This window comes from Capsicum annuum, chromosome 2 (assembly GCF_002878395.1).
Source record: "Capsicum annuum cultivar UCD-10X-F1 chromosome 2, UCD10Xv1.1, whole genome shotgun sequence".
NCBI lineage: Eukaryota > Viridiplantae > Streptophyta > Magnoliopsida > Solanales > Solanaceae > Capsicum > Capsicum annuum.
The window spans coordinates 148,863,646-148,933,784 of NC_061112.1; the positions used below are offsets into that span (position 1 = coordinate 148,863,646).

The 70,139-nt window shown below is 34.3% G+C and overlaps 10 protein-coding genes across 28 annotated transcripts; 1 reads left to right on the top strand and 9 right to left on the bottom strand.

The window, feature by feature from the left end:
• Positions 1-14,499: 14,499 nt before the first annotated feature.
• Positions 14,500-18,986, top strand: LOC107860431 (solute carrier family 25 member 44). Of its 2 annotated transcripts, none has more exons than XM_016705796.2 (6): positions 14,500-14,845; positions 15,749-16,130; positions 16,506-16,702; positions 16,878-17,025; positions 17,650-17,803; positions 18,595-18,986. In XM_016705796.2, the coding sequence occupies exons 1-6, from the start codon at positions 14,787-14,789 to the stop codon at positions 18,618-18,620; spliced, it is 966 nt and encodes a 321-aa protein (XP_016561282.1). In that variant the 5' UTR covers positions 14,500-14,786; the 3' UTR covers positions 18,621-18,986. The 2 variants fall into 2 exon arrangements, with proteins under 2 accessions (XP_016561282.1, XP_016561283.1); XM_016705797.2 differs by having other exon boundaries at positions 15,778-16,130.
• A 1,306-nt stretch (positions 18,987-20,292) lies between these two features.
• On the bottom strand, positions 20,293-25,533 carry LOC107860433 (putative pentatricopeptide repeat-containing protein At1g26500). Of its 17 annotated transcripts, none has more exons than XR_007052572.1 (5): positions 23,797-25,533; positions 23,188-23,251; positions 23,025-23,056; positions 22,898-22,926; positions 20,293-21,288 (listed from the first exon to the last, which is right to left on the bottom strand). XR_007052572.1 is itself a non-coding variant. In XM_016705798.2 (2 exons), exon 1 carries the CDS (start codon positions 25,394-25,396, stop codon positions 23,843-23,845), a length of 1,554 nt encoding a protein of 517 aa, XP_016561284.1. In that variant the 5' UTR covers positions 25,397-25,533; the 3' UTR covers positions 20,293-23,251; positions 23,797-23,842. The 17 variants fall into 17 exon arrangements, 1 of the variants encoding a protein (XP_016561284.1); XR_007052571.1 differs by having other exon boundaries at positions 20,293-22,071; XR_007052567.1 differs by having other exon boundaries at positions 22,833-22,926.
• A 1,265-nt stretch (positions 25,534-26,798) lies between these two features.
• LOC107860434 (uncharacterized protein C9orf85 homolog) lies at positions 26,799-30,828 on the bottom strand. The gene is made up of 7 exons (XM_016705801.2): positions 30,536-30,828; positions 30,290-30,411; positions 29,877-29,929; positions 29,596-29,659; positions 29,430-29,472; positions 29,283-29,330; positions 26,799-27,510 (listed from the first exon to the last, which is right to left on the bottom strand). The coding sequence occupies exons 1-7, from the start codon at positions 30,617-30,619 to the stop codon at positions 27,367-27,369; spliced, it is 558 nt and encodes a 185-aa protein (XP_016561287.1). The 5' UTR covers positions 30,620-30,828; the 3' UTR covers positions 26,799-27,366.
• Positions 30,829-31,749: 921 nt separating this feature from the next.
• On the bottom strand, positions 31,750-35,179 carry LOC107861429 (receptor-like protein kinase FERONIA). The gene is made up of 2 exons (XM_016706767.2): positions 32,860-35,179; positions 31,750-32,624 (listed from the first exon to the last, which is right to left on the bottom strand). Exons 1-2 carry the CDS (start codon positions 34,721-34,723, stop codon positions 31,984-31,986), a joined length of 2,505 nt encoding a protein of 834 aa, XP_016562253.1. The 5' UTR covers positions 34,724-35,179; the 3' UTR covers positions 31,750-31,983.
• A 156-nt stretch (positions 35,180-35,335) lies between these two features.
• Positions 35,336-38,574, bottom strand: LOC107860435 (receptor-like protein kinase FERONIA). Its single transcript, XM_016705802.2, is given in 3 exon segments — positions 35,336-36,282; positions 36,560-38,006; positions 38,008-38,574. Coding segments are annotated over 3 exon segments (2,559 nt in total). The 5' UTR covers positions 38,386-38,574; the 3' UTR covers positions 35,336-35,548.
• Positions 38,575-40,484: 1,910 nt separating this feature from the next.
• LOC107860436 (receptor-like protein kinase FERONIA) lies at positions 40,485-45,674 on the bottom strand. Its single transcript, XM_016705803.2, has 2 exons — positions 41,822-45,674; positions 40,485-41,528 (listed from the first exon to the last, which is right to left on the bottom strand). The coding sequence occupies exons 1-2, from the start codon at positions 43,803-43,805 to the stop codon at positions 40,801-40,803; spliced, it is 2,712 nt and encodes a 903-aa protein (XP_016561289.1). The 5' UTR covers positions 43,806-45,674; the 3' UTR covers positions 40,485-40,800.
• A 2,323-nt stretch (positions 45,675-47,997) lies between these two features.
• On the bottom strand, positions 47,998-51,309 carry LOC107860437 (receptor-like protein kinase FERONIA). The gene is made up of 2 exons (XM_016705805.2): positions 49,151-51,309; positions 47,998-48,869 (listed from the first exon to the last, which is right to left on the bottom strand). The coding sequence occupies exons 1-2, from the start codon at positions 51,051-51,053 to the stop codon at positions 48,139-48,141; spliced, it is 2,634 nt and encodes an 877-aa protein (XP_016561291.1). The 5' UTR covers positions 51,054-51,309; the 3' UTR covers positions 47,998-48,138.
• A 4,899-nt stretch (positions 51,310-56,208) lies between these two features.
• Positions 56,209-57,756, bottom strand: LOC107860439 (rapid alkalinization factor). The gene is made up of 2 exons (XM_047407503.1): positions 57,423-57,756; positions 56,209-56,846 (listed from the first exon to the last, which is right to left on the bottom strand). Exons 1-2 carry the CDS (start codon positions 57,754-57,756, stop codon positions 56,812-56,814), a joined length of 369 nt encoding a protein of 122 aa, XP_047263459.1. The 3' UTR covers positions 56,209-56,811.
• Positions 56,428-56,763, bottom strand: LOC107858362. Its single transcript, XM_016703022.1, has one exon. It carries the CDS (start codon positions 56,761-56,763, stop codon positions 56,428-56,430), a length of 336 nt encoding a protein of 111 aa, XP_016558508.1.
• LOC107860440 (eukaryotic translation initiation factor 3 subunit M) lies at positions 57,163-64,302 on the bottom strand. Of its 2 annotated transcripts, XM_016705808.2 has the most exons (10): positions 64,069-64,302; positions 61,933-62,062; positions 61,560-61,698; positions 61,266-61,478; positions 61,048-61,186; positions 60,283-60,433; positions 60,101-60,210; positions 59,883-59,980; positions 59,699-59,768; positions 57,163-59,443 (listed from the first exon to the last, which is right to left on the bottom strand). In XM_016705808.2, the coding sequence occupies exons 1-10, from the start codon at positions 64,159-64,161 to the stop codon at positions 59,354-59,356; spliced, it is 1,233 nt and encodes a 410-aa protein (XP_016561294.1). In that variant the 5' UTR covers positions 64,162-64,302; the 3' UTR covers positions 57,163-59,353. The 2 variants fall into 2 exon arrangements, with proteins under 2 accessions (XP_016561294.1, XP_016561293.1); XM_016705807.2 differs by having other exon boundaries at positions 60,101-60,433; positions 64,069-64,262.
• Between the last annotated feature and the right edge of the window lie 5,837 nt (positions 64,303-70,139).

A 70,139-nucleotide genomic window follows, 5' to 3' on the forward strand; every position in this document is an offset into this window, starting at 1 on the left:
TTTGCTTATGTAATCAACCACCAGCTTCAGTTTTTAAATTCCATCATCAAATTGAATTAGTTGTTATGAACTTTTTATATTTTTTATTTTGGGAAGCGGAGACTACTTAGTAGGGACAAATAATGTTTTATTTTATAAGTGAAATGAAAGAGACTACTTAGTAAATTTGAACTATTTCTCTAACGATGTCAAAGTTGTTCAAATTTAAAACTTTTTCTTTTCTTATTTGCGTTCACAAAAAACTGAACTAAATTGGGTAATATAATGCATATGGTTTGCTTGAGATATAGGCTACCTTTGGAACATAGTGGTAGGTGAATTAGTGGACTAAAATTAATGTTGGTCCACATTCCAAATAAGGAAAAACATTCTATTCTACTCTCTCTATTCATACTTGTTAGTTTAGGGAAATACATATTGCACTCTCCCAATTCATGCTTATTTAATCCCCGTTTCGCCATGAAAATTAAAATTTTTAAAGTTATAATTAAAGTTGGAGTTAGAGTTATGTTTGTTCATGAATATAATTAGAGTTATTTTGAATTTTTGTGAAAGAAGGAAGATGAAAAAGAAGTGCCAAACAACTTTTCTTTTTTTGTTTTTCACTTTCCAAATATAACTCCAAGTTGTGTTTAGAATTCTCATGGTCAAACATCAACTTGAAGGTAAATTTGACATAAAGTAAAAATAAAAAAATAAAAAAATGAGAAAAATTTCATAACCAAACACGCCCTTAGTTTTAATTTGCAGACAATTTAGAAAATACATTTATAACAGAACGGAATAATTATTTGCTATTTTTGTTAAGAGAAAACAAAGATGGGCAGTATAATATGGCAAATTACACAAATCGAGTCCCTCCTCCCCCGTAAGCAAGAATAAGTACGTCCATGATAACCAGAAAGAGAGAGTATTCTTGGTTACATAAATTAATACCCTGGCCTACATTCATTTAATGTAACCAGATTGGAATGTGTATTTTTAACTAATTTTATAATTTTAACCGTATTTTCTCCGCTTGTTTTTATTTGTCATACTTTAATTTGGTATGTTTATTAAGAAAAATAATTATTGACATGATTATTTTATTATAATATCTCTATTAAATAATGTCTACTATTGTGTCTTAAAATTAATTTGGAGAAAAAATAATTAATACTAAGGATAAAATAGAAAAACAGAAGTTGTTTTTTCTTAATATGTTAAGAATGACAAGTAAAAATAGAAGTACAATTAGGAAATAAGTGACAAGTAAAAGCGAAAAAAAAAATACATAGTAAATTACATTAGTTTGATATACCGATTGTGGGTAGGTTTTTATCCTCCTTATGTCCCAAATTATTTGTTCATCCCTTTTTTTACATTTATAATTGTGCACACATATCAACTAAATGTATATTTGTCAATTGTGGTATTCAAATCAATTTACGTACGTCTTAATTATTTTATGAGCTAAACTATAATAATTGGGAGAAAATTACCTAGTATATTTTTATTTCAAATTGTGATTTGAACTTGAACTCTCAGTGATTTTCAACTATCCATTCACCACATGCCATACCTTGAAGTGTGATTTGTCGTATTACTTTTTTATGCTCTACTTAAGAAAATATTAATTGTGAGGAATTTTTTGAACTATTTTACTCATATTTAGGTCTTAGATTATTAATGTCTCTTCATTGAAAATTCATCCATTACTATTACCTAGAATATGAAAAAAATAATTGTTTTCTAACTTTTAAAATGAAAAATAATTTAAGATAGGAAAGGAGTAATAATACTTGTTCTTTGTTCGTGTTAATTTATTCTTTGACTAACCAAATCCCAAACTACTCCTTTCCTAGTGGGCTGATTCTTACCACTAGTTTTTTGTCTATATCTTTACATCTTTGATTCTTACTTCTATTCTTAGTGGGGTGATTGATTTCATACATGAAATTATTATTATTATTATTTATTTTTTTTTTTATTTTTTTTTTTATCATTTGGATTCCGGTATCCACATTGAAATACGACTAATTTAAATTTATATCGGGTAGGGCCCCATTTGGAAGGTAACGCTTCCTATCAAGAATTTTTCCATATTCAGGGCTCGAACTCGTGACCTCTGGTTAAGGAAGTATCTCTTTTAGTTTCAATTATATGTAAACAACATAAATCTCTTACCTATTGAAACTAATTGCATAAAATTCCTTCTACTTTTTTCTCTCCCGAATTTTGCAAATATACCCATACATTTGGCTGTCCATCATACATAGCTCGAATGTATGATAAAACATTTAATCCTATATTTAAGGTAAGATGATAAAACATAATCTCCTACATTCATGGAAAGAGTAATCAGATAAAATCTTTCATTCCCTTAGATAAAGTCATTAATTACCTATAATTATGTTTTGTATGATTAAATAAAATAACTAAAATTTAAATTCAAAAAATCTCTTAAACATCACTGTTAGTTTTCCTCATTTTTAATGATGTTTTTTGAAAAGAAAAAAAAGTCGTCTTCGTCTTTCTTCAATTCTCGAAAAAAAAATATGAACATCCCCATATTGTTGCGTCATTTCGGAATTTGCGAGTTGAAAATCATTTATCAATTCTATAAAAGTGATGCAATTATTATTTTGGAAAGTATTAACTTTTTGAAATGGATTGCTACGATCACAATGGAATTGATTATTGACGAAGTTCGTAAAAAAATCGAAGTAAAATACACAACAATTTCACATGTATGAGGGCAACTTATACATTTTAAAAATAAACTGCAGTAATGTATAAAGTTATACTACACATCTAAATTTTTCACCTTAAATATGTATGACTTATATATCTTGACAGAAGGTATAATGAAAATTTATACAAAAATAAGACTTTCTAACAGTATAATACCACATAAAGCATAAAATGCATCTTATAACAACTTTTAATGTATAACATATTAAAATATATATCTTCAGGCTTATATTATACATTAGAATAAGTATGAGGGCAACTTATACATTTTAAAAATAAACTGCAGCAATGTATAATGTCATATTACACATCTAAATTTTTCACTTTAAACATGTATGACCTGTAAGTTTGACAGAAGGTATAATGAAAAATTATACCAAAAAAAAATACTTTTTAACTGTAGAATACAACATAAAACACAACTAATGTATAAAAACTTCTAATGTATAACATATTGAAAATATATATTATTAGACTTATATTATACATTATTCTTCCAAAATAACTAATGTATAATGCCTGATATATTATATCTTATACTTTCAAATAAAAACTTCAAGAATGTATAATGTTACACCATACATATAAAATATTAACAATATACGTTATTTATCTATAAACTTGTCAAAATGTATAATGTAACCTTATAAAAAATTTATATATTATAATTGCATAATTCAACTAAATACAAAACAGTCTCTTCTATATATACAAAAACATACATTATACATAAGTGTGTTAAATAAAGTAATGTATAATGTATAAAATCTACATTTTTTAACGCGGTGACAAGTAATTTTTTTCCATCGTAGCAAATCACTTATTCTTTTGAGTAGCCTCGGTGTACAAATTGCAGTTATCTTTGCAACCACAAAGCTAACTTGTTTCAACAAAAAACAAACATAAAGTTAGACAAAATACTGAAACATATAAAATAGAATCTTTGAAACATAAAGTTAGATCCAAGAATATTGGAAGAATTTGATATTACAAAATAGAATCTTTGAAAGAGTATTACAAAAATAAAAAACGGAGCAAGATCATTCCTTTTCAGAAATAGAATAATATAAACAAACATTAAATAATCAAATAATTAGGATTTAGATTCTTATAGAAGATTGAGTAAGTGATTTCGTTGATTCAATCGTTTGAATAAACGTCATTGTGCTCTGTTCACAAGATTCATTTTCCATGGCATGTTCCACCCCGTTGTGCTCTGCTGATGATGATGATGACCCAATTGAGATTTTTCGAAGCTTTTGATAATTCGTCGCTATTTTTTTGCTTTTATTTTCTCAAATAAGTCCATGACTTTCTGATTTGGTGAAGTTCGAAAAAAAATGAATGAAATCAATAAGTTCAATTAATGTTTGAAAACTTACAATGGTAAACTCTAAGTATGATTGCTTGATTTTAGGCGTGAAAAAGGGGATTGAATAATGGAGGATAAACTGATTTGTAATGGGAGAGAAAAAGAGGAAGGAAAAGGCGGTCTTTTTTGGATGTATAATATTAAGGAGAGAGAAATTATCAAATAAAGGAATTTTTGTAATTATTTTGGAATTTGTATAAATACTTTACCAATTTGGGATTTAATGTCATTATGTAACTTTAACTTGTGTATATAGGTAATTTTTAGTTCAATTATTATGCTTCGGTGTTAGATTTTTGTCACAATGGACCACCAAAATGGGCATGTATTAGCCCATAGCAAAAGATTTCGTTAGTTGTATGGACCATCACGTAGGAGCAGCCCATCAACATGACAAACCATAGACCACATCATCAGTTTAAGGTGTCGTAGATATCTTTCTAACAACATATTTAACAAAATCTCATAAACAAAACTTGATAGCGTGTGCACAATTTTACCTCTATTTTAAGAAAGAAAGCAAGAGATTGGTTCTAATAAAATCTCGAATCAAGTAAAGTGTAGACCTAAAATTTGTGGGACTCTTCAAGAAGAATCCAAATTTTGTTATAGTTCTAGGAGGCTACTTTACCCTAAATCCCGCCTATTTAAAGGGTAACATATTCCCTGAAAGAGGCATCTTGAATATCCCATAAGCTGATGGGTATTCGTAAAAAGATTGGGATCTCCAATATCCCACAAAATCATGGGATATTCATAAAGAGATCAACCTATGTTCGAGAAATATGCCACTAACGGCCCTCGAATTACGGAGAAAACCATATCAAATCCTACGTTCGAGAAATACGCTACTAATAGCCCTCGAATTATGGAGAAAATCAAGAGAGAGGAATCAAGGGAGGAACAGATTTATAACCACATAGTTTATCAATAATAAATCTTGTTTCTTTATTTTTTTATTTGCGATTGCAATTTATTTCTGTCACTATAAAAATTTGTTGGAAACAAATTGGCACACCCAGTGGGACCAAATCTGCCCTTCATCTCTTCTCTCATAAATTAAATCTGCAAATCTGTAGCCGCCACATAAAGATGGAAGCTCTATTGGTACTTCAAGACTCGTCATCAAATCTACACTTCGACAAGCCTTGAAGTAGGGGACATTTGTAGAAACCTAAAATTTGTGGACTCTTCAATAAGAATCCAAATTCTGTTAGAGTTCTAGAAGGCTACTTTACCCTAAATCTCGTCTATTTAAAGGGTAACATGTTCCCTGAAATAGACATCTTGAATATCCCATAAGCTGATGGGTATTCGTAAAAAGATCGGGATCTTCAATATCCCATAAAAAATCATGGAATATTCATAAAAAGATCATCCAAATATTCAATAATAAGCCACTAACGGCCCTTGAATTACGGAGAAAATCAAGAGAGAAGAATCAAGGGAGGAACAAATTTGTAACCACAATTGTTTATCAATAAAAAATTCTTGTTTCTTCATATTTTTGTTTGTGGTTAAAATTTATTTTCCATGAATTTAAATTATGTTGCAAACAAACTGGCCTTTTAATAAAAATTTTCATGCCTTAAGGTGGACAAGATTTGTCCCTTTGCACCTTAAGTTAGCCTCTCGCGGGTTTATCCTTAAAAAGGATCTCAAAAGTTCCATGCCTTCAGATGGACAAAATTTGTCCCTTTGCACCTTAAGCTGGCCTCTCGAGGGTTTATCCTTAAAAGGATCTCAAAATTTTCATGCCTTAAGGTGAACAAAATATGTCCCTTTGCACCTTAAGCTGGCCTCTTACGTTTTTATCCTTAAAAGGATATAAAAAATTTCATGCCTTAAGGTGGACAAAATATGTCCCTTTGCACCTTAAGCTAGCCTCTTACTTTTTTATCCTTAAAAGGATATAAAAATTTTCATGCCTTAAGGTGGACAAGATTTGTCCCTTTGCAACTTAAGCTGACCTCTCGTGGGTTTATCCTTAAAAGGATCTCAAAATTTTCATGCCTTAAGGTGGAAAAAATTTGTCCCTTTGCACCTTAAGCTGGCATCTTACGTTATTTGTCCCTTTGCACCCTTAAGCTGGCATTCTGATGGATTTTTATGTAAAAGGACCGTCTTGAAGTTAAATTGGTCGGTCTTAGAGTGTACGGAGGTGAAGTTAAACTCTCGCACCCTAAGTCGATTGTTGTAAAGTCAACATCTTGAAGTCAAATTGGTCGGTCTTAGAGTGTACGGAGGCGAAGTTAAACTCTCGCACCCTAAGCCGATTGTTGCAAAGTCAGCATCTTGAAGTCAAATTGGTCGGTCTTAGAGTGTACGGAAGCGAAGTTAAACTCTCGCACCCTAAGCCGATTGTTGCAAAGGCAGCATCTTAAAGTCAAATTGATCAGTCTTAGAGTGTACGGAGGTGAATTTAAAATCTCGCACCCTAATCCAATTCTTGTAAAGTCAGCATCTTGAAGTCAAATTGATCGGTCTTAGAGTGTACGGAGGCAAAGTTAAACTCTCGCACCCTAAGTCGATTGTTGCATAGTCACCATCTTGAAGCCAAATTGGTCGGTCTTAATGTGTACGGAGGCGAAGTTAAACTCTCGCACCTTAAGCCGATTGTTGAATATTTTTTTCAACCCTACAGAAAAAAAAAAGAGGAAACAAGAAAGAAAGTAAAAACACAAATAGAAAGGATGTTACCTGTCAGACAGTTCCGATTTTGAAAATTGTATATCACCAACTTGGATTGAGACAAGATGCCTTGATAAGAATAAAGCCCTCAAAATCTAGTTTGAGGCAATCAAAACGCCCTTTGGTAGTGATGGTCTCACATCAAGAAATAAATTATTTGGTGAGGTGATGCAAATCTGAAATCCTCTATCGGACAACATATAAGATCGACTTCAAAAAATCATCTAGAAAAATACAAAAAAATTTAAAATCCAAATTTTAGATATGTTATACGTGCATGTTTCAGGCATCTATAGGATCAAGCGGATCATAATTTCGATACTCTCACATTGAGATATAAGTTTTTTGGTGATGTCGCATAAATCTGAAATTGTTGATGCATCAAAACTCAATGTTAATTTTGGGATAACACCTGAAAATATCTCAATTGTATTAAATTATAAATTTTGGATATATTATAGATATTTGTGTCTAGTTTCACAAGAATCAAGCGGCTTGTGATTTCATCCTTCCTACTTCAAGATATGAAAGTTTTAATAAAGACGCGCAGATCTCAAATTTTCAGCATGATAAAATTCATGGCTAACTTCAAAAAATTATCGAAAATTATATTGAAGGAATTTGAAGCTGAATTTTGGATATGTTATAGATATCAAAGTCTAGTTTCTAGAATGTCAAATGGTTTATGATTCTGATATTTCTATAATTAGATATGAATTTTCTACCACTAACATGCTGTACTAAAAAACAGTGACGAAAATAAGGGAAAAGTAGGAGGGAAAGAAATTACCTCAATATTGTTGATGGCTTGAAAACCCCAAAATTGATATTGAAAAAGTGAAAAAACTATCTCCTTTTATAGAGTTGTAAGATGGATATTTCCTTCTCCAACATAAATTCAGATTGGAATAATTTTCATCTCCAAATTCAAATTGGAGATTGTTTCCTTCTCCAATATAAATTCAGATTGGAATAGCTTCAATCTCCAAATTCAAATTGGAGATTATTTTCTTCTCCCATACAAATTCAAATTGGAGGTTCTTTGCTTCTCCAATCTAAGTTCAAATCGGAAGAGTTTTATTCCTGACTAAGTAAGGTGATGAAAAAATCTTCCAAAATCTGTTTGAAATTGGATATCATGCCTCACCAATGGGTCTTAAGTGTAGAGATTCATGGAAAAAAAATGAGAGAGTTTTGAGAGACAATGCCAATATGGTTCGACTTTACAGTTTTTGAATGAGGTGTTCTTATGTATGGAAAATCGTTAAAGCACGAAGGAAACATGTTTAAATAATCATACTTCAAGGCTAGTCTCTAAAATATTAAATGTCTCGACAACTCTTGAAGTAGGGGACATTTGTGGGCGATGCAATTTTATTAAATTTAAATCCGTACAAAATTCGGATTATATTAAATTCAAAATATATTAGTCCCAAATAAATATTGAGGATTAATATAATTGAATTAATTATTTAAGTCCAAATAGGTATGGATTTAAATAAGGCCCAATATTTATTGGGTTAGTCCATTAACTTGGGTTACAAATAATGAGCTCACTTTACTAAGCCCAAGATATTTTCATATTCTAGAAAGCCCAAATAAGTGTCACGTGTCAAATGATGTGGCATGCCAAGTCAATGAAGGAGCCAATAGGACCGTGCCACATGTCAAACTGATGCTGCAGGCCCATGAAATAAAAGTCCATAAAAGACACCACATCACTTAAATCTGATTGGTCAAAGAAAGTCCATATTCATCATGACTATTCCTTTTCTACAACTATAAATAGGGGCCTCATAATTCAGAAAAAGGGCCCACCCCCAGAACTCTAACAAGTAGCAAGAGAAAGCTCGTGGATCAAACGCTGCAATTTCTCTAAAAATCTCAAGCATTCAAATTAAGTTCATCAAGATTCAAGAGCAGGGCCGCAATATTCAAGAACAAGCTTCAAAGCCCTTGAATTCAAGCACAAGACAAGATCAAGTCTCTAAAGTCCATCAAATAAAGTTCAAATTCAAGATCAAGTTATAAGTCCTTGAATTTATATTTGAAAAGGCGAATCAGAGGATTCATAGAGATTGTAACACTCGCATTGAAATCAATAAATTGATTGTTGCAATATATTTTCTTGCCTCGATTATTTATTTTTATTTGTGATTGCATTTTATTTCTGTCACTGTAAAAATTTATTGGAAATAAATTGGCACGCCCAGTGGGACCGAATTTGCCCTTCATCTCTTTTCTCATAAATCAAATCTGCAAATCTGTAGCCGCCGCATAAAGATGGAAGTTCTATTGGTACTTCAAGACTCATCATCAAATCAACACTTCGACAAGCCTTGAAGTAGGAGACATTTGTAGACACCTAAAATTTGTGGACTCTTCAAGAAGAATCCAAATTCTATTAGAGTTCTAGGAGGCTACTTTACCCTAAATCCCACCTATTTAAAGAGTAACATATTCCCTGAAAAAGGCATCTTGAATGTCCCACAAACTGATGGGTATTCGTTAAAAGACTGGGATCTCCAATATCACACAAAATCATGGGATATTCATAAAGAGATCAACCTATGTTCGAGAAATATGCCACTAACAACCCTCGAATTATGGAGAAAACCATATCAAATCCTACGTTCGAGAAATATGCTACTAACAACCCTCGAATTACGGAGAAAATCAAGAGAGAGGAATCAAAGGAGGAACAGATTTATAACCACATCGTTTATCAATAATAAATCTTGTTTCTTTATATTTTTATTTGTGATTGCAATTTATTTCTGTCAATATAAAAAATTGTTGGAAACATAAAGCATATTCAAAAATCAAGTATCTAAAGTGAATACCTAGAATTATTGACCTCATATACTTGAAACTCCTTTCTTAGAAATGACTTGTGTATCAATTTTCACATCCATATCTTCCACTTGAGTAACATTAGTGAACTTGTGCTTTAAATATTTTGTAGTAATCCTCGTCAACATATGAACCCTTTAGACTTCAAACTTTGTCTTAAAACTAGGGGTGGGCATTCGGTATTCGATTTGGTATTTTCAAAGTTTGGATTCGATAATTAGATAATCGGTATTTGAACATAGATACCACATACCATACTTATAAACATCGGTTCGGTAGTTCGGTAATCGGTAAATTAAACTTTGGTTTGGTATGGTATTTGGTAATACCATATTAAAATTGGACATGTGCACATGTACGTTTAAACTTCAAAGAGTATATTTAGTAGAAACCCTATTTAGTATTCTTTTTGTTGCTTTTTACGAATATATTACCAAGGTCCAAGAGATTCTTTGGGATGACTAGTACTACTGTCTATTGGGTTGAATTATATATATATATATATAACAATATTAATATCTTGTACCAAACCCAATCCCGAATACCAAAATATTAAAATTTTACTCCCAAATACCATACCAAATACCAAATTACCGAATACCAATTACCAAAATTTTCGGTTCGATTCGGTAATTCGGTTTTGGGTATTTTATGCCCAGGCCTACTTTAAACCTCTGATCTATCATTAACTGTGTTGCGTGTCTAGTCAATTAAAACTATATCATCTACGAATAACATATACTATAACACCTCTCCTCTGACTAACAATACAAATTTTTCTTATAAATAGCTATATATATAATTTAAATTTTAAATATATAATACCTAAATATACCTTTTGACTTGGTCTCAGCTCACATTTTTGTCATTCAATTTTAGATTTATGCACAAACAGACACTACAAGTAGTTAAATTTCTTTAAAGTTGATTAAAGGCAAAATAGCTCAGTGGACCCCTGTACTAGGTCGGTTTTGTAAGTTGGACACTTCTACTTACATGTTTATCATCTGGACCCCTAAACCCGCTAAAAAACAGCATTTTAAACACATTTTTAGAGAGTGTAACACACTCTCCCACGTCAGCTGCCATGTGTGCCACATCATCTGCCACGTCATTTTCAAATATTTCATGAAATTTCAAGTCATTTTTAAAATTCTACATGACAAATTAAATATTAAAATTAATTTAATTAAATAAAAATTTATAAATTATAGAAAAATTTAAATAATTATTTTTAAAATTAAATATCCAAATAATTAAATTATAAAATATTATTTAATTTATTTTTGCTCACAAATTAAGTATTAAATTCATTTCAAATAATTAAAATTATTCTTCAACTAATTTTAAAATAAATAAATAAATAAAAAGAACCCCCCACTCCTTTTCTTCCTCTCTCTTCCCCCATTTCCTTCTTTTTGTTGTTCTTCATTCTCCATTTCTTCTTCTTCTTTTTCATTCTTCTCCCTTATCTTCACCCTTTTTGATAGAAATTATGTGTTGGCTTTGCAAGAAATGACTATGGCGGCGTGAACAATGCTTCAACCAAATTGTCAAAAAGAAATTTTCAAATTCGAGTAACTGTGGAGCGAATTATTTATGTTTTTCTGTTCTTCTTTTTAATCTTTTCTTAATTATTGAATCATGGAGGATTTGTTTGTGTTTTCTTTCTTGTAGAAATTGGGTTTGTTGGTTTAAGATAAAGACCAAAAAAGTATTTTTTGATTGATTTTGAAAATTTTAAGGATTTGGGGAAGTGGTGAAAAATGAGTAGTGTGAGTATGGAGGAGGAGGATTCATCTTCAAAAATTAATCTTCCAGCAAATATATATTGGGAGATGCTTGACAAATCAAAGTTTTTTTGTCTTAGGAGCTGCACTTGTAGTGTTGAAATCTAAGGTTTTTTTTCTGCTATTGCTCCACACCAATTGATGTTGTAAGCCAGAGATTGATGGTTCAATGAAGTGGAAATTCTAGTTGTGGTATTGTTGGATTGAAGTATTATAACGGTGATGGTCGACGTTAATGTAAGGAGGAGGGCACTGCAGTGGTGTTGGTGGGTTTGTGAGTGTTCATGGTGGTGGTGGCAGGTGAACGGAGAAATTGGTGGAGAAATTATTGTTTTTGCTGATGTAGGTGGACGGCGTAGGGGGATGGGTTGACGGTGATGGACAACGTGGGGATAGGGAAGGTGGTGGAAGGGGTGGGAGACGATGGTGATGGCGGGGCGTTAATTTTAATGGTAGCCTTGGCTAGACGGAGGTGTGAGGGGCATTAATTTTAATGGTAGCCATGGATGGCTGGACAGGGGAGGGGGGCTAGACGGAGGTGAGGCGTGGGGTGGGGATGGATGGACGGGGGAGGGGGCTGAGGGGTGGGGTGGGGGTTGGTTGGACAGGGTGGGGTGTGGGGAAGGGGGAGTTTTTTTTTTTTTTTTAATTTATTATTTTTAAATTTTTTAAAAAAAGTTTAATGTAAAAAAGATGGAGGAAAAAAAGTCCTTTTTAATTTTTTTAAATTTTAATATTTTTAAAAATTATTTTAATATAAAATTGGTCAAAAATTGATCCGCACTCGCACCTCAGGCGAGTTGACTACACTCTCTTTGTCCTAGTTAGCCATTTCAATGCCACATAGGTAAAGTCAACGGTCAAAGGATGCAAAATGTTGCTTTTAGTGGATTCAAGGGTCCAGACGACAAACATGTAAGTAGAAATATCTAACTTACAAAACCAACATAGTACAGGGGTCCACTAAACCATTTTGACTTGGGTCAAAATCATTTTCCCTCCCCAACTTTATTTTAAAAATCAAACTCCCCTCAACTCTGAACAATAATCATACTCCCCATTTTATCCCAATTGGCTTTTTAAAATTCCTATTTTACCCTTTATCATCAATTTTTTTATTCTTTTTTTTAACGTTTTTAAAATCATCATATTTTCATTTAAAAAAAAAATTCATACAACAAATTTTTCATAAAAACATAAACATTATCTTTTAGAAAAAAAAGTAAGAAATACTAATTAAGTATATAAGCTAGTGATGATCTTTATGAAGTAAATTAGCATGATAAGAAAATTAGTTTTATTAATAATAACCAAAACTATAATATTTATTTTACAAGTGAAAATAATAAGTAATACTAATTTTATAAACATATTGAATGCAGAAAATACAAACAATAAATGAAAGTGATAAGCCTCTAGTACCACCCCGAACTATGGTCAAAGTTGTTACGACACACTCTAACTTCACAGAGGTCCTACTATCCCCTGAACTCAAATTTAGCGTTTTTTTTTTGTGCTAATGTGACTCCTTTATTACATAAAATGGAGCCCACATCAAAGGTGTCACGCCATCTAAAATGATTGACAAAAGGTATTACGTTAGCTAAAAAGATTGATAAAAATACGCTAAAATTTAGTTTAAGGGGTAATAGGACCCCCGTGAAGTTGACGTGTGGCGTAACAAATTTGATTATAGTTCGAGGGTACTAGATGTTTTTCTCGAATAAAAATAAAGTCAAATTTTAAAGATTATATTTATTTATATAAATTATAAAATATGTAATACTCTATTAATGCCAATCACAACTTATTTACTGATATAAACAATAGATAATATTGTTTCTTATCACTTGATTCTAATACTAAAAATAAATGTTTTAGTTTATCTGCTCGATTTGTGAAATCAAGAGAATTGTATTATGTTTTTTTCTATCATTTAGTGTTAAATAATTATATAAAGTAGCAATATAGATAAGTTTAAAGTTTCAAATTATCATTAATAAAGTTAATTTAGCAAAATATACCTCTAAGTAAAATTTTCTTAAGGATTGTATTATATCAACAAAAAGTTAAGTAATATGAAACGAATTTAGTAAGAGAGTGATAAAACACGAAAATATACGCACATGCATGTACATACATATGTATATATACACACTTAGGGGTGGGTTGTTTGGAAACAAGTTATTTCGGGATTAGTTATCACAAAATAAGTTGTACTAATATGTATGTGTAATAACTTATTTCATCACTGTGGTATAAATGGTGCGACAAATAATTTTGAGATTACCTAATACATCTAATTAAACGCAGGATAAATAATCATGAACTTTATCTCTGAATTATTATAATTATACCTCACACCAAACGACTCTTTAATACATATAATACTAAAATAACAATCTTAAAAAATAACATTAAATTTTGTGATAAATTTATAAAAAGTATTAATTTGCTTATAAAATTAATAAACTTAAATAAAATGCTATAAATATTCATGTTAAAAAAATGTTCATTACATATAATATAAAAAGATATTACATTAATATATGATTAAAATTATAAGAACAAAATTAACATTACATAAAATAAAGAAAGAGTATGATTATTATTTAATGTTGAGGGAGAAGTTTGATTTTTTAATCAAAGTTAGAAGGTGAAAATGATTTTCACCCTTTTGACTTGATTAAATAGTGTAGCATGCATACTTGTGCACAAAAAGAATTACAGAACATAATTACTTGTTGAAATCAAATAAAGAGCACGTTTATGTGCATCGAATTATTAAAATGACTTATCTATATTATTCGTTGTAAGTTTGATTAATCTACGATACTGTCGTTATAAAAAAAGTTTATTTATACCATTATTTTAGAATAATAATTTTGTAAAATTATTTTTACCACATGATCATTTATTAGAGTTTATATTATCAAATTTAAATCAATCAATATTATTTATAACCATTAAAATATCAATGATATAAATAAATCATTTCTAATAATTAGATAATATGGTTGACCCTTTTTCTTATATTATGCAATTTCTAAAATAAACAAATCAGACGCCGCCAAACGACCTAACAACAACTCTTGTTTCCAATTCCAAATCTCATTTTACAGCAAAAACGAATAAACCGAATAAAAAGTACCGGTATTTAGGAGGAGAAGAAGCATTTTATTGACCATTTTTTGGTCGGTGCTTTTCCTCCAAGAAACTTACAATATTCAAACAAATACTTATTCAGAGCTCCCCATTTTCCAATTTGTTTTGCACAATTTTGGCGCAAGTTTTACTTGTCATCATAGTTAGGGTTTTGAGCAGTTTGTATTTTTTGGGAGCCTTAAATGGAGATTGCTGGATCTAGAAGAAAGTCTTTTAACCAAACTGAGATTAATTGGGACAAGTAAAGCTTCCTACCTTTTTTTTTTTTCGGGTCATTTTGATGGTTTTTTTTTTTTTTTTTCCGTATTGTAATGATTGAATGATTATGTGTTTAATTACTATGTAAAATCATGATGAGTATTGCAGGCATACGTGTTTGAATATGGAAATCGATATGCGTTTCAGTAATTTAAGGTTAAGAATATTAGTAGTAATTTTAGAGTAGTTTTTTTTTCCTATTGTTGTGCTTGAATTGGTTTGAAATTTAGCAGAGTTCTATTTGCAACTCGTTAGGGAATTAAACATGAAAAGCATAGGTTGCTAGTTGGGACACTTAATATTCTCCAAGATGAAATATATCTGAGAAAATTTTATTGTTTATGGCATCCGAAAAGAGATCTAAGTTTGAAATTGGGTGCTAATTGTGATTTCACCTAGCAAAATGTTATTCCGGCTAAACCAGAGAGAGGCTATAATACTTTGTTCCCACCCAATCGGCAATCCTGTGTACTATGATAGTGACTTGCGTTCAAAATTGAACGGCATGAGTCTTAAACTGTATTCAATATTGGTGCTTATTTTGGCATATTTAATTAATAGACAAAAGTTGGAAAATAACTCATCAACCGAGACACTGGAAAAAAAATTAGGATGGAGAATTTTCGGTTTCTCTGTGGTGGCTTTCATGTCTCCTAAGTTCTGTACTCTTTTGTATAGGTTTAAGTTTTTCTAGCTATGGGATAATCTTTAAGTTCAAGTAGGATCTGTTTGGCTGCAACTTAATCTTTTATGATGTAGTGGCCTGAAGGGATAGTTTGTTTGCTTGTAATTGTATGCAGGCTGCTTCTTTTACGTTAATCTCTTTTTTTTCTTAATTTTTTTTTTGGGCTTCATGCTTCTCTTCATATCTTCCACCTCTCTGCAGGCTTGATAAGACTAAGTTCTATGTCGTAGGAGCTGGAATATTTACAGGACTTACTGTTGCACTATACCCCATTTCCGTTATCAAGACGAGAATGCAGGTTGCAACCAACAATGCTGCAAAAGACAATGCATTTTCTGTTGTCAGGGGCCTAGTGCGAAACGACGGCATTCCCGGTTTATATAGAGGCTTTGGAACTGTCATTACAGGGGCGATTCCTGCCAGGATTATATTTCTCACAGCACTAGAGACCACTAAGGTGGCCGCATTTAAGATGGTTGAACCATTCAAGCTATCAGAACCTGTACAGGCAGCTATAGCAAATGGCGTTGCTGGCATGATGGCGTCTCTTTGTTCACAATCCGTCTTTGTTCCAATTGACATAGTATGCCCTTTATGTGCTCATTCTTTTCTCATAATAATGGCATAATGACTTGGATAACTGGACTGTGAATTACACATAATTTGTTCTCTCGAAATCCAGTTATAGCTAGATTAACTATCTGATTAAATCTGGAGAATATATTCTTAAATTATCAGATTGCTCTTTATTCTTTTTGTCATTTTCTCGAGAGTTTGCGTTACTACACTTGGCCGAATTGAGCATAGGCAATGTGATTAAGTATAAGTTGTGTTTCAGAGGTTTATGTTTTTCCTTATTTTATTGTTACTACCCTACATCCTACTTCAGCCAGTCATAATTCTGTTGATGAGTTCTTTTCAAGTTTTGACATTACTTTCATGAAATTTGATGGAAAAGGTCAGTCAAAGGTTAATGGTGCAAGGATACTCAGGACATGCAAGCTACAATGGAGGCTTGGATGTTGCTCGAAAAATTCTGAAGTCAGAAGGTATTCGTGGACTATATAGAGGATTCAGTCTATCTGTTCTAACATACTCACCATCCAGTGCTGTATGGTGGGCAAGTTACGGTTCGAGCCAGCGGTTCATATGGAGGTTAGATGATGATGCTGATCTTGCAAGATTCATTAAAATTGAACTTTGTCCCTTTTGTCCCATTCACATTCTTGTCATGTCCTTGTATTGGGTTGCATCATCAAGTATTGTTGTTCCATGGATTTCTATTGGGTAAATTTTTTGTGACTTATCAATTGCTTGTGGTGTCTGTCAGCAAGCTCTTGGATAATGGAACTGAGCAAGGTGGTCCTGCTCCGAGCCAGGGGAAAATAGTAGCAGTTCAAGCTGCTGGTGGGATCGTTGCTGGTGCTACTGCATCTTGCATAACAACTCCATTGGACACCATTAAAACTCGATTGCAGGTATTACCTTTGGTTTCTGTTGTGAACTGTGTAGCTCGTATCTTTCTTCAAAATGGCTACTGCTTTTTCTGCATTTTTCAATTTTTTCCGTACTGTTTACCCGTGATTGATTTATATGGCCGTCTTGGATGCTTCTCATTTTTCCTTTTGATTTACTAGGGTGTCTGTTCCCCTTCATTCATATTTCATGCTCTATGAAGGGTTATGCTCGGACCCTTCAAAAATGTTGCTTGGGTGTGTGTTGGATCCTCCAAAAGTAGTGGATTTTTGGAGGATCTGACACGGCAGCGTTTTGGAGAGTCTGAGCAACATACTGTGAGCAACTATACTATGAACTTTGGTGGCTGCTCCACTTTAGATTGTTTAGGTGTTCTTTTTGTTTTCTACGTGCAGGTTGGTTGCACACAATTGTGCATGAATAGCTGCTTTCTTCATCTGCATAGAAAATGTTGATATTCTTTTTTCCCTTTTGGTCTCTCATTTGGTTGTCAGATACATAACAGAGTGTTGAGAAGCAATTCGTGTTAAAACTCTAGCCACACTAGTTTGTTGTCTTGCATGTCCTGTAATTAGTCTCAGATTTGAGTCTTGTTATTTAAGGACCTCCTCGTTTATGCTTTACAGGTGATGGGACACGACAAGAGACCTACTGCACGCCAAGTAGTTAAGCAGCTAATTGCCGAGGATGGTTGGACAGGATTTTATAGGGGATTAGGTCCAAGATTTGTCAGCATGTCAGCGTGGGGAACCTCCATGATACTTGCCTATGAATATCTCAGTAGGGTCTTTAACCTCTTCTTTTCTTTCGTTTATTTTAAACTATTTCTTGAGCAATCAGTCATAATTTTTTGGAAGTTCAAGTGTCATCTTATAAACCTGACGTGGTGCTGTTATAAATGTGTCCAATCGAATCAAACTGGTAGTCGTCCACTTGATTTTAATCAAACAAACTTGGCGTCTCATGTGATTCTCTTGTGAGTTTATATAGGACCTTTATATTCACAGTATTGTGATTTTGTGATTGATCTTGTTATGTCTCAATTCACTAGCTATTATAACTATTACATTTACGTATGAGATTCTGGTTTTCCTGTTCATTGTTTTTCATTACCAGTTCTTTCAATGCTAAAGTACAACTGTGACCAATATGTTTACCTATAGATTCTATGTCTGTTAGTTTTAGTTAGTTATAATATAAAGAGGTGCATGTCTGCCCATCAGACTTCCGTTTGATGCAAGCTGTTTTACCTGGATCAGACGTTCGCAAGTATGTACTCAGTTTGTGACAAAGTAGCTTGGCATATTTGTACAGGGGATGAGCTCCATTGGTCTAGTTCTTGATTCTAGGCAAAAAATAACTTCCAATTGATGCTCCGTTTATGACGATATGATTGCCAATTAAAAAAGAGAAACAGCTGTAGTGTTAAAATTCTCCAATTGTCATGCTTACAATTTAAGCAAATAATATCCTTATGTCCACTATGCTGCTACTATATTATTTTCTTAACATGAAGATATGGAGCTTGTTCAACAAAATTCCTTAAACTTGGATTTTATTTTTTTTGGCAGAGCGCTTGTGTGCAATAAACGAATAGGTTGATAAAGCTAGCTGCCAGACACTTGTGGCAGGGTTTTATATTACTGACAGTTTTGAGAGCTGGAGATATCAAGACCGTGGTAGCGCTGCTGATTAGCTGACTGTATACTAATGACGCTATGACACTGATACATAAGTTGACTTGGAATTCAAGTACCTGGCCAAAACACAATTAATTTTCTCAGGAGTTTACTCACAATATTCTTAAATGATTTTTACCGGATAAATGTAATATTCATTGGTTGTAGTCAGTCACTACAGGGAGGACAAAGGATATGTTCTTGAATAATTTTTGCCAGATAATAAATGTAATATTCATTCATATAGGAATAAATGAATGCTTGATCCTCCTACATTTTTTTAAGCCTTTATGCCTGATGGTTGGATTGGAATTGGACATCATGATTCTTGGGTGTATTTCAATGGTTTTTACATGCTCCACTTCTGCTTTTCTTAAATCTCATTTCTTAAACATTGCAGTATATTATCATTGGGTGCTTTAAGAACATACCAGACTTTGATAGCTGAGTTCTTTCGTTATAATCTTTCCCCGCAGAACGTAAGTAAATGCCTGAGCAAATTTAGTTTATCTTACCATCAAAATACTGAATAGAGAAGATTCAAATCGATGTAGAGGCTGCATCACACAAATACTGGAGTTGCAAACACTCAACCGCCCAATTTAGCCTTACTGTAAATTCACAGGCCATCGAGTCCAAACAACAAAGACCCAACTACGAGTAAATTGACTTAGGGGCCGTTTGGTTTGCAAATAATTCCGGGATAAAACTTTTTATCCGTCGTTTGGTTGTAAATATTTGGGATAACTTATTCCGGGACTAATAATTAGTCCCGAGATAACTTATCCACCCAAATGGTGGGATAACAATCTCGGGATTATTTTTCTTTGGTATAAGATTATACAAGGATAAAAATACCCTCTTGGGATTGTTATATATAAGTAAATTATATATAATTAAACATAATTAACGTATATATATTCATAATATTATACGTTTGGTTGTAATATATATATATATATATATATTCATAAATAATAAATTATGTTTAATTAACGTATAATATATTTATTAATTATGAATATAATATATTACGTAATATATAACGTAATTACGTAATATATAACGTATAATATTATGAATATATATAACGTAATATATTCTCACACACACATAAATTATGTTTAATTAACGTATAATATATTCATAAATAAATAAATTTTGAATAGTTTACCGTTCAAAATGGTTGTAAAATATATAAATTATGTTTATTTATATATTTTAATTTCTCTAAAAAATAATAAATTTTTTTAAGAATGAATATTTAAAGCTTAAAAAGAAATATATATATAAAAAAAGTTAAATAAGATGGAGGGTATTTTGGTAATCAATCAATTTATTTCTAGAAATTATATCATGCATATACTTTGAATACAACAAACTAAACACTCAATAAAAAATAATTCCAACACAACTTATCTCATCACAACTTATCCCAGCATAACTAATCCCAGTATAACTTGTTTTCAAACCAAAAGACCCCTACATCATAAAATCATGAAGCAAGCTGCCTTTTAAGCTAAATTGTATTTTAAGTAAAATTTCTACAAGACTACCCTGATATGGTAATCAACTGAACGCCAAAGGATCTCCATTGCAAAACTTATGACTACTCACCTCATACTATTTTTTTTTTTTTTTGATGAAGTAACAACTTGTATTTCCATTTCCAAAAAAATCAAACCTGCCACAACATGTTACAGGTTCCTAATTACAAAAGCAAAAGAGTATACATGAAGATCTTCAACCCTATAGTTAAAATTACAAAGAGCCTAAGACGTTCATAACTAATTCTAGATCTTCCATGTACTCCTGTTTACACCAAAAATGAAACAACACCAAGCAGTTCATCTTCAACTTCTGGATAGTGTTGCTCTTGTTCTGGAAACATCTACGGTTTCTTTCTTGCCACACCGACCACCGTAAACAAGCTATCTTTATCTCCAGAGATGTTGGCATAACTACTCCATATCTTCAGGGTCTGTGCTACTCCAGTTTAGTCCCTTCATATTGATGAAAAGATCCCACAAAAGATTGGTAATCCCACAATGAAGAAACAGGTGAGTAACGGTCTCAGCCTCTTCCCCACATAGGAAACATCTGGGACTCAAATGGAAACCCCTCTTCATGAGGTTTTCCTGAGTCAAAACAGTCACCTCATACTATAGCCTATTTTAAATTTAATAGGCTTCGGAATCTATTTTAGTCTATATTACACTCTCAAAACGCTTTTCACTAGCTAAAAAATTCTGAAGGACAAGAAAAATGGAAGTGTCTTGACTCGACCTTGGTCCTTTAATGTAGAACGGAAGGTCAACCAAAATCCAATTTACTTCTTTTCTCCAAAGCTACCAATACAAACTCGGGAGTGTGAATCAAATTAGTGACCACGAAGGGAAATCTTTAAAGGGCCATGTGGGATTCATTCTCCAAAATGCACATCTCAAATACCTTGGACCTGATCTTCTTCATCATCATGGTTTGCCTCAGCATATTCCTCAAGTGATGATGCTGTACACGGTTCACCAACCTTCACGTCATTTTGAGTTGGGTTTTTTCTGAACTATGAGACTTCCCTTTGTTCATCTGTTGCATACACATTAGATGCACTCTTGGAATCTCAGAAACATCATGAAAGCAACATAATCAGACAACAGACACCAATGTGCTGAAACTCTGGTAAAAACAAGATACTTTTATACTGCTTGGCACAGTAGAAACAACAGAGGATAAAAGGAGAAATGAAAGTGTGTTCACAAGTTACAACCTGGTAATATGTTGCCGTGTTGGCTTTATACTATCAAATGATACTATTAGATTGTAAATAATAATTAGAATGTGAGAGAAGTAAATCAACTGTCACCCCTTCCATCCATACCAACCAATCGCTACATTTAGATATTCATTTTTCAAAATCCATTTCATGACTCATCGAAACATACTCTTTAATGGGTATTATGCAATTACAAGTAGCCGGCAGGAAATGTTCTGCACAGTGGCTACTGATCTCTGGCATATGTTTTTTTCAACTATTGGTATCTATGTCAGTGCATCAAGGAAGCACTTGAAAGTTGGCACTTTTGGAAAGTCAACAGGGCCATCAAGAGTATCTGGAAAATGATCCCAGCTACCTTATTCTCGTGTGTTTTGACAGAGAGGAATCTTAGATGTTTTGATGGCATTTCAACTCCTATACATAAATGCTGAATTGATGCCAAGTTTTTTTCTTTATTTGGAGAATGGTAACATGAATTGATGCCAAGAACACAACATCTTACTTCGTCCAAAAGCATTTTGTTCAGCTTGAAAAAAATCAATTTCAAGCACAACTATTTCTCCATATGTGCACATAAACAGGCAATCCAACACCTGTCACCCAGAGAAAAAAAATGTGCTTATGCGTACAGACTACAAATATAATAACCCTCTTCCAACTATTTTTCAATCCAGTTCAGGAGAAACAAATAGAAGAGAATTGGGTAGATCCAAAAGGGGTAAGAATGAAAATGACCATTAACTGTCATCTAATTATTTGTTTTTGCAGCAAGGTGATGTACCAATTTACATGTTAAAGTTGATTTTCATCTGACGTGAAAATGATCTGTAGCAATCAATACTATTCACCTAATGTCGCCAATGTCACAACAGAAGAGGCAGGCAGTAAGTGGTCTGCCAGTTACCCAAGACAAAGGCTGAAAGATTGGCAATTGTGCAAATGATGATGCATAGATCTAACCGGTGTTATTTCCTCCTAGAGACAAGCCAATCTAGTCAAGGTGAAATCCAAGGGAGGGACAATACTATAAGACAGGCAATGTAAGAAAGAGGAGTAAGAGAGCCCACAAGGCTTAATGAAGTGTGGAGGGTGCGGAAAACAGTTCTCGTTTACAATCCAAGAGATAAGATTAAATAACTAGGAGAAAAAATGATGGGGAAAAAAAGAGAGTGAGAGAACATGTTGTAAAAGGGCTTACTTTCTCCCAAATGTGAGAGACTAGCATACACGGTAATATATTCATGACATGAATCATGAAGATTTGAAGTATAGCGAAGGAAAAGGACCAATCTGGCACTACTAAATGATATGGCTTGATTACTAATGACTAATTGTTGATAAGACAGGTATCTACCATAAAACATTCATCATAAAGTTAATTCAGCGTAAATTTCTCTTAAAGCACGTAGAAATGACCACCTATCCCGTTCTCGAGCATTCTTGATAGCCTGTAACCAATAACAGAACATTAGATTCATAGGATGACAAATGACCTGTTGATCATATAGATGTAGAAAAGCCTAAGGATTAGGCTATGGAAACAAACCTCCTTAAGAGACTTTTTCTCAGCCTCTTCTTCTGAAATATCTCCACGAGAAACCAATAATAAGCATATGAGATGTCTTCCGAAAACAATATCATGTTAAAAGTGCAGAATAGAGATTCAACAAATTGAGAAGGGCAGGGGAAAAAAGGAGGAATCTTGAAACCTTCCAACCACTTGATCAACACGACATGAACACTTTGCACATACTTTATGCTCCTTTGCACAGCCTGTGATTTTTCAAATAAACGCAAAAAATATCAAACACAAACACTTGACAGATTTCATTATGCTGTAACAACAACAACAACAACTACGGCTTAGTCCCAAATAAGTTGGTGTCGGCTATATGAACCCTCATTTCATCATTTAAGCTCATATCATATCATTTCATTATGCTGTAACAAATACACATAAAAAAAACAAAAAACAAATGTAAATAGAAATCAAAACTAACCAGTGCAGAGATTGTGGTAAGCTTGATGCACGTTTCTTTTTGAACACTTTTGACTATCAGATCAAGAAAAAAAAATACATGAACTTTTGTAATTTTTAGTGCAGTGTTTTAAGTGATATAAAATCTTACTAGGTACATTTCGCAGATTAGGTTCCCAACTGCAACTAATAACAGAAAGGGAGCGCGATACAGGACACTAGGTGGGGTTTAAATGTGCCAATTTGAAGTTCCATGCTATAGAATTTCAATTATAAGCAAGTATCATGTGACTGTTGTTTGTTTGATCAAGTGGATTGATAGGGGGAGCTTCAGCCGCACCTGCAAGAATAAGTTGCAATCATGGGAATGGGAATATAACTTGGTGTCATAGAAGTCGTGACTCTGCTGTTCGAATTCTCCTCCTATCCCTAGTTGCCATTTTCTCCCCATACCTTGCAAATATATCAGCTAAATCAAATTGCCCAACTTCTCTAAGTTTTTTGCTCATCACCTCAAACATAACCACCCCTTCCTCATTGGAATAATAATGCAAAAACTTGTTATAATCAAACCTAGGCACCTCAACTTTTCTGTACATTAATCTCTCTGCATATTTGTTCGCCTCCAACGTCTTCCCCGCCTTAACCAAACCTCCTACAAAGATAGTGTCGAAATTCACAAGAGGATCTAATCCTTTCCTCCCTCTCTTCCCTAAATGCCCTTGCAACAACATAACATACGTATGCATTATCGGCTCGCACCCCCTTTTAATCATCTCCCTAAATACTTCAGTTGCTTCTCTTGCCCGTTTCAACTTCAACAGCCCTTTGATCATCCCATGATAAACACTCGTATCAGGCTTCTCTATTCGTTCTACAACCCTATACGCCTCCATAACCCTTCCTCTACTGATAAGCCCAAAAGTTATCGATGCTAACGTATGATTGTCCGCCTTAATCCCTCTCTTTTGCATTTCTTCAAACACTAGGTAACTCTCTCCAAGCTTGCCTTTCTTGCACAACCAATTGATCACCAACCGATAAGTTGAGACCCCTAATTCACTCATCCTATTCACTCTAACCGATTGGAAAACCTTCAATGCTTCAACATACTTATTATTCTTGAAAAGGGTCTCCATCATAGCCTCAACAGATGCAATATCAGGTTCAAAACCTTCATCCACCATCAAATTCCAAATCTTGGATGCTTCAATTACATCACCAACATCACAAAAACCATATATCAACCACCTATAAGTAACCCCATTTGGCTTTATCCAATCTTTCAACTTCAATACAACATGCTCAGCCTCCTCAACAAGCTTAGATCTACAAAGGGACTCAACAACCTTATTCAACACATCCACACTATACCCATATCCAAACCCATTCATCACATGAAAGACTCCAACACATTTCTTCAACTCCCTAACGGAAGCCAGAGTTTTCACTCCAACTACATAAGTTTTAGGCGTTACCAATTTACACCGTCCAATTTCTTGAAACACTTCCCAGAAAAGCTCAATGTTTCTTGATTTTCCAATTACATCTATCAGTTTATGGAAGGTAATGGGCGTGTGATTGAAATGAGGTTGGGTCTTGGTAAACTCATAGAATTTGTAAACGGGTCTCCAAGAATATTGGAACTTATTGCAAACTTGAAGGAAAAATTCATGGGTAAGGTCAAAGGTTGTTTTACAGAGGTTGTTGTGGATTTTCTGGTCGGATGAGTACTGCTGTTGGTAAAGAATCGTACAAACTCTTAGGAGATGGGTTTCATTCACTGGTTTAGTAAAATTTGGAGAATCGAGTTGAGGGTAAGCAAATTGGATTGTGTTGGTGGTTGGTGATGCAGCAAGGAGGATGATGGGTGAGGTATGGAGATGACGATGGGGTGATACAAGGAATGTGAAGGGTCTGAAAATTGTAGGTTTTAACATTTGTATCAGAAAATTTGCGTCGTTAGGAATTCTATTTCTTCTCTTGAAGGAGAACTAAGAAAGGAGAAAGACGAGACATGAGAGAGTGCTAACAAGAATTTTCACTGTATTCACATTCAATTACAATTAAATAATTTGATGGACATCCAGTCTAAGAAATAAGAAAAGCCTTGCTTAAACAACTGCTTTAGTTATTTCAACTACTCTACAAAGCTGTTGAGGTGAAAATGTTTAAAAAACAATTGAATTCTTTTTTATCCTTTTATCTAATTTTTAAAATTTAAAGGACCTCATTTAATTGAAAAACTTATTTGTTCCTTTTAATTCAAGGTCTCGTTTATCACATTGTCTTTTATTAAAAAATATATTATTTTATATTTAATTAGGTGAGATCAATAAAAATAAAAATGAAATTGTGTCTTTAAATAAATAAGAAAAGCTAGATATTTTTTTTGGTGGCAAATAAAAAAAAACGACACATAAAATGAGACTAAGGGAATACTATTAATTTGCATTTGTGCTAGGATCCTAATAATGTTATTATTTATAAAATGAAGACTTAATTCTTGTTAGTATGATGTTACTCATTCGCTTATAACATATTACTACATTGAATGTTGTTCTAAAAACTTTATTTAATAATATATGAATATTCAAGTTGTTGAATTTAAACTTCTAAAATATTTTTAGTAAAAAATAGATAATTTTTATATTTTTTTTTACAATTACCTTATTACTATTATAATTAATTTTGTATCTTTTTTCTTATAATTTTTAATATTGTTTAAAATAAAATAATACCAGAAATTCACTATTAAAAAATTTTCAACCTCAACATTTTAGAGACTAAAGCCGAAATTTTACTAGCTTTGCCTTGAATGGAAGTGTCTTTTTAACCCCCCACCCCCACCCCACTAGCATAGTAACACGAGGGACTTGTTAACAGAATAACCCCTAAATAGTGCAAAACTTTCACAAGAATCTACCCTGGTACGAATAAAGTTATGAAAAGAGTTGATTACTGATGCAGATTTACAGCTTCCGGGTGACCTCTCATTTAAGTGGCTAAAGTTAAAAAAGAGGACAAGTCGGTGCATTAAAGTTTTTGTTATGTTGGAATCCAGGGAAGGGCAAAACCAAATTTATTATAAGTAACCTTACCTCGCATTTTGTAAGAGATTGTTTTCACGGCTTAAACTCATGACCTCCTAATCACATGAGAGCAACCTTAAGCCCCCTTTATTTAGGGGTCTAAAGTTGCTTCTAAGAAAACTGCCCCTTCCCTGTGTTAGCCATTTACTAGTTTTGTATACCAGCTGATATACATTTAGCTTAATGAATCATATGCGTTTTATGAATCTCCTAAAAAATTGAACAATTTCTTTTATTTCAATCGAGAATCTAATAAAGACATTATTGTAAATATTGATTGAATAGGTACAAATAAGTACATTACAACCACACAATTGCGAACACTCAACCTAAGCCTTAATGTAAATTCACAGGCCGTCGAGTCCAAAAAACCTAAGACCAAATACGACGAGTATATTGACCAACAAAACACCAATGTTCTTACATCACAATATCATGAAGCAAGCTGTCTTGCATTTTCAGATAAAATTTCTACAAGACTACCCTGACATGGAAGTTAACTGAACGCCAAAGGATCTCCATTGCAAAACTTATGACTACTCACCTCATACTATAGCCTATTTTACATTTAAATAGGCTTAAGAATCTATTTTAGTCTATATTACACTCTCAAAACTCTTCAGTAGCTAAAAAATTCTGAAAGCCAAGAAGAATGGAAGTGTATTGATCTCAACCTTGGTCCTTTAATGTAGACGAAATCCAAATTTACTTATTTTCTCAAAGCAGCCAATACAAACTTGGGAGTGTGAATCAAATTAGTGACCATGAAGAGAAATCGTTTAAGGGCCATATGGGATTCATTCTCGAAAATGCACATCTCAAATAACTTGGACCTGATTGTCTTCATCATCATGGTTTACCTCAGCATATTCCTCAAGTGATGATGCTGTAAACAGTTCACCAACCTTCACGTCATTTTGAGTTAGGTTTTTCTCTGAACTCTGAGACTTCCCTTTGTTCATCTGTTGCATACACATTGACGCGCGCTTAGAATCTCAGAAACATCATGAAAGCAACATAATCAGACAACAGACACCAATGTGCTGATACTCCGGTAAAAACAAGATACTTTTATACTGCTTGGCACAGTAGAAATGACAGAGGATAAAAGGAGAAATGAAGGAGGTGTTTACAAGTTACAGTCTGGTAATATGTAAATAAAATGGGAAGTTTTCTAAAAAGGAGACTGTCCTGTTGGCTTATACTATCAAATGATATGATTAGATTGTAAATAAATATTAGAATGTGAGAGAAGTAAATCAACTGTCACCCGTCCCATTCGTACCAACCAATCGCTACATATAGATATTCATTTCTCAAAATGCATTTCATGAATCATTGAAACATACTCTTTAATGGGTATTATGCAATTAAAAGTAGCCATCAGGAAACGTTCTGCACAGAGACTGCTGATCTCTGGCATATGTTTTTTTCAATGATTGGTATCATTTGGACACTACCTCAGTGTATCAAGAAGCACTTGAAAGTTGGCACTTTTGGAAAGTCAACAGGGCCATCAAGAGTATCTAGAAAATGATCCAAGCTACTTTCTTCTCGTGTGTCTTGACAGAGAGGAAACTTGGATGTTTTGATGGCATTTCTACTCCTATATATATATGCTGAATTGATGCCGAGATTTTTTTTTCTTTTGAGAATGGTAATATGAATTGATACCAAGAACGCAACATCTTACTTCATCAAAATACATTTTGTTCAGCTTTAAAAAAAATCAATTTCAAGCACAACTATTACTCCATATGTGCAAATAAGCAGGCAATCCAACACCCATCACACAGAGAAAAAAAATGTGCTTATGCGAACAGACTACAAATATACTAACCCTCTTCCAACTATTTTTCAATCCAGTTCAGGAGAAACAAATAGAAGAGAAATGGGTAGAACCAAAAGGGTTAAGAAGGAAAATGACCATTAACTGTCATCTAATTATTTGTTTTTGCAACAAGGTGACGTACAATTTACATGTTAAAGTTGATATTTTTCAATCCAGTTCAGGAGAAACAAATAGAAGAGAAATGGGTAGATCCAAAAGGGTTAAGAATGAAAATGACCATTAACTGTCATTTAGTTATTTGTTTTTGCAACAAGGTGACGTACAATTTACATGTTAAAGTTGATTTTCATCTGACGTGAAAATGACCTGTAGCAATCAATACTAATGGCCTAATTGTCGCCAATGTCACACCAGAAAGAGGCAGACAATAAGTGGTCTGCCAGTTACCCACGACAAAGGCTGAAAGATTGGCAATTGTGCTAATGATGATGCATAGATCTAACCAGTGTTATTTCCTCCTAGAGACAAGCCAATCTAGTCAAGGTGAAATCCAACGGAGGGACAATACTATAAGACAGGCAATGTAAGAAAGAGGAGTAAGAGCGCCACAAGGCTTAATGTAGTGTGGAGGGTAGGGAAAACAGTTCTCGTTTAGACTCCAAGAGATAAGATCAATAACTAGGAGAAAATATGATGGGGAATAAAGAGGGTGAGAGAACATGTTGTGAAAGGGCTTACTATCTCCCAAATGTAAGAGACTAGCGTACACGGTATGACGGTAATATATTCACGACATGAATCGTGAAGATTTGAAATATAGCAAAGGAAAATGGCCATTCTGGTGCTGCTAAATGATATGGCTTGATTACTAATGACTAATTACTGATTAAGACAGGTATCTCCCATAAATCATAAAGTTAATTCATCATAAATTTCTCTTACAGCACGTAGAAGTGACCGCCTATCCCGTTCTCGAGCATTCTTGATAGCCTGTAACCAACAACAGAACATTAGATTCATAGGATGACAAATGACCTGTTGATCATATACATGATAGAAAAGCCCAAGGATAAGGCTACGAAAACAAACCTCCTCAAGAGCCTTTTTCTCAGCCTCTACTTCTGAAATATCTCTACGCGAAACCAATAATAAGCATATAAGATGTCTTCCGCAAACAATATCGTCATGTTAAAAATGCAAAATAGAGATTCAACAAATTGAGAAGGGCAGGGAAAAAAAGGAGGAATCTTTAAACCTTCCAACCACTTGATCAACACGACATGAACACTTTGCACATACTTTATGCTCCTTTGCACAGCCTGCGATTTTTCAAATAAACGCAAAAAACATCAAACACTTGACAGATTTCATTATGCTGTAACAACAACAACAACTACGGCTTAGTCCCAAATAAGTTGGTGTCGGCTAAATGAACCCTCATTTCGTCATTTAAGCTCAAATCATACCATTTCATTAAGCTGTAACAAATACACATAAAATAAAACAAAACAACTGTAAATAGAAATTAAAACTAACCGGTGCAGAGATTGTGGTAAGCTTGACGCACGTTTCTTTTCGAACACTTCTGACTATCAGAATTAAGAAAAAAAAAAAATACATGAACGTAAGTCAGTGGCTGCTAAATACTATGGTTTACTAAGTTCAATGAACATAGTACTATAACTACGTCCTACTCCCTCTGTTCATTCTTACCTGTCCGTGTTTGACTTGGCTCACTTCTTAAGAAACAATATATACGCGTATAATTTTACAAATTATCTCTTGATTTTCCACACTGGAAACTAAGTATTTATAGTATACTGGACAAATTTTAAGCAGCTATACAAATGTGTTTTGCTTACCTAATAATACATTTTTATTTTCAACAATACCAATTCTAACCAAAAAATTGATTGATTATATATTTTGTAGGCGAAGTAGAAGCGTACCACTTAGCAGGTTCAGTTAATGGTTTGTATTTGCCATATTTACGCTTCCAATCAATTTGATCTTTACAACGAGGACATACTCCTGTTATTTCTGATAGAGGCCTAAATTTTCCACCAACTTCCTGCAAACAAAATCATCATCATCTGATCAATTAATTGATTTATAACACGAATTTTTTCAATTGATACACTGGGTTTTTCCGTCGTTGTTGTTGTTATAGAGTGAAAAGCGAGGGCAGTGATTACCGTTTCATTGATTTTGATACCGGCGTTAGGTTTCCAGGCCACTTTGTTTTGGTGCTTCGGCGGCCCTTTCCTTACCCCGCTCATCTTTTTCTCTCTTCAATCTTTTTTTGATGGAACCAATACAAAAGGAACTACTGAGACTGGACACACTGGAATCGAATCTGTTGGGCTAACAAGCAATACCACCCCTTGTTTATTGGTTTGGGCTATGGATTTTTGCGTATCAAAAGAAGGCCCAATATTCATGCACTTGGGTCCATACAGCAAAAACACAACTTTCTTGTATCTATAATTACAACTCTCGAATTTGGGATTCTTCGGAACTCGGACGTCCCATTATGTACCCTCGTAGCAGTAGTGTAATTTAATTTGTTATCGTAAATTATTTACTATATTTTTTAGGTGATCACGTTTGTTTCAAATTATACACTTTTATTGGTGCACAATATAACTTAATTATTTTTGTCATGGACCTTGGTGTGACAAAGAGCAGGGATACCCTCTCTTTAGGCACGCGAGACTGAAGATTTTTTTTTTTTTTTTAAAAGTCAGCTTTTAGGTGGGGTATTTTTCAACACTTAATCCTCAGATAGTTATATAAAATAATTTATTTGTTACAATTATGTACTACTAATTCCCTTCTTTCTTCATCTTATAATATAATGCATATCTAACCTAATTTTGCGTTTTTGATTAATTTTTTTAAAGATATAATGATTTCTTTTTATCCAAATGTGTATTTAATCTGTTTAGGCCTAATTTGTAAAGAACGTAGTGTTGAACTCCACCATTTTAGCTAATATAAAAGAAGTTTTAACTAGAAGAGCCGAGTACCAATTATGTAATTCTTTTATTTTAAAAAAATCTCTTTATTTCAACGGAATATTTTTGTTGTCCGGTCAAATCAGTAAAAGAAAAAAATTGGTTGGAGCTCCATTGTTTTTTTGCAAAACAAAAAAGGTATAGCCAAAATAATTGAATAGCAATTGTGTAATGTTTTATGTCTTATTTAGATGCAAAGTCTATTTATTTTAACAATGTACGTATTTTTTTTCTATCTTCTGGGGCAAATCTTTTGAAATATAATGACTATTTGTTTCAATTGTTATTCTTTTTCAAGTCAAATTTATAAAATTTAAAAGTTATAGATGGAACTTCATTATATCTTGTCAAATAACAAAAAAAGTTTAGCCTTAACAATGGAATTCTAAATGTTTTTATGAATAACAATTTCATCAATTTCTTATAAAAAATGTCTGTCATTACAGCCAGTCATGATAAACCATTACTTTCTGAGTTGGACCGCGTTGTGATCGCCTAAATCTGAAAAAACCTCATACATGTAACTTCATTGTGTCGATCATAACAATTTTATCGACCTAATGAATTCACGATCTCAGAGAAAATAGTGATGTTTATATTTTGTCACACTGGTCGATATGGATATGTCATTGCTTGTCCAACTCATTTTGAACTTCACTTGAACCTGAAAAAAACTCATCTTCATTGGTCGATTTATTCATGATCAAGGGCAAAGACGGGCTAGACGGGTAAATGCACTCTTCCACTTCATGACTTGTATTATCTACACCCTCTTGAAGTTGTAATGCAAATTCTAGAGTCCTTACAACATCACCCATCGATGGCCTTTGGACTCCTTGATCCCTCAAGCAACGATATGCCAATTCTGTAAACTTGCTAAAACATTCGGAGGCAATTTGTCCTTCCAAATTAGGATCAACGATTAGTTTAAGATTCCTCTTTTTATAGCACCTACAAGCCCACTCTGCCAAATTCACTTGCCCTTTTGGCAAGTTAGGAATTATTGCAGGTCTAGCACACAATACTTCAAACAGCACCACACCAAAAGAATAAACATCTGATTTTTCTGTCAATTGTTGTCGCTTGTAGTATTCAGGGTCGACGTACCCAAAACTTCCTTTCACTGCAGTGCTAACATGGGTGACGTCTGTCCCGCTAAGTGAACCTACTTTGGATAACCCAAAATCTGACACCTTGGCGACCCATTGATCGTCTAATAGGATGTTAGTTGACTTGACATCTCGGTGGATGATCATGTGCTTGGTACCTATAGTAGTAAAATCAGCTGATTTTTAAAGTAATTCACTCAAGTTTAAATGGATTGGAATTCAACTTGCTTGTTGGCTTGACACTACTGAATTACACCTGACATGATATCTCAAGGTATTGGTTCAAAATATGTCAAATAGTATAACACAACCAGTCAAAATGCAACTCGAACAAACGTCAAAAAATCGAGTAGGTTAGATCATGACCGATTTATTAATTTACAGATTACTTACCTGAATGGAGGTAATACAATCCTTTAGCTGCACCAATGCATATGTAAAGGCGTTCCTTCCATGGAAGAGGAGCATTATCCGTATTGTACAAGTGATCACGGAGGGTGCCATTAGCCATATAATCATAAACCAAGATCATCTCATTGTTATCATCACAATAACCAATTAAGGACACCAGATGCCGATGCCTTAGCTTTGATGATAACATCTCAATCTCTGTTTGGAACTCGCGAACCCCTTGGCTTGACGAAGGATTCAATCTCTTGACTGCAACTATGGTTGCGCCGTTGTCTATGTACCCTTTGTACACATTACCGAAACCTCCATGTCCAATCACAAATTTTTCATCAAAATTTTCTGTTGCTATTTGTATCTCCTCCAGTAAGAAGTGTCTGCATAGATCGGATGGTAGTGATGATGAGCCTGACTTTTTCGTGGTGGACTCTGATGACTTGGGAGCATTTGTAACAGAACCTTTTCCCCCATTTCGTCTCCGGAAAATTAAGAAACCCAGAATTGAGAAAACAGCAATTGCGCTAGTCACACCTGAAATGATAGCAACAATGATATGTGATGACATTTTATTATTGTTGTTCGGTGACTTGATTGGACCTTCTAAGCGTAATTCAGGATATGGAACGGCCAGATTTCCATTTGGATTGCTCAATTTGAAAATTTCCAATCCATTTAAGATAGCATCAGCATACATAGCTCTTGTTTTCATGTTAGGACGCAATTCAAGCCACACATTTTGCTTGCTTCGTCGGCCATCTGGGTCTCTCACATACACCACGTAGTCTCTGCAAATCGGGACTCTCCACGCGCCACTCCAAGCAATCACATCACCTTGTTGCTCTGCCGTTTGGTTTCCAATGAATATGTCAAAAACTCGTTGATTAATTTTCGTAACTTCCAGCTGAATCTCACAAAAATGGAGCCTGAAGAGATAATAGAACCCAGAATCTAGAGGGAATATCCAATCCAGGTTCCGGCTGTTATTGGCGATGGTCCTAGAGGTTGTGTAAACTATGGTTGGTGCAGTATAAGCCGGGGTTTCAGAATTGTAAGTGATGTCGACATCTAAATAAGAAGTTTGATGGTCATATCCAACAACAAATATGTCGTCTCCAGCCCATACACGATACATCCCCGTATCCCTTGTGCTAGGAACCAAATTGCCCCCCACGTTCAACCTGTACAGAGTTTCAAGAGCAGTGCTATTATTGATATAATACAACTTATTCTGCCCCACCAATTTGATGTCATAACCGTCTCCACGGACATAAAGATTAGTGGGCATGGAAAGTACCTCAATTCCATTAACAAAAGCATGAGCGTTGGGTGAAGGAGAAAACGTTATCTTGAGTATCTGAGATTCATTAACATTAATGACAAATTCTTTTCGAAGAACTTTACTAGTACTGGTACTTGCAGCGACATCGAGGAAAGCGCTGAAGTTACTCAAGAGGGTAAAATGATTAGCTGTTACAGAGAAAAATGATTCGGAGTTGTTGAAGCCAAGGTATGTGGTGGGGTAAAAATAGAGACGGAGGAATTTGGAGCCAGGGGAAACAGGGAAAGTGTAGGTGAATTTTGATTGGAAAATACGCGCACTCATATAAGGGACTCTAGTGACTGAAGGGTCTTGTTCAGAAGTTCTGGATATGCTTGAAAAATTCGAAGGCATGAATTTTGGATAGTTGGTATCGCTTTGCCATTGACGGCCATCAGATTCATCTGTGGTGTCTGATGGTGCGCCACAACTGAGCAAGATAGAGTCCGGGGCATTGTATTGTGGCATGACAGCCAAGCTCACTGTCATGACATGTAAGAAGAGAAAGGAAATCACAGCTATGGTTTGCATGGTGTGGTTGCGAAAATTTCTGTACTATTTGGCATGCAGGTATCAATTTTTTGACAATTGAAAAATTATACTGCAGAATTGCCTAAATATTTTTCCTGAGCCAATTTTGAGTTTGTCAAGTTGCAATGAAGAATAATTCAAATGGAATAGGGTTCACATTAGATTAATTAAATTCACTATGACGAAGCTTTGCTTTGTGAACTTACCTGTTCTTAATTTTAAAACTAATGAATAATGACTGATGAGAAATAACTTCGGCGCCTTGTAGTTTTTCATTAAAAAATCAGGAAGTCAATCTAATAATCTGAATTTGAAAGAGAAAGCTAACCCTATGAATTGATCTGAAATCTTATTCAACTCCAATGTTGTAATCAAGATATAAAAAATTAAACTCAAAAAATCAACGGAATTCAATAAACTTAAGTGAAACTTCATATTTTTTTATCCAAATTAAAAAGTTCTTTTACAAATTTGACCACCAAAAAATGATATAAAGAATAATTCGAAAACATAAAAAACATTTAATCATTTTTAAAAACGTCACAAGAATAGAAAAACCCATGTGGCATGAACAATTTAGGAGTGCGCGCAACTAACTGATAATACATGGAGTAAAAATTAAGAACCTTTTAGGTATATCGCCGAAAAAAAAGAAGGATAAAAGAGCCAAGCATATGTAATTATGTACATTACATTAAACTAGCTAGTAGATATAATACTCATTCATCCAACATGTTCAGGATCTTAATCATGGATGTACCCTAAGTTGATCACCTAAATCTAAAAACCTTATAGATGTAACTTTATTGTACTGATCATAAAAATTCACCGGCCTAATGGATTCATGATCTCAGAGAAAATGGTGATGTTCTTCAATCTAGCACTCCTACTAGTTGAAATGGATATATCATTGTCTGTCAACTTTCTTTCAACTTCATTTAAACCTGGAAAAATTTCTTCTTCATTTGTTGCTATATTAACATGACCATTAGTAATCAAAGGAGAAGAAGAGCCAGGGGGGTATATGTATCCTTCCACCTCATGACCTCTATTATCTGCATCCTCTTGGAGTTGTAATGCAAATTCTAAAGTTTTAACAATATCACCCATTGTTGGCCTTTGAATCCCTTGATCCCTCAAGCAATGATATGCCAATTCAACATACTTGCTTAAACATTCTGGGGAAATTTGTCCCTCCAAATTAGGATCAATGATTCGTTCAAGATTTCCTTTTGTACAACTCCTACAAGCCCACTCAGCCAAATTCACTTGCTCACTTGACAAGTTTGGACTTATCGCCGGTCTAGAGCATAACACTTCAAACATAATCACCCCAAAGGAATAAACATCTGATTTTTCTGTCAACTTTTGACGTTTGTAGTATTCAGGATCTACGTACCCAAAACTTCCTTTCACTGCAGTGCTAACATGGGTAACATCTATCCCACCAAGTGAACCTACTTTGGACAATCCAAAATCTGACACCTTGGCAACCCATTTATCATCCAATAGGATGTTAGTTGACTTGACATCTCGGTGAATGATTGTGTATTTGGTACCTATAGCAACAAAATCAACTCATTTTAAGAAATTCATTCAAGTTTAAACATATTGGATTGTAACTTGCCTAATTGTTTGACCCAACAGATGAAACCTAAAATAACTAATCAAGCTATTGGATCGAAACAGGTCAAAATGCAAACTTTGGGAGGTTGATTCATGTTATGCAACTTGACATTGGTTGTTATTTGACCTATTTTGCTCCAATACTGTTTTACCAAGCAAATATTGAGCAAGTTAGATCATGACATTTTTATTAATATAATGATAACTTACCTGAATGAAGGTAATATAATCCTTTAGCTGCACCAATACAAATGTCAAGGCGTTTCTTCCAAGGAAGAGGAGCATTATCAGTATCATACAACTGATCTCGCAGGGTTCCATTAGCCATGTAATCATAAACCAAGATCATCTCATTGTTATCATCACAATAACCAATTAAGGACACCAGATGTCGATGCCTTAGCTTTGATGATAACATCTCAATCTCTGTTTGGAACTCGCGAACCCCTTGCTTTGATGAGGGATTCGATCTCTTGACTGCAACTGTGGTTGTACCATTGTTGAGGTACCCTTTATAAACATTACCAAAACCTCCATGTCCAATCACGAATTTTTCATCAAAGTTGCCTGTTGCATTTTTTATCTCTTCTATCAAAAAGTGTCGGCACATATCGGATGGTAGTGATGATGAGCCTGTCTTTTTCGTACCAGAACCAGCTTTCCCCCCATTTCGTCGCCAGGAAATTAAAAAACCGAGAATTGAGAAAACAGCAATTCCGCTAATCACACCTGTGATGATAACAACAATGATATGCGATGATATATTTTTCTTCTTCTTTTTTTTCGGACGTTCGAAGAAAGACTCGGGATATGGAACGGCCAGATTTCCATTTGGATCACTCAATTTGAAAATTTCCAAGCCATTTAAGATAGCATTTTCATACACAGCTTTTGTTTCCATGTTAGGTCGCAATTCAAGCGACACATCTTTCTTGCCTCGTCGGCCATCTGGATCTCTCACAAACACCACGTGGTCTGTGTACATCGGGACTCTCGAGCCGCCACTCCGTTGAATCACATCGACTAGTTGATCTGCCGTTTTGTTTCCAATGAGTATATCGAAAACCCGATAGTTCTGTTCCTTAACTTCCAGCTGAATCTCACAAAAATGGAGCCTGAAAAGATAGTAAAACCCAGAATCTAGAGGGAATATCCAATCCAGGCTCTGGCTGTAGTTGGCCATGGTCCTAGAGGTTGTGTAAACTATGTTTGGCGCTGTATAAGCCGGAGTTTCAGAAGTGTAAGTGATGTTGACATCTAAATGAAGAGTTTCATAGCCATATCCAAAAACAAAGTCGTCATCTGCAGCCCACACACGATACATGCCTGTATCTTCTGTGCTAGGAACGAAATTTCCTCCCACGTTCAGCCTGTACAAATTTTTTAGAGCAGTACTGTTATTGATGTAATAAAAACTATTCTGTCGTCCCACCATTTTAATTTCATGATCGTCACCCTGGATGTAAAGATTGGCAGGCATGGAGACAATCTCAATCCCATTAACAAAAGCATAAGAGTTGGGTGAAGGAGAGAACGTTATCTTGAGTATCTGAGTTTCATTAACATTAATGACAAATTCTTTTCGAAGCGCTTTACTAGAATTGGTACTTGCTCCAGCGTCTGTAAAGAAAGCGCTGAAGTTACTCAAGAGGGCAAAAATGATTAGCTGTGACAGAGAAAAAGGATTCAGATTCGTTGATGTCAAGGTACGGAGCGGGGTAAAAATAGAAACGAAGGAATTTGGTGCCAGTAGAAACAGGGAGAGTATAGGTGAATTTAGATTGGAAAATACGGGCGCTCATGTAAGGGACTCTAGTGACTGAAGTGTCTGAAGCTGTGGCTGTTGATGAAATGCTTGAAAAATTCAAGGGCAAGAAATTTGGGTAGTCGGTATCAGTGTCCCATCGACGGCCATCGGACTCATCTGTGGTGCCTGATAGTGCGCCACAACTGAGCAACAAAGGGTCTGCCGTGAGAGCCATAGTTACTGCCATGAGATGTAATAGGAGAAAGGAAATCAGAGAACTGGCTAACATGTCTGTATTAGGAAAATTTCTGTATATTCAGATTGCACATATCAAACTTTCAACAATCTAACAATTATACTGCACAAATTGTCAAAAGTTGAGTGTTGACTCTCACGTCATTTCTTTTATTTGTAAGTTTCTGTTTGGTTGAAAATCAACGTGGTTGAGTGTCCCAGATTGAACAGGATGAGAGATACCCCAGTTAAATTTATTAAACTTATTAAATTTAACTTGATTGAGAGGGTCATTTTCTTCAAACTTGAATTTATTAAATTTCCATGATAAGGGAACCATTTCTTCTGATATAACGAAGCCGCCTTCAATTTTCGGTCTTTGTTATATTTCAATAATTTCTCCGGGGCCTTAGAGGCCATAGACATATACTCTCCCATTCAAATTTACTTGTAATATTTTGATTTGGTACAAGAAAACAAGATGTTTATAATAGGTATAAGAAATTGATTTGAAGAATTAGTAATTAATATTAGGGGTGAAATATAAAAAAAAAATATTTTTTGATTTGTCAAAATTGATATGTAAAAAATAAAAATCAAATTAGGAAAATAGTAATAAATAAATACAAACTGCGGGAGTAAGCATTTTGTGCTATTTTAACTCCTATTAATGAATCTCACCAAATTAAACGGAATGATAACTATTAGTAAGGATACTTTGAACATAGCACATACAAATTTTCATTTACACGTCAGTTGTTTGAACAATAAATAAATAAAGTATATTGATTATACTCATTACAATAATTGGGGAAAACTTGAAAAGGAATTCCAACAAGAAAGCCAAAATCGAAGAGCTTGAGCTCGATTTTCCCCGATGGAAACCCCATAGGAGCCCTAGCTTAAATTTGGGGAAAACTTAGAGAAGATAATTCAAAATTAACAGAATCAAATCAAAATACATTCAAGTCATGAATTTCTACATAAATTTAAATTTCATAATTGGACGAAATTTAGGTCAAATAACGTGAGATACTTATGAAGAAAGAGAGAATTTCTTTATGCCTAAAGGAAATTGTACTCGAGAATATGAAAGACGAATTTAACATTGTCAAATATTGAAAAGTGTAATGATTTGGAGCTAATATTTTATTATTAATCATGACAGTGAGTAAAATTAATATATTTTACTTAGTTATTATTGAAATAACTAACGTGCAAATAAAAATTTGTATGTGCTATACTCAAAGTGCCTTATTAATAGTGGTCGTGCTGTTTAATTTAATGAGATATGTTAGTCAAAAATTAAAATAACATACATTATTTAATTGAAGGTTAAAAGTGATTAATCAAATACCACAAGAACTGAATTAAAATAATGTGATAACTCAAAAATTAAAAGCGTTTTCCCTAATAATATATAACTTTCAAAGGTTTTGAAATATTTTTTTTTGACCTATAGGATTCTACTTTGTTATTTTCACCTGACTTTTCGACACTTCAGGGCCCATTTGTACATGATTTTTTTTCTTTTCGAAAAGAAATTTCAAAAGAAGCTTTTGGTTATATATGAAACTGATTTTCTAAGCATGTGTTTGGTCATGAAATTTTTTTCATTTTATTTTTAAAATTTATTTACTTGTGAAAAAGGTGAAAATAATATTGTTTGGTCACAAAATTATTTTATTTTTGTGAAAAATATTTTTTGACTTTTTTCACTCATATTTCTTTTATAAAATTTCAAAAACAACTTCAATTTATATTCATGCCAAACATAACACCAAATAACTTTAACTCCAACTCCAACTTCAAAAAATTATTATTTTCATGGAGGGCCTAAATTTCTTATGAATGAATTTCAAGTTTGAAAAGGTGATTTTACTCCGCTTTCAAGTGAGTTTTTGCACTAACCTTTGATTACTAACAAAAAATTTTATTTTCATGAATGGCCTAAATTTCTTAAGAATGAACTCCAACTTCTTTTTCTACTTTTTGTCAAATATCTATCTGCTAAACTGGGCCACGCTAATCCTTAAGAAGCAAAGTTCAATTTTTATCTAGATAATTTCATGAAAAAAGTTGGAGATCTCTACATGGCAGTTCAGTTTTTGTGTTCTTCCGAGTTTTCTATCGTCTTAAATACTCAGAAATGAATTCCCATAACCACCTAACTTTACTATCTCGACATTAGTAGTTTATGTTACAACTTACAATGGAACTTGATTATAGCTAAGAAAAAACTTTACTGAAGACTTTATTATGTGGGTATTATGCAATTAAGAGTAGACAGCAAGAAAACATTCTGCACATTGGTTTTGAGGAATCTTAATAACTCAGTTGGTTGACTACTAAACTCCTGAACTTATATTTCACCAAAAAAAAGAGAGGCAGGAAACAGCTATAACAATCTCATCCACCCAACAATTCAGGTTCTTAATCATGGATGTAGCATTACTTTTTGACATGGATATCATCGACCCAATGGATTCACAATCTCAGAGAAAATGGTGACGTTCTTCAATTTGGCATTCCTACTGATCGACATGGATATACCATTACTTGTCAACTTTCTGTCAACTTCACTTAAATCTGAGAAAATCTCAGTCGCTGTATTAGCATGACCGTACATAGTCAAGGGAAAAGAAGGGCCAACGGGTAATATGCATCCTTTCACGTCATGATGACATCTATTATCTGCACCCTCTTGGAGTTGTAATGCAAATTCTAAAGTTTTAACAATATCACCCATTGATGGCCTTTGCACCCCTTGCTCCCTCAAACAATGATATGCCAATTCTGCAAACTTGCTTAAACATTCTGGGGCAATGTGTCCTTTCAAGTTAGGATCAATGATTTGTTCAACATTTCTTTTTTTATAACATCTACAAGCCCACTCGGCCAAATTCACTTGCTCACTTGGCAAGTTTGCATTTATTGCCGGCCTAGCGCATAGCACTTCAAACAGAACCACCCCAAAGGAATAAACATCTGATTTTTCTGTCAATTGTTGACGTTTGTAGTATTCAGGATCCATGTACCCAAAACTTCCTTTCACTGCAGTGCTAACATGGGTAACATCTAGCCCACCAAATGAACCTACTTTGGATAATCCAAAATCTGACACCTTGGCGATCCACTTATCGTCCAATAGGATGTTAGTTGACTTAACATCTCGGTGAATGATCATATGTTTGGTACCTATAGCAGCAAAAGCAACTCATTTCAAGTAATTTACTCAAGTTTAAACATATTGGATTGTAACTTGTCCATTTGTTTGACCAAACAGATTAAATCTGAAATAACTAATCAAGCTATGGATCAAAACGTACATATCAAATAATATAACACAACAGGGCAAAATGCAAATTGAACAAACAAAACCCAACTTGACATTGATCGCTATTTGACATATTCTGACCCAATACTTTTTTACCATACTAAAATTGAGCGAGTTATATCATGACATTTTTATTAATGTAATGATTACTTACCTGAATGAAGGTAATATAATCCTTTAGCTGCACCAATACAAATGTCGAGGCGTTTCTTCCATGGAAGAGGAGCATTGTCAGTATTGTACAAGTGATCGCGGAGGGTTCCATTAGCCATGTAGTCATAAACCAAGATCATCTCATTCTTATCATCACAATAACCAATTAAGGACACCAGATGTCGGTGTCTTAATTTTGATGATAACATCTCAATCTCTGTTTGGAACTCGCGAACCCCTTGCTTTGATGAAGGATTCGATCTCTTGACTGCAACTATGGTTTTACCTTTGTCGACGTACCCTTTGTACACATTACCAAAACCTCCACAGCCAATCACAAATTTCTCATCAAAATTGCCCGTTGCTGTTTTTATCTCTTCAACTAAAAAGTGTCGACACATATCGGATGAGCCTGAGCTGCCTGTATTTTGCGTGGACTCTGATGACTGGGGGGGACCAGAATCATTTCCCCTATTTCGATGCCGGGAAATTAAGAAACTCAGAATTGAAAAAACAGCAATTCCACTGATTACACCTGCAATGCTAACAACAATGACGTGCGATGGTCTTTTCTTATTGTTGTTTGGAGAAGTTGGTGAAATGATTGGAGCTTCTCTGGAAAATTCAGGACTCAAGGTGGCCAGATTTCCATTTGCTTCTGAGGGAAATTCAGGATTTGGCATGGACAGATTTCCATATTGATCGCTCAATTTGAAAATTTCTAATCCATTTAAGATAACACTAGCATATACTGATTTATTTTCCAAGTTAGGACGCAATTCAAGCGACACATTTTGCTTGTTTCTTCCCACAGTTGGGTTAGTAGTAACATTCACCACGTAGTCTCTGTAAACCGGGACTCTCCAGCCGCCACTCAATTGAATTACATCAACTAGTCGCTTTGCCGTTTGGTTTCCAATGGATATGTCAAAAACCCGATAATTTTGTTCCATAACTTCCAGCTGAATCTCACAAAAATGGAGCCTGAAAAGATAGTAAAACCCAGAATCTAGAGGGAATATCCAATCCAGGCTCTGGCTGTAGTTGGCCATGGTCCTAGAGGTTGTGTAAACTATGTTTGGCGCAGTATAAGCCGGGGTTTTATTAGTGTAAGTGATGTTGACATGTAAATGTGGAGTTTGATAGCCATATCCAACAACAAAGTCTTCATCTGAATCCCATACCCGATACATGCCTGTATCCCCTGTGCTCGAAACCAAATTGCCTCCCACGTTCAGCCTGTACAGAGTCTCGAGAGCAGTATTGTTATCGATATCGTAATTAAAATTGTAAATCTGCCCCGGCAATTTGACGTCTCCGTGGATGTAAAGAACAGTTGGCATGGAAACTATCTCAATCCCATTAACAAAAGCATAAGAGATGGGTGATGAAGGAGAAAAAGTTATTTTGAGAAGCTGAGTTTCATCAACGTTAATGACAAATTCTTTTCGAATCGCTTTACTTGCAGAGACTGTGAGGAAAGCACTGAAGTTACTCAAGAGGGTAAACTGATTAGCTGTTACAGAGAAAAAAGATTCAGATTTGTTGAAGCCAGCGTAATCGGCCGGGTAAAAATAGAGACGGAGGAATTTGGTGCCAGAGGAAACAGTGAAAGTGTATGTGAATTTCGATTTGAAAATACGAGCATTCATATAAGGGACTCTAGAAACTGAAGAATCTTGTTCAGAGGCTTTGGCTGGTGTGGATATGCTTGAACTGTTGGAGGTTAAGGAATTCAGATAGTGGATATCAGTATCCCATCGACGGCCATCAGATTCGTCCGTTGAGACTGATGGTGCTCCACAGTTTAGCAAGAAATGGACTGTTGCATTGTACGGTGATGGCGCGACAGAAATAGTGGCCGTTATGAGATGCAAGATGAGAAAGGAAATTATAGCACTAGTTAACATGGTGTGGTGTTGTGCAAAAATTCTGTAATATTTGGTATGCAGACCAAACGAACAATTATACTGAACAATTGCCATGAATTGAAGAAGGTTGACTCTCAAGTCAGTTGGTGTTATAATTTTTAATTTGCTATGGTTGAAATTAAGTTTATGTTTACATTAGAGACACTCCACGATTGTCATTGAACAATACTATGACAAATCCTCTTAAAGCTCTCCTTATACTACCTAGTTTTTCAATCGCCCAAAATTCATTCTGGATTGCTCTATCTGAACTCAACAGTATTCCAGAACCAATTAAAAATGCATCACACACACACAGAAATCTGACTACAGTATAGTCTCGAGAGAACCTTATCTGTTGCATACAAGAAAATACGTTCAGAAGAAAACAAGATGTACATCTGTGCTGTCATAAAAAGAATTTTATTGCGCTGTTATTATAATTTGGATGACCATTTAAATAATTAACTCGATTATATATTATTCAGAGAGATTCAATGGCTTCAGCGCAGAGTGATGTAAATTGCCAACTTTGTAGTAGCAAATAAAGGGCACAAGTAATTAATCATCATGAAGGAGGAAAGTTACTGTGGCAACCAATTCCTAGTTGTAGTACTAATATGCTATTCAACTACATCAATTAAGTAAATGGTTAACTGATTGAAGGACTAAAAATCAGTGACCCAAGAGTTGACCTCGTCAAAGAATGCCAGAAAAATTAAAGGTGCAAGGATTAGGAATAATTGCACTAAAAATGGTGCCATATACTCCATAAGTTTCATATTACTTGATCCTTATTGACTCGGCACATCCGTTGAGACAATTTTAGTTAGGGATGTATTTTTACTAATTTAATCTTATTAATGATGCTTTAAAATTCTAAATTTGATTATTATTACTTTATTGAGTTATTAATACTAATAGAAAAAAAATTAACAAAATTCTCTTGATTTCATAAATTGGATAAATAAATTGAAACATTTACTTTTAGCATAGGGTAAGTAAAACGAAACGAAGCGAGTATTTTCCTAGGAAAATACAGAAGGAAAACAAAGAAATAAAAAAGGCGAGGAAAACTTGCTAATTGGCTATTTTTTTCCTTGTAGGCCATGCAAATGAATTATCCTAATAACGATGTTGTCTTTCATATTTTCGTAAGTCTTTGTTATTTTCTGCTAAATAATTCCAGTGGATCAGTAGGTCATATAGAGTAAGACATACATGAAATGACAGGTTTTGGATTATTTCTTTGGAATTTGGATGATTCTTTGTTAAATTTTGACCTGACATTTCCACCTTAACATGACATGAGATGGAAAAAATATCCAATTTTGCATGTTTATACGGTCATCAAAACTCCTATTATCCAATGATATGAGATGTATTAATTTTTCCTTTCGACTATTCCGTGAAAAAATTGCGGATCCCTTCTTGTTCATATTTGTATCGACACATTAAAAATCCTTAATTTCAGGTAGAGAAAGAAATAAGTGCTAATTAATGATTCCATCCCTTTATCAATCTATCTTTGATGTATCAAGCCTAGTCTAAGTGACCCATTGAATTAGATCCGCGTTAAACAATCCAAAGGAGTACCGTCAACCCCTAAAAGTGTTTTCCCTTCTCGCCCGAAAGAAAAAGATGTTTATCAAGACTGCTTGACGCTAGCCAAGTCTCTGTGTTTTTGCACTGTTAAAACGCAAGTGAAATAGGAAAGAAAAATAAGCAACTCTGGGCCATGAAATAGTAACCTTTTTTTTGTCTCCATTCTTTTCATAATTTCATTTCTCTATCTGCAACTCACTCTCATTCATTTCCATGTTTGTTTCTTCTTCTTTATCCGCTTGAAAATCTTCTCAGTAGGGCGGGTATGAATGGAACTTTATTAGTTTGCCTAAGAAAAAATAGTGCGACTATATTGTTTGTATAGCTTGTGATGATAGGCTAGTCCCTCCGTCCACTTTTGTAGTTTCTCATATCCACTTTTACTCGTTCAGCTTTAAAAATCAAGAAATAATTTATTATTTAATTTTAATATAATTTTTAAAATATTAAATTTATTATATTTAAATAATAAATAATTATTCTTTAAGGATTGGATATGTCAAATCGATACCGTGCAACTAAAGATGGACGAGGGAGTATTCATCTACCTCAATTAAATGGTTTACTGATTGAAGTTGATGTCACGATCAGAGTCGAGGCCCTACCCGCGACGGGCATCCCGAACCATGAAGGTCCGAGATACCCCTTATCCCAACCTACTAGTGATATTGTTCCGAACCACGAAAGCCCGAGATATCCCTTGCCCCAACTCACTAGTGATATTGTCCGCTTTGGGCCTAGGCCTTCACGACTTTAAAATGCGTCACTAGGAAGTAAGACTTGCTTACTTATATACCCAGCACCCCTCTTGTATTTTGTCGATGTGGGACTCCTTATACTAAGTTGGGTGTCACATACACCACCTCTTATGGACTCAGCGTCCTCGCTGAGGTTTACCCACCGAATAAGATTTGTCTAGACTCAAGACTGAGGTTTGTTCCGTCTTACCGGAATTTGCCTACACTTTGTTTGAACTCTGGCCCACATTGACAGGTCTGACACAGGAGAGACTCCGATACCATTCTGTCACGACCCAAGCCGAGGCCCTGGCCGCGACAGGCATCCCGAACCATCAAGGCCTAAGACACTCCTGTAACTCCCCAACCCACTAGTGATATTGTCCGCTTTGGACTCAGGCCCACACGACTTTAAAACGCGTCACTAAAAAATAAGACTTACTTACTTATATACCAAGCATCCCTCTTATATTTTATTAACGTGAGATTTTTTATCTTAAGTTGGAGTGTTATATACGCCATTCCTTATGGAGTCAGCGTAAAGATAAGGAATTATTGCACTAAAAATGGGGACCATATAAAAGAAATCAATAGAAGTAAAAAAGATGAGGGAAACTTCTTAATGGGGGCGTCTTGTATTTGTCTTGTAGGCCATGAGCAAGACTTTTCTTAATATAATACTCCATTCGTTTAAAAAAGAACGATGTATTTTGACTTGATATAAAATTTAAAAGATTTTTAAATTTTATGATTTTAAATTAAAGTTGTGTTAAATATGTCAAAATGTCCTTTAATCTTTTGATCATAAACATGTCATGTAGAAAGTTAAAATTAAAATATTGCCAAAAAAGAAAAGAGATCATTTTTTTTAAACGGATTAAAAAGGAAAGTAATTATTTTTTTTAAAACGGAGGGAGTAATAACTTGTTAAAAGTCTGTTATGCTCAACTCAATAATTCCTCCGGCCATATATTGTTAGTATAGGCATACGTGAAATGAAAGGTTTTGAATTATTTTCTTTGGAATTTGGTTGATTTTTTGTTAAATTTTGACCCGACTTTTCAACACTGATAGAAAATGAAGGAAATAAAAAAGACGTACTACTATGTTTATATTAACCAATGAGATGTACTCTCTTACGACATTATTTTATTGTTTTGATAATTCTTTCAAAAGGATGTGGATCTACCCGTGTTCATATTAGTATTATACTCCCCTTCCACTTTTACTTGTCAATCCAGTGGCGATAGTTAAGAATTTTTTATGTGGGATGGGTGGATGGAGGTCGGGGTTTACCAAACGTTGGTGTATATTTCTAAATTGTTTTTGACCCATATACACAATATTATTTTTTGTATGCACAATATAACTTTTGAAAGGACGTTGGAGTGACTATTTTTGAGTCAATGAAGCTATATATGCCTCTGTTTGTCACATTTCGCTGTTAAATTGTATGTACTTGGTGAGTAGTACTGTGAGAATGACGACTGCACATCAAGTGAGAGTTGTGAATTTCATAAGGTAAGCAAACAAATAATTACTTGTTGTAAAGTAATTAATAATTCCGTCCTTCGGTTTGGTTTATTTTATTTAGTAAGGCTGCCAATAAGTCTCGTCTTTTTTGTTTTTGCACTGTTTGGACGCAAGTGAACTGACGGGGACACGGGGTAGATGCAAAACAAACAAAGATGAAGAAAAGTAGCTACTCTAGTAGTCTTATTTATTATATATACTGGGCCATATAATAGCAACATTTTCTTGTCCCATTCCTTTCATCTGCTATACATGACTCATTCATTTTGATATTGTTTCTTTTTCTTGATTCATTTTGATGTTGTTTCTTTTTCTTGATGTGATTTGTTTTTGGTTTTCTGCTTAAAAATCGACCGTAGGGCAGTATGAATGGAACTTAACTAGTCTGCCCAAGAAAAAATAGTGAAACTATCGTATAGCTTATACACTTCTGAATATTCGCTACAATACATCGATATTAATAAGGAGACAAATTCAATAAAGGAAAAAGAAACAGAGAAAGAGCTAATATGCAACTTATGTATGTAACAATCTCATCGACCCGTTGGATTCAAAATCTCAGAGAAAATGGTATCACTCTTCAGCTTGTCATCACTACTGGTCATGGATGTACCACTGCTGGTTGATTTTCCTCCAACTTCATATGAACCTGAAAAGGCCTCGCCTTCATCTGTAGATATATTGGTATGACCATTCACAATCAAGGGGAAAGACGGGCTAGCTGGGTAACTGTTCCCTTCCATTTTGTGACCTCTATTATCTGCTGCATCTTGAAGCTTTAATACAAATTCTAAATTCCAGACAACATCGCCCATTGATGGCCTTTGAACCCCCTGATCCTTCAAGCAATTATATGCTACTTCTGCAAACTTGTTTAAGCACTCCGGGGCAATTTGTCCTTCCAAAGTCGGATCAATTATCTGTTCAAGATTTCCTTTTTTACAGCACCTACAAGCCCAATCAGCCAAATTCACTTGCCCTTTCGGCATTCTAGGCATTAATGCTGGCCTAGCGCACAACACTTCGAATAACACCACCCCAAAAGAATACACATCAGATTTTTCTGTTAATTGTTGTCGCTTATAGTATTCAGGATCAACATACCCAAAGCTTCCTTTCACAGCAGTGCTAACATGGGTATTTTCTGACCCACCAAGCGGACCAATCTTGGATAATCCAAAATCTGACACCTTAGCAACCCATTTATCATCCAATAAAATGTTGGTCGACTTGACATCTCGATGAATAATGGTGTGCTTTGTACCTGTGAAAGTAAATCTAACGATCATGAATTTTATCTACTATAGATGACAATAGATTCAAAAGTATCATTAATCACGTCAAAACATTCAAATTTTAATCTACTAGAAAAGCAAATCATTATATATTAACATTACCTACTAGTGACAATCAAAACCTACCCATCAAGGTGACTTTACTGTTTAAGTGCGCAAAGTTTAGTTACTTCAATATGATTAAATAATATACAAGTTTACTGTTATACCGTATAAAGTTCAGTGACTATGAGTGAGATTAAATGTATACCTGTATGGAGATAACACAATCCTTTTGCTGCGCCAATGCAAATCTCAAGGCGTTTCCTCCATGGAAGAGGAGCATTATCAGCTTTGTACAAGTGATCACGGAGAGTTCCATGAGCCATGTAATCATAAACCAAAATCATCTCATTGTTATCATCACAATAACCAATTAAGGATACCAAATGCAGATGTCTTAGCTTTGATAACATGTGAATCTCTGTCTCAAACTCGCGAACTCCTTGCTTTGATGAAGGATTCAATCTCTTGATTGCAACTGTGGTTGTGCCGTTGTCTATGTACCCTTTGTACACATTACCGAAACCTCCATACCCAATCACAAAATTGTCATCAAAATTTCCTGTTGCAGCTTTTATCTCCTCCAGTAAAAAGTGTCGGCACAGATTGGAGGGTAATGATGATGAGCCTGAACCGCTGGTCCTTTGGGTTGAGTTCGATGTAATTGATAAAGGGATCCACGATGATTTTGTAACGCTTGTATGCAGATCCTTTCCCTTTTTCCTCCGCTGGAAAATCAAGAAACATAGAATTGACAACAGAGCAATTCCACTAATCACACCTGCTGTGATAACAACAAAGACATGCCATTTCTTTTTCTTTTTTTCCTTTGGGGTTGAATTCTCTGGAACTTCTAACCGCGATTCAGGATTTGGGACGGAAAAATTTCCTTTTCGATCGCTCAACTTGAAAATTTCTAAGCCATTTAAGATAGCATTTTCATACACAGCTTTTGTTTCCATGTTAGGTCGCAATTCAAGCGACACATCTTTCTTGCCTCGTCGGCCATCTGGATCTCTCACAAACACCACGTAGTCTGTGTACATCGGGACTCTCCAGCCGCGACTCCGTTGAATCACATCGACTAGTTGATCTGCCGTTTGGTTTCCAATGAGTATATCGAAAACCCGATAGTTCTGTTCCTTAACTTCCAGCTGAATCTCACAAAAATGGAGCCTGAAAAGATAGTAGAACCCAGCGTCAAGAGGAAAAATCCAATCCAGGCTCTGGCTGTAATTGGCGATGGTCCTAGAGGTTGTGTAAACTATGTTTGGCGCCGTATAAGCCGGGGTTTCAGAAGTGTAATTAATGTTGACATCTATATGAGGAGTTTGATAGTCATATCCAACAACAAAGTCTTCATCTGAATCCCATACCCGATACATGCCTGTATCCCCTGTGCTCGAAACCAAATTGCCTCCCACGTTCAGCCTGTACACATTTTCAAGAGCAGTGCTGTTATTGATGTAATAAAGATTATACTGCCCCACCAATATGATGCCACCACTATCTTCACGGAGATAAAGATCAGTTGGCATGGAAACAATCTCGATCCCATTAACAAAAGCGTAAGAGTTCGGCGAAGGAGAAAAGGTTATATTGAGTATCTGAGTTTCATCAACATTGATGACATATTCTTTTTGAATTTTTAAACTAGAATCGGTACTTGCAGCGACCGTGAGGAAAGCGCTGAAGTTACTCAAGAGGGTAAACTGATTAGCTGTTACAGAGAAAAAGGATTCGGATTTGTTGAAGCCAAGGTATGTGGTGGGGTAAAAATAGAGACGGAGGAAACTAGTGCCAGGAGGAACACGGAAAGGGTAGGTGAATTTAGATTTGAAAATACGAGCATTCGTATAAGGGACTCTAGAAACTGAAGAGTCTTGTTCAGAGGCTGTGGCTGGTGATGATATGGTTGATGAATTGGAAGGTAACAAATTGGGATAGTGGGTATCAGTATCCCATCGACGGCCATCTTCATCAGTGGCGACTGATGGTGCGCCACAGTTGAGCAAGAAATATACTGTGGCATTATACGATGAAGGCGTGACAGAAATAGTGGCCGTTATGAGTTGTAAGAGGAGAAATGAAATCAAAGCAATGGCAACCATGGTTGTGGTGGTTATGAAAGTAAAATACTACTATGGATTTGGTGTGTAGATAGATATTAGTTAGATGAAGTAATAATTATACTCAACAATAGCAAAGACTTGAGGGTTGACTCTCAAGTCATTTTTGCTACTGTAATTCTTAATTTTGTATGGCTGAAAGCCGACGTAGACCGAAATAGTGTCCTTTGTCATCATTCGTTTATTTTACTTTTTTGTTCAAGTATTGTACAAAATGAAATAGCCTAGTATTCAGTCTTCCGTACTTCTTGTGTTATTATATAATACTTAGTCTTTTTTTAATTCATTTAAAAAAGAATGTTAAATTTTTTTTTTTTTTTTTTGCTAACTATTTAAAGATAGAATTTCATGTTTACTCTTATTGATCCCACTTATAATGACCGACTTAATTAAAAATAGTAGTAGTATATTTTTTTAATAAAAGATAATTTGATAAAAATTCATCAAGTCTTTTCTTATTTATTAAACTCTATAGTCTATATCCAGTCAAACTATGACACATAAAATAAAACGCAGAAAGCATTATTTTCCTTTATAAGTACTCACTGTAGCCCAACTTTCATGACATCGATAAACTTTGACAAAGTATTTAAGAAATAAAGAAATACGTTGAAAATTTATAGTCTAAAATAAATATTTTATTATAAAAATGGAAGTTTAAAGTTAATTTATTTTTGTTTATAGAAATATGGCATTTTTTGGGGATAAATTAAAACAAAATGAGTCATAGAAGTTGGAATAACGAGAGTAATTAATTGACAAGAAAAGATCAATATATTTCATTTAAGAAATGAGTTAACTTTAAATTTTTAGTTTTAATAAGTAATTTATAGTCAGACAAGTACTATAAATGAGTAAACAAGAAGACGAGAGCCTTGTTTAGGCTCTCTCTGTTTGCTTTCTTGATTCGGAAAAAGGTCATATTTACTTTTCAACTATTAAAATTAATACATAAATATCCTTCATTATATTTTTAGGCTATTTATATCCTTATCGTTAATTTTGGATAGATATATATCCCCAAATTATTAAAAATGGTACGTATATACCCTTTAGTTAGACGACGAATGTTGCGTGTCCTCATCCGAAAAGAATTTACCCATTTTCCCCTTAGTAATTTAACCTCTTGACCTGTCGGTAAAATGTTCTACGGTTGAAGTTGGAAGGAGTTTCATCCACGCCTAAATCTTGGCGAACCAAAACCAAGCGGTCATAGAATATTTCTTTAGGATGAAGACATGTAGGCAAAACTCGCTTCCAACTCGTGTCGTACAACATTTTCGCGACAGTTCATGAGATAAATTGCTAAGGAAAAATGGGTTAATTTCTTTCAAATGAGGATGCATGGGGTATGCCGTCTAGCTGAATGGTATAAAAATACCATTTTTAATAGTTGGGAAATATATATATGTACTAAAGTTAGACAACAAAAGTACAAATAGCTCTAAAGTATAAGCAAAGATATTTAGATACCATTTCAATAGTTTGGGTCTTTGGGAATATATGAATATATAGGACCTTTCTCCGTTCTTTCTTTTGCTTTTTACCCTTCCAAGAATCTTTTACTATCATTTTTGGCAAAACTAGAGATTGAAGTAAAGTTTAGTCTCTAATTTTAGAAAACTATGAACTTCAAAAAATCAAACTAATTCATGTGAGATATTTTCAAGTCCATAAAAGTCATTATTAATAAGTCACTCTCTTTCTAATTATCTTTTATTGTAGTAGTGTTGCATACAGTGTATAGCTAATCTCCCATATCTCATTTTCTTTCTCTTCATTTAATCATCATGGAGGTCAATTCGCACAACATGACAACTCAAATATCTTGCGCATCTATTATCTCTGGGACCAAAAATTAATTTGCCCTATGCTCAAGTTGCCTTTTGGATTAATTGTAATGGATGTGCTCTATAATCTTGACTCTTCTTCCTCCTTTCTCTTTTTTTTTCTTCACTCCACGTTCGACTAAATTCAGATACGCGCATTGCAAGATTAATTTTTTGTAGTCGGCGCTTCAAACTAGATTTTTCCCATGAATTAAACCGAGACTTCTGATTAAGGAGAAGGGATCCCAACCAATCCACCAAAACCATATTCTTCTTCCTCCTTTCATTTTTATTTTTTCATTTTTTAAATTTTAAGTAATTTCTTAAGGTAACTTATCCTTGTATTAATCTCGATCAGACCTCCATATTTCTTTGAAACACACACCTTTTCCCAGGATACCAGAGCAATCTTCTTGTGCTCCACAGACCCCCCCATAAGTAATCTCGACATTTCCTATCAACCTCCTTTTCCACACTCTGAGGTAATATGAAAACAGACCCCCAAAAGTTATAAATAGAGAACAACACAGTTTTTTGGGTGATGTTGCTAAGTGATAAAAGCAAATTTTCTTTGCCATGAATTTTATTAGTTGTTTTATGTTGTTGTTAGTTTATTTGGTCAATTGTTTAAATATTCATTTGTTTCAACACATGATTGTTGAAAATAAAATTCTAAAACTTAAATGGGACGGATTGAATCACGATTCATATTTAATTTATCTTAGTAATAATAACTTTTTGATGGGTCGTTAACTAGCTCATTTAACACCCTTATTATCATTGTCTCTTCACTATTATCTACTACCTAATTCAAGATCAATCTGAGCAAGCATGTTTCTGCAGTTTATAGTTGTATTAACTTTTTTGTCAATACATATATAGTCCAAGCTACTATGTTTCAAGCTTCATGCGAGTACGTTTTCTCTACAAATACATAACCATTATAATGCTTGCTAACTCGTTTGGAACATTTTTTACTATTAGGAAAACAGACGTATATTGTTTTCAAATAATATACAAGTAAAAGAAAAAAAAACTTTCAAATAAATCATCTCTAGTGCATACACATAAAACAAACATATGATTTGAAATTTATTAATAGTATACATAAATATTAGTAGTTGATCTTAATATAAATTCACATAACCCAAATGATTCAAGGCTAGATCCACTCTGGTTACATATCACAATTAGAAAATATTTTTATTTAGCTAAGAAATGAATCTGAATCAAAGTTTTTTAAAAAGATAATTGAGTGGTACAAAGTGAGACTCTTCATCGAATTCATCCTTCCTTCTTTCAAGCCTCTCCTGTAGACTCTATCCAAAAATTGAGATTTACTAAAAGGGAAAGGGAAAAGAACAATTGTATTATATTCAACCCAAAAAAAATACTGCTAGTTAATGATAATCATACTGATAAGCATAAATAATTAGTACTTATATAAGAGATACAAAATACCACCGTAATTAAACCACTACCTCACACAAGCATATACTAATAAAGTAGTTGCTTCAAGAAAAGAGTTACAACAAGAAATTACTACGTAGTAATTAACAAACAACTCATCAAATTAACTTGATTCTCTTGGAGACGTGACTGTAAGAACATACAGACAGCATCATTTTTTCCTGGGGTCATGTTTGCAACGATTAAATTCGTCGCAGATTCGCTGTGCGACATTTTTCTGTGCGCCGATGCAACTAGAGTACTCCGTTGCATCACATATCTTTGGTTTCTGAAGGGTGCGATAGCTTATCGTTGTTTTTGCATTACCAGCTAGAATCATAGTGCTCATTTCGGATTCCATGAGGTATTCATCGCCATGATCAGCAACGCATTCGCCTATGCTGGTCGTGCCATTGCATTCCAATAGGCTAGCGCCCACGCCACAAGCAATTTTTTCTAAGTTTATCGTTATCAACAACAACAAGAGGAGGAATGTAGTGGACAACTTTTGCCCAGTGATCAACGTCTTGTATGTTTCACTTCTCATCTCTCCCAGTCTATATTTATTGCTTGATTTTATTTTTATTTTTTTTAGCAAGAACTGATGTGGAGTAACTAACTAATTTGGTGTTTTAAAATAGTCTCTGCGACAATCAATTCACACAGCTACTGACGCAGTTGGGATAAGAAATGAATGGACACTCGGCCTCTCTTTCTATCTTTAGTTGACTTGACGACGACTTTGTTATTTCCTCCCTTCATTTTTACTTATCACATTAATAATTTGCATGACTATTTTATCACATTATTTCTATTTAAAAAATAAGTAAACTAATGGTAAGAGTAAAACAAGAAAAAATTATTATTTTTTCTTGATATATTAAAAGTAATAAGTAAAATTGTAAATCTGTTTCATAAATAGTGGAGAAGTAAAAATGAACTGAGGAAGTAGCTTAGAATGAAAATTTTATCCTCCTCCTATTTCATTTTACTTGAGATCTTACTAAAACTAGTTATTTCAATTTAATTGTTCAATTTATAGAATCAAAAAAAAAAAAAAATTATCATTTTCTTCCAATATTACTCCTATGACTATATAAAGTATTGGTAGATAAATTTAAATTTTTAAAACATAATTAAATAGGTTGATTTAGTAAAATAAATTTCTAATAAATGTTCTTTTAGAAGAGTGACAAATGAAATGAAAGGGAGGGAGTTTTAGAAGAGTGACAAATGAAATGAAAGGGAGGGAGAATTTGATAGGCCGTGTACTTTTGTTTTAGCCCCTGAATGCATTAATGGGCTAATTTAGAATAGCCTTTCATGAAATTTTAAAAAATACGAGTTTAACTGTTGGAACTGGCGTGCCACTAGCCAGTTCCTACGCACTACTTCAATGCTGAATACCTCAGCATCCACCAGCCATGTCTAGTCACCCTCACCCACCATTGCCGTCATCTAATTAAAAGTATAGATAATCACGGACAGATTTATTTTTTATATATATATATACACACACGCACACAGTACTTGTGTATGCATATATCTACTAGGTTCTCTTTTGAGTACTGCACATATAAATGTTAGATCAGCCTTTGGTGAAACTTGACGAATTTTGATAACATAGCTCTTGGAATATATACTACTTGTTAACACAACTTACTACTTTGAACACATATCTTTTGCATCCTTTAATACATCTTTTACTTGGTTTCAAAATTATGCTTACAGTGTAACACAAAACAGATGTTGAGGACTTCCTTGTATGGGTAAAATTGTGCCCAAACACAGCTGCTACACTTACAAGACCCTTGACAATTTTTTTTTGAAGAACTCTACCAGCTATTAAAGATCCAAAATTGAGAAGATGAGAGATTAATTACACGCTGTGATAATCATCCAATACATCACCATTGGTTTGCTAAAATAACACATTTAATACTTACAGAGACATTGACACAAATAAATACCAGTAGTACAACATGTTACAATACGAAGTTGCTTCAAGAAGAGAAACAGTAAGAAAAGAACTGGCTGACGCTTGGAGATCTACTTGTAAAGCAGAGTTATCATATGGATCATTTGGGAAAATGTTTGCAGCGATTCCAGTTGTTGCAAGGTCGCTGTTTCTTATTGACCCGTACAAAAATACAACTAGCGTAAGCCCTTGCATTACATATCGGTGGCCTTTGAAGTGCAGGGTAGACTAGTCTCCTTTTTCCGTTATTAGCTTGCAGAATCCTTGTGCTAGTTTCCGATTCCATCAGGAATTCATCGTCATTGCCATCGCCTATGCTGGTGGTGCCATTGCATTCTAATTGGCTACTACTCCCACACGAAACTTTCTTCAGATTTACCAAGACGGCCGTTAGCAGCAGGAGGAGTAACGTAGTACTGTACGCTTGTCTTCCCATCACTCAGGTGGTTGTTTATTTTTGGAGGCCTCTTATCTCTTGGTGTTATTAAATATACTCTAGCTCATACCAGTAGATGTGAGCTGCGACAATTAATACCCCTTTTAATTGACTCGAACAACCTATATGTTTATGTCCCTACTTCAGTTAATTGTGAAAAACCTCTGCCATCATCCAGAGCCATGTTTAATTTCTTCCCTCACCTACCTCTGGCGCCACATTAATTAGTTTAAACTGTTGACTATCACAGGCAGGTGGACTCTCTAGCTTATTTACCCAATGGATTTTGATGCTAAATTAAAATACATAGTGATAATACTAGTTACTGTTAATCCATTTTAAGATGAGCAATATTTAAACCAAAATACATAGTGATAATACTCATGCTGCTAATTGGTGTGTTAGAACAAATGACATTGACACAATAAATAACATAGTGCAAACTGTATAACATGTAGTTGCTTCATTGAAAGCGAATATTAATAGACTATATAGTAAAACAATCCTTGATACTATTGCTTGGAGAGTTGAAAGAGTTGAAAGTAAAACAAACATGCTAACATCCAACTGTGATTCCATGGAGACTTTTGCACCATCAGCATCATAATTCATAGTATATAATATATGCCATGGCCTGGGTTATTAAGGTCTTGGGTTACCTCGTTTGCAGCGATTTTCGAAGTTGCAGGGTCGCTTAGGTGGATTTTTCGGGTTACTGATGCAATTACCATAAATAGCTGCGCGACATAACTGTGGTTTCTGAAGGGCTCGATTGCTTATCCTTTTGACATTAGCAAGAAGCATAGCGTTTGTTTCTGATTCCATCATGAATTCATCGGCATCTGCCAGGCAGCCACCTATGCTGCTGTTGGTGCCATTACATTCTTGGCTAGCATCCACACAAACAACTTTTTGTACGTTTGTGATTTCCAACATAACGATTGTAAGCAGCAGAATAACAAGGAACATCTTGTACTGCACTGCACTTCCCATCTCTCCAAATGTATTATTCCAGCTTGTTTGATTTGTTTTTTCAAGAATTCATAATCTGACATTTCTCTCTCTTTCTTTGTTGTTGGTACTTAAGAGATGCAACTTGCAAGCTACTACATTATTAATTTGGTCCAGTTGGGATATGAAACGAAGGGATACCACTTGCTTTGTACTATCTCCTATGTCCTACTTCAATTGTGAAAACCTCACCATCCACTAGCCATGTCTGCTCATCCTCAACCACCTATGTGGAGCCCTCTAATTCTAAATATCTACAAAACATATTTATGATTTCCTCTGTAGGTACCCTGACAAGAGTGTACTTGTTTAACATCTTAGCATAGTTTTTGGTCCGTTCGGACATGAACTGAGGTAAGGTTGATTCAAGTTGAAATTTTGTTTGCCTGTGCAATTTGAATTTTTGAGATTGTACTGTAATTTTAACCATGAGAATCCCTCAGGAACTTTTTCAATTCTTATAGGATCTTATCAAATGAGCAAATCCTAGTTCATAAACAAGATATCAAAATATCCCAAGGCATCTCTATATTCCTTTTTATAAATAAAAATTTGCGACAACATGTTATTACAAATTTCAAAACACATAGTTTTACATAAATTTACTCGTCCGGTAAATCAACAATAAAAGTGCTATTCTTTGATTAAATCCTTTTATGCAAACCCTAAAATTATGGGTCCTTTTTCATAAAATATAAACAGATGAATCCAGTTTCACATTCTGAAAAGAATTGAAATCACAATTTGAAATACCAAATTCTACTTTTTGGAGAACTGAAATTTGAAATCATGATTTAAAATTAAATTGAATTATCTTTTTTTTTAACAGATTCAGAAACAGACATTACTTTAAACCAAAATTTAAAATCGCCCCCAAAATCCCATAGCCAAACGACTGATTATACATCTTTGGATACATTTTTACATCATTCAGTCAAACTTGCATCATTATTTGTGTAACTAAGCACTTTATGACTTCACAAAAGGAGAGTAACGTTTGAAATGAGGGAGTTGATACAAGCCAACACAACTACCTGATCAATGGGAAGATATACAACCCTATCTGGGATACCAAACGATACCATGCTAGTGGTCCTATAGTATTTTAAGACCCCAAAAACCATGAGATAAGAGAATGGTGAAATTTATCAAGGACTCATTCTGACAGGTTAAATTTATGCCAATTCCGAAATACTAATAGGTACTTCTTTTTTAAGTTCCAAAATTATTACTTATTCATGCATCAACCATATTGGTAATTACCATTAACACAATTTGAACCCTTTGGACTTGATTGTTTATTTTCCTGACCGAAACAAATCTTAAATGCTGGAATATCTTTAGTAGTACAAAGTGAAAACCGTCATCATATAGTATTATAGGAGAAATACAGCCCAAAACATTGACGGATAAGAAAAATTGCCACTTTAAGTTAAAACAAATAGCATATTTTTGGCTAGATGAATAAAGATAGCTACCAAAATTTTCAAGTTGATAGAGATGTGAGCAATTTCTCCGATGTGGGCTCAATTAAATCCAATCCCTAAAATCAACAAGAGACTGCCACAAAGAAACAAATTCAGCGAATTGCTAATCCTTGCATGGCCTGTGTGTTATCTTCTGTAATCTTGTTGGCTTGAACTGTGCTGATAACACCCGCAATGTTGCCCTGTAAAAATTGGACCATAGTCAATCATACAAGGCATATGAACCCACTACAAATAAGAATGAAAATGAACGGGCATCTGAATAGATAGTGTGTTGTTGGAAGCAACATGCTTCACTAATTTGTGCTTTGGGAAGAAGAAATGTAAGAGCATGCTTTGGAGGCGTTTAGTAGGGGTGGGTTGGGGTGTAACTCTTAACTTGTACAAACCAGATTGATTATTATTAGCGATAGGTAGGAAAGGAAAAATTTATTTACCCTCCAAGTCATTAGTTTTGTTCGGAGCTCTTGCCACTGATGCACCCCAAACACACGCTCCGTACATCGGCTACACAATGACACAACCAAAAATTAACACACATAATGTATCACATGAAAAAAAATTAACAAAAGCAGCTGACAGAAGAGACAGTAAAAGGAAGGCTGACTACAGAAAGCACACCTCACTATTACTACTTGATTCATTTGATCAATCTTGCAATCAAGTAACTTAGCTGTAATTGCCTTAACAACCCAAGATTCTACCTCAGAGTCATCAATCTGAAAAGAGCAAAAAGACCAAATGAGCATATTTAGCAAGTCACACTGCCATTTTGAACACAAGTACGTGAAACTTCATTGCAGAGAAGAAACATCAAAAAAATACGACAAGAAATATACCTGCAATGCCTCCCTGATGACTGAATAAGGAATTTGACTAGACTCATTCAAGCCAAGATCTACCAAAGACATCAACCTCATCTTTGATATACAGTCATCATGGACAAGTCCTATAGCATTAACCAAAAGTTTCAGGACATGTCCCAAATGGAAGGCTTGGCCTGTACAGGTAAATACATTACCATAGCTTTTTAGTAATTCTGAATTTGCTGCCTCGAAATCCAAGAAAGCATCCAGCCTCTGAGTGAGAAAGATCTTCAGAAGTTGATATACTGGAGCATACTTAGCATCTTTCTCCAACTGGGCTATAGCAGGCATATCTAGCAAGTCACACTGCAAATTTTGAATAGACTGAAGTCAAATATGGAGCACAAATAAGGCACACTCCTTCATTGTTTCACTTCAATACTTTTCTGATAGGTCGTCATTCTGATCATATATTGGTCTACTCTACAGTAGTACTAATTTTTTCTCCATAAGCTTCACTTTCTCTCACAATAGACAAGCAATAGCAAATTCAAACAGCTCCATCCAGAAAAGCCTAATAAATTTAACATTGCAATATACTAATCATGTCGTTGTGCTTATACTGTCAAGCACTCTGGTTAACTGTGCTACGTGAAATGGTGATACCACAGAACACAATTGCATTAACATGCACACCTAAGACACCAAATGTCAGCGAGCAAACATGGAATATTGAGAAGTTAAAATGAAACATCGGATCAGCTATTTGACAAGCCTATCACTCATCTAAACAATAGGATGCCAGACTTCTGTCCACATATAAGGTGCCTTGATGAATTCAATTACTGTGGGCTGCTTATCTTTTGTGTTTGTATTTTTGGATAAATCTATGTTTGCTGTTTATGCAATCTAAAGCGAGTCACAAACCTATTGTCCATTTCAGTTATCTGTACTGAAAGTTCACTTTAATATAGAAATACCTTAAACATATCAGGTGATCTGACAAAATCGATAATTGCACGGGCAGCTTCTTCCTTAGCCTCGTTCATATTAGAAGCATCTTCAGACGAAAAGGTTTCCAGATACTTTGTTAGAAACATGAAAGAATCTTTTGCAGAGCTGCAAATACGCACAAGTATGAGAAAAGGGCATCAGCAGCAGCATAAATGGTTAAAGACAGAAGTCCTTCCCCTCTTACCCCTTATTGTCCTTTAAAATGTTGGAGATAGCAAGAAAGAGCTCTCTCTGATCTTTGACTCCAAGATTCCATTCCTTAAAAAATTTGTCCATCTTTTTGATCGATGGCAAAATATGTTCAGTAACCTTTCCATGACTGGCCAAATTGAGGGACTTCAAGTAAACGAAGAAACGGCTGTATGGATTCTCCAACAGATTATAGAGATTGAACAAGCTGAAAAGAGATGGAGAAAAATGTGATGAGACAACTGAAAAAATGTGAGGAAATCAAAGTGATTAACACAAAGTGTGATACATTTTCAAGCGCAATGCGGGTTTATCATTGGGTTGTTGAATGATTTTAGTGGATATGAGCTCTGCCATCTCATGTACTTGGTCCAAGCTCTCAGGCTTCTTCACAAGGTTGCAAATGATAGTGAAAATGCATTCAAGATCTGAGCAGAAGCCAATTAAAGATATCAACTAATCACGAAAGCAAAAAAACAGGAAGGGAAAAACAGAAAAGAAAAGGGAGAAAGACATAAGATGACAATTGGCAATAACTGGCTAAAATATAAGATATTCAATTACTTTTACATGTACGAAAGAAGAAAATCCCTGAGTATAAGAAGTCCAGGACGTAGCATTTACCAGCAGTTGATTAGAATGAGGAACAAATGTAGTTCTACCTTTTTCAGAAGCTTTAGAAAATATTAAATCTGCAGAAGTGAGCATTAGCGAAGCCAAATCCAACCACCTTCCTTCAACCATGCATTCCTGGGCCTCGACACACAATCTATTGACTTGAGGCTCTGCAATCTACAAATAGATAACCAGTTTAGTCTTGTACAGCAATCAAAAAGGTCCAATCAAAAAAATCTGCCACCAATCAGTTTGTATGATATTCCATTTGGCACTTACTGAACCACATGGGTTTTTGCATTTCTTTCTCTTAAATATTTTAACACAACGTACCAACAAAATAACTAGTGTCAAACACCAAAGATGGCATAAAAAATATCAACGACTTTGCATTTTCCATCAGCTTGGGCTGTTGACAGAGGAAGCTTTACATGATGCTATTATAATTTTGGATGGACTTCGAGAATTTCTTTTGGGTCTTTTATACACTATCTTTTGCATTTACCTCTTTTCTTTTCTTATTTGTTGGTCAGCAAGATACTCCATGACTTTTCACTTAAAGAGATCTATCAAGTCCAAAATGTTCCTCTTGAATACTATGGTCTTTTCTATAAAATCGTAAAATCCCGAATGGCAAGTGGCGCACAATTCGAAACTTGGTGGATAATTGGTCCATCCCTATACCCTTCTCCACTAACATACCCAACCCTTGGTGTGTGCCTAACCCACAAATCATGTAGCGGGGACAGGACTGAACTTGTTATTGAGTCTTCCCAACTATATTAACCAGACTACTGGACACGTTGCAATTTTTTGGGGTGTGGTCGATCTTGATCCCCTTTCCATGAACTTCAAAGAGATTGGAGAAAAAAATGAACAGAGACTCCTGAAAAGAATGTGACACTGGAGAGAATAGCAGAAGCATAAAACTGCTGGATAAATAAGGAGGGACGTTACTTTACATATGTGAACCCCGAAATTAAGGAAGAAGTTACCGGCATACTTTGACAACCATGACCCACTACAAATGTTCAAAAGCTCCATCGTCCCTAATCTCTAATACGGACAAAAATCGCTGGCAAAATTGAACTGGCGTAAATCCTATCAAAAGAGCACGTTTGGAATACAAAAAAACTACAAACCACAATAACAACATACCTAGTGTAATCCGTGCGCAAGAATGCAAACAAACTACTAGGCGTTATTTCATATGTGACGACAGGTCGAATCAAAAAATAAATAAAAAAATCTTACTAGGCATAATCCATTGGACATAGATTCAACTTTTTCGCTTTTTTGGATACATGGAACTTCTTTTTCTTGTCTCTCCACAAAATTGGAGATACAGAATGGATATCTCTAGAAAAGATATTAAATTCAATTTTTTTATTTTTCTTTTCCACCCAGATAAACCCATCAACTCGATTTTTGTATAAACTGGTACATCCTCAAGGTTTGGATTAGTCGTTCTAGTGGGCATCCTTTTCTCTCGTCACTTGAACCTATTCATGGCAGATCCAAGACCAAAATAACCCCCAATTTTTCTCGGTTACTGAGTGATAGAAGCATTTTTTGAGACCCGATTCATCAAAACTACAGCAAAACGATAAATGCAACGCTCAAAAGAAGAATAAGAAACAACAGATCAATCAGATTCTAGCTTTCATTTTCTTTTTAAAAAGACAAAATTAGTCATCAGGCATCCTAACCAGAAACTAACCCATATATGATTTCTTATGCAACGTTTATAGCCATTTTCATATGCAATTCGTCAATCGAGGAGTTCACATTGGAAAAATCATATTCTATATCCATATACAAACTCCTCAATAAAATTCTCATAAATCCTATATACCCATTCCACACAGTTTGTTCAACATACAAATAAACTTCTACCTCATCCCCAAACTACTCCCGCTCGGCTATATGAACCCACTATATCTACAACAAAAACAATAATACATCCAGTGTAGTCCCACAAAGTGGAGTATGGGGAGCGTAGAGTTACCACTACCTTAGATAGAAGAATCCTCTATATCTATTTATTCTATTCTAATCAAAATCATTCAATTTCGAAAAAAATACTACTAATAAATATAACTACAAAAGCCGAGTCAAATTCTAAGAGTAAACACGGAACATTATTATACGTTAACAGAATAACAGAAAGTGGAAGCAACTACCTCGGCGCCGGCGTCGGCCCATGACATCTCCGCCGTAAAACGGACGACGGAAATCACTGGATCTTCCTCGGAAGTGGGGACCACCGTCGTCATTTTCCTCTGTTTGCAAAACTACCCAACAGAGAGGGTGTGTATACAGGAAGAAGCGCAGCAGAGAACTATTTTGGTCGGGACAGAAGAATAAAACCCTAGATAGGGATAAAGTTGGGAGAGTTGCCAATAACACCAAGGGTAATTTTGTAAAACCATCTTGGTGCTGCTCCTTTTTAATTTTTTTTTGGTAGAAAAAACTGTTATATTTGTGTTTAAAAAGTATTTTTTGAGAAAACATTTGATTGAAATCCATCGACTATCTCACTATGAACTTAAATCAGAAATCAACTTAAAAATTTTAACATAGTAGATTACAACTAACAATAATAAACTTGTATATCTGTATGTATTACTTTGATGTAATAAATATTTTATTCGTAGAATATCTTCATTTTTTTATAAATTACTTGCAACATAATTATGATTATAATTTTCACGTATTAATGTTATCAAAATCTATTTCAATTATTATAAATTAAAAAACACAAAAGTTAAACTATAATTTCACTCGTATACGCTTAAAAAAAATATATTAATTTAACAACTTTATTCATATAAACTCGTTTCTCCTTTACCCTTTTCCTCTAACTTCCATCCATTTACCATTCATAATGAAGAATCAAACAGAAATGCAATGCATCATGGGATGGAAGCTGATCTTGGATAAACCTTAACGAAATGAGTATTTAAATCACTTGAGTAATGTTCAAGTATTTTTATGTATATTTAAGAGTTCGTCTCATATATGTTAAGGATAAGATGGAATATTTTGAGATTAATTAGACGTTTGATCATAAGTATTTTCTTATTTTTTTCAGAAATATTATTTCACTTTAATGAAAATAGTAGTGTTTGGCCATAAAAATTATTTCACTTTAGTAGAAATTATTTTTGGAAAAGTGAAACTCACTCTTATTTCTCTCACGAAATTTCAAAAACAACTCCAATTTTTTTCATGGCCAAACATAACATCAACTACAACTTAAACTGCGAAAAATTATCGTTTTCACGGCCAAGTAAAGAAACTTCAGATAAAATTTGATTGATGATACGCCATTCAAACACAATAAATATTTCATTTCAGACCTATTGTTGGAGTACGTGCCCTACTGATCAGTGACTTTAACGTAAAAGTCGCCTATGGATGAAACGAGTTGTCTGACATGTTCCAAGGAAACAGTAAAACAGGAAATAAAGAACACAAGAGGTGTATTTATGTCAGTGTAGTGCATACCTGATAAGAAGAACTATGTGGTCACAATTGCTTGCTTGTACCTTCTTTTTTTTTTTTTGCACAATCTAATACAAAATTAGGTTAGAAGAGTAAAAAATCTAGAATTGGGACACACAACTAAATGTGCAAGATTGAATCGAATAACATTTTAGCTAATAAGATTAAAAAGAAAATGATTATTCTAGTCAATCATTGAGGGGAGTTCATGCAATTTTAATTATCCCCAAGTCTCTTTCAAAATGCATTCTACTTAGTGCCTTTGGTGCTTCTCCAGTTAATTAAGTAACCCACATAGTCAACATCTTTATAGCACACAAGAGTGAATTTGATTTCCTTTGGATACCATAGTCTCAAGTCATTGATATCTCAAGATTCTTTTGACAACACCAATTCTTATGAACTACGAACAAAATTATCAGCAGCTTGTAATGGTGCTATTGATGAATCAATTTCTTGATTTGTTGTCCCTCTGTGAATATGCCTTCAGTCTGTACAATAGTTGAATCAGTTAGTACAACGTATTCCTGTGCATGCTCATCAGTTTCATTGCCATCCTCTTACCTTCTCTGTTTCTTACATTAGTCCAAAGATTCATACGAACGAGGTCCAAGCACTGGATCATTTTTTTTTTAAAGATGAGCTCCCTTGCTTCCCCCTCACATGAACACTACAAATCTGACAATCTTTCAAAGGCTTTTGTTTTAGTTCTCCATGTTTTTTCAACTCCAGTAATGATGCTCTTTTTGCTATCTCCAAAAGATTCATCCCCCCTTTAAATGTGGTGAGTGGAAGAAATTTTATTTGCTTCCAGTCTCATGTCTTGAGCAAGCTTTATCCATGTACAAATTTTGCTTGCCTCCTCTCATTCTCTCACCTGCAAAACAAATTAGGGGTTAACTTTAGGCACCCAGAAAAACTTGGGTCCTTTCTCATGAGAAAAAGGATGTATGAGGTTCTTTCTAGCCCATCAAGGCAACAGGTTATGTGACTTGTTTCTCTAACCAGATTTGACCTTTTAGTTAGCTTGTGCTAACATGGAATCAGATTTTTTTGCTAGGCTTATGCTTCTTGATTTGCTTTTTGCTGTAACTGAACATTCAGTGGTTGGATGCCTCTGGTTACCACAAATATAACATGTATCTTTAATAGCATTGAAACTTTTATAAAAGCCCAACCCAGCCTTTTCATTGTGAGTTCTTTGACCTAACTTATGAATAATCTTGAAGAATGTGTCCATCTATTAGTTCTTTCAAGATCAAGTTTCAATTTAGAAACTTCTTGACTCAGTTGACTAACTTTTTTTTTTCACAAGAGTATTCATGTTTAATCTTAGTCAATTCTGACTTAATTTTTTCTTGTTCTTCACTTTTGACCTTTTTCAGAAAGAGTCAATTTCTAGATTTCAGAGTTTAGAATCAGATTTGAAGAATCAAGTTGACCAACCTGTTCCTTAAGAGTGCAGTTTTCCTTTACAACAATATTTTTACAAGCTTCTAGATCAATAAGATCAAACTTGAGACTTGGAAGATTGTTGAATAACTCATCCCTATTAAAAGGTAATTCTTGGAAATCATCAATTAGGACACTCATTAAGGAAACAAGATTCTTTTTAAAAAATAAATGCAACTTCTCTTTGAGTTCAAGGATACTTACCTCAGAGGTTCCATCATCTTCTTCCATGTCTGAATCTCCAATGTCTATGAGAATTGTTTCATCATCTTCTTCATCATCTGATTCATCACTTTCAGATGCCCTATTTAGATCTTCCGTGTTCATCTCATATGTCTTCAAATTACCAACTAACTCATCAAGGGACATTCTAGTGAGATCCTTAGTTTCTCTTATGGTTGTAACTTTGACATCACACTTAGACTTTGATAAGACTTTCAAGACCTTCTCTACTTGTTCCTCAGTAGATAAAACCTTTCCTAAAGATAATAACTCATTTACCAATAAAGTTAACCTAGTTATCATTTTTTGTAGTGACTCATTTTACTCCATTTTAAAAGCCTCATATTCAGTGAAAAGTAATATAATTTTGAATTTTCTCACTTTGCTAGTGTTTTCATGTGCATTCACCAATGCATCCCAGATTTGTTTAGCAGTATTGCAATTAGACACTCTATTGTACTCGGTTGGACCAAGACCATAAACAAGAATATTTTTGGCTTTTGCATTCTTTTTAAGTGCAACAAGATCTTCCAGGGTGAATTCACTCCTTACCTTTTTTCACTTGTTCTCCATCCACTGTCTTCATGGGAATTGTTAGTCCATCAGTAATTTTGTCACATAATTCATAATTTATACTTTGAAGAAAAGTTTTCATCCTACCTTTCTACCAAATAAAGTGAGAACCATCAAAGAGTAGAAGTCTAATAGTGGATTGACCTTCACTGTGACTAGTATGTGGTGTGGAATTCATCATAGTGATCTTTGTCTTAGGTGTTAACCCTTTTTAAGACAATCTTTCTCTGATACCACTAGTTAGAGTACATGCCCTACTGATCAGTGACTTTAACCTAAGAGTTACCTATGGATGGAACGGGTTGTCTGATGTGTTCCAAGGAAGCAGTAAAACAGGAAGTAAAGAACAAAATAATTTTTACGTGGAAAACATCCGACTCAAAAAGGTATAAAAAAACACGACCTGTACCTCTACAGTTAATCCCAACTTCACTAAATAACTCTGAGCCTCAACAACGACTGATTACAAAACTCTTGTAACCAACAATTAGAAATTTTAAACTCTAATTCCTATACCTCAATAACTGGAATTTTAAACTCAAACTTCTATAACTCAATAATTGGAATTATAAACTCTAATTTCTATAACTCAACAATCACCCTTGACCGTTAAAACCACTTTGAGTTATCCCAAACTTGAAGTTGACTCAGCTCAATATTGTTCCTGAACAATCAATCTAGAAAAGTAATAAATTACCACTCAATAAGAACAATACATTTAAACTGACTCATGAACTGTAAAGCTTAATCCTGTGAAACAGGTTCGTCAACTTATTCCTTTGTACTGGCAGCACTTAAATCTTCAGTCAGAATTCTCTCAATTATGAACTTTCTCAATTTGATCGTATTTAGCCTTTTCTCTCTCTATAAGTGATCAAGTTACTTTGACCAATACATCTTTTATTTAAGCACAACTCTTCAAAGAGTCATTCTTTATTTCAAACTCATCTTTTAATCAGAACTTTCTTTGCATAGAATTTTTACTTCAAGTGAGACTCCTTCTTCAATTCCAACTCTTGTCTTCTTTTATTTAAGCACAACTCTTCAAAGAGTCATTCTTTATTTCAAACTCATCTTTTAATCAGAACTTTCTTTGCATAGAATTTTTACTTCAAGTGAGACTCCTTCTTCAATTCCAACTCTTGTCTCCTTAGTGTTGTAGTCAAACTCCAACTTTTTAAATCAGCTTATCTTCAAGTATTTTATTTAACCACAACTTCTTCAATTTCCCACATGATCAATAACTTCAGCATATTAGAATTAGGCTCTCTCATTCATTCCTGACTTTAAGCAATCTTTGTCTGCATCTTTCAGTGAAACCTGAAACATGTCTTTCTATGCTTGGACCAGCTCAAGTAACATGGTCCATTCATGTGTCAGTCATCAAAAACTTTATTAAAGAGTCCATCAACTAGTATGTTTCCTATCTTGCGTAGACTTCTTCTATCTACAGAATCTTTCTCCTTCTACACATAAGACTCTTCAGGATATGCTCAGAAGTGAAACTTCTTCTTTCCATAGGACTCCTTTTTAAACTCAACTTGTTTTTCCTTATCATCAAATGTTTGAATCAAATTCAACTTCTTCAAATTAGAACATGTTTATTTCCTTGAGTTTATCAGAATTAACCACTCATTTGGTTCTTGATTTCTTCCACCTTTGTCTTTAATCATTGATGATTTTGCTACAAGTTTCAGCTACATGAGACAGTGTACCTTTGAACCAACTTGACTGACATGTTACATATCACTTTGTCAGTTTGTCATCATCAAAATTACATCGTACCCAACACCTATTTTCAAACTATCTCACCTTATTCATCCAACTTGGGAATAATCTCATGGCCTTAGTATAAGCAAGTGTTGATATTGATTCTTTTCCTATGGTAAAAGGCAAATGTAGCCTTTTCACTTTGTTTTTGTCCATAATTTTAAAGCTATACTAGTTTAGGTGTACGCATCATGCTCGTGTACCTCACTTTAATGAGTTCAAATATTACATTAAATATGATATTTGATTAACAAATAAAAATAATTACAATATTTTTTGGCCTGCAGATTTCATGCCACTTCAATAGATAGTAATAGCACTTTGATTGAATGTCAATCCAAACTTTGCTAATATCTCATTTGTTGGGACTCTATTAATTATTACTCTCCACATCAAAAAGGTCATTCGTGAATGGTATATGCGTGTGTCACATGTTTGATGAAATGAGAAAGAAAAAAAAAAGGTAACGACAACAAAGATTTGTAAAAGTCATTTGGATAGAATTATAGTTTAAGCAAATAATTATATATGGTCGTATTTTAATTCATTTAGAAATATACTAAATATAGGAGTTCTTACTTCTTAAATATAAGTAAATAATTACATAAGATGTTTAAGTCCTAGTTTTCTAAGAACTAAAATTCTAAGTAATAAATTTTCATCCAACATTAATTATGGTTAGTATATATTGCACGTGTAGGCATTTATAAAAGATTTATATAATAAGATA

What these genes read in the sequence shown, in the direction of transcription:
- LOC107861429 (XM_016706767.2), bottom strand. Translation starts at nt 34,723, where the DNA reads ATGCAAACCATAGCTGTGATTTCCTTTCTCTTCTTACATGTCATGACA. An exon ending in ATTGTATTACCTCCATTCAG is followed by an intron (nt 32,625 to 32,859) that starts GTAAGTAATCTG and finishes TTACTACTATAG; the next exon opens with GTACCAAGCACATGATCATC.
- LOC107860431 (XM_016705796.2), top strand. Translation starts at nt 14,787, where the DNA reads ATGGAGATTGCTGGATCTAGAAGAAAGTCTTTTAACCAAACTGAGATT. An exon ending in CCATTAAAACTCGATTGCAG is followed by an intron (nt 17,026 to 17,649) that starts GTATTACCTTTG and finishes TATGCTTTACAG; the next exon opens with GTGATGGGACACGACAAGAG. An exon ending in ACTTGCCTATGAATATCTCA is followed by an intron (nt 17,804 to 18,594) that starts GTAGGGTCTTTA and finishes TTTTTTTGGCAG; the next exon opens with AGCGCTTGTGTGCAATAAAC.
- LOC107860434 (XM_016705801.2), bottom strand. Translation starts at nt 30,619, where the DNA reads ATGAGCGGGGTAAGGAAAGGGCCGCCGAAGCACCAAAACAAAGTGGCC. An exon ending in TTAACTGAACCTGCTAAGTG is followed by an intron (nt 29,930 to 30,289) that starts GTACGCTTCTAC and finishes TAATTCTGATAG; the next exon opens with TCAGAAGTGTTCGAAAAGAA. An exon ending in AGAAAAAGGCTCTTGAGGAG is followed by an intron (nt 29,331 to 29,429) that starts GTTTGTTTTCGT and finishes TGTTGGTTACAG; the next exon opens with GCTATCAAGAATGCTCGAGA.
- LOC107860437 (XM_016705805.2), bottom strand. Translation starts at nt 51,053, where the DNA reads ATGGTTGCCATTGCTTTGATTTCATTTCTCCTCTTACAACTCATAACG. An exon ending in ATTGTGTTATCTCCATACAG is followed by an intron (nt 48,870 to 49,150) that starts GTATACATTTAA and finishes TTACTTTCACAG; the next exon opens with GTACAAAGCACACCATTATT.
- LOC107860436 (XM_016705803.2), bottom strand. Translation starts at nt 43,805, where the DNA reads ATGGCAATTGTTCAGTATAATTGTTCGTTTGGTCTGCATACCAAATAT. An exon ending in ATTATATTACCTTCATTCAG is followed by an intron (nt 41,529 to 41,821) that starts GTAAGTAATCAT and finishes TTGCTGCTATAG; the next exon opens with GTACCAAACATATGATCATT.
- LOC107860440 (XM_016705807.2), bottom strand. Translation starts at nt 64,161, where the DNA reads ATGACGACGGTGGTCCCCACTTCCGAGGAAGATCCAGTGATTTCCGTC. An exon ending in GGGCCGACGCCGGCGCCGAG is followed by an intron (nt 62,063 to 64,068) that starts GTAGTTGCTTCC and finishes ATCTATTTGTAG; the next exon opens with ATTGCAGAGCCTCAAGTCAA. An exon ending in ATTTTAAAGGACAATAAGGG is followed by an intron (nt 61,187 to 61,265) that starts GTAAGAGGGGAA and finishes GCGTATTTGCAG; the next exon opens with CTCTGCAAAAGATTCTTTCA.
- LOC107860433 (XM_016705798.2), bottom strand. Translation starts at nt 25,396, where the DNA reads ATGTTAAAACCTACAATTTTCAGACCCTTCACATTCCTTGTATCACCC.
- LOC107858362 (XM_016703022.1), bottom strand. Translation starts at nt 56,763, where the DNA reads ATGGGAAGACAAGCGTACAGTACTACGTTACTCCTCCTGCTGCTAACG.
- LOC107860439 (XM_047407503.1), bottom strand. Translation starts at nt 57,756, where the DNA reads ATGGGAAGTGCAGTGCAGTACAAGATGTTCCTTGTTATTCTGCTGCTT. An exon ending in CGAAAATCGCTGCAAACGAG is followed by an intron (nt 56,847 to 57,422) that starts GTAACCCAAGAC and finishes TAATTGTCGCAG; the next exon opens with CTCACATCTACTGGTATGAG.